Raw genomic sequence first — 72,089 nt, 5'->3', positions numbered from 1 at the left:
AAGTATCAAACTTATGAACTTAGTATATTATGAATTTCATGGCTAACTGATATTAGTCTTCTATATTTTAATCTTTTAAAGTGGCGAGGCATGAGTCAAGAATCAGGAATGTTCAGAATATATTCCTACCATTTGTTCATAAATTTCAGTGATTCAAATATAAAAATTTCAAGAATCATACATAAAATATATGATGGTTGTTTGAACGGGAAATTGGCCTTCAGTCCCCAGCCGTCGATTTTTTTTGTGTTCAGCCCCTGGATATTTTTTTAGTACCACATTTTCACATGAAGTGTACCACATTTTGTATGACATAGTACCTACAATTTTGTGGGTAGGAAGTGAACCCAAAGAAATGTTTTGATTGGGGATTTTTCACCAACTTCCCCTTGTTTTAAAAAAATAGCACGAGTTAAAACAGAAAGCCCACTTACTAAATTATACTCCAAAAACACGGAAAGAACAAACTGGAATTTATCGTCCGAAAATCAATCACCTTGAAGAAATTTTTGCTATTTATTCAACTGTCGGATCAATCTTATATTTATACATCACATTCACAAGTAAGTAAAATAAATTGTGAACGATTAATATTGGATCTGGATGTAGTTTGGACCAATGTATGGACAAAAAACAGTAGGTATTATATTCTCGCTTATAATCTGAGCAATTTGTTTGAGGAGGCTATAAATGAAAATTGAATCGTTGGAATGGACTGAATTTTGAATATGATATTTAAAACATAAGATATTATATTCTAAACACTGGAGATAGCATTTCGAACAGAACTGCTCTCAAGGCAAGACTGGTTCACAAGGCTTCAAACATGAAGATGAATTGATTTTGATGAGATCTTTGTATGAGTAGCCAGACTAGAGGCTATTCGAATTTTTTTTGTTTATGCTTCTTATAAAAACTTAATTTTTCATATGGATGTGAAGAGTGATTTTCTAAATGGGATTGTTAAAAGAGGAAGTATATGTGGAAGAGCCTCTAGGTTTTGTTAATCATATTTTACCTGATCATGTGTGTAAATTAAACAAAGCCGTGTATAGTTTCAAACAAGCGACATGTGCCTGGTATAACACTCTATCACATTTTTTACTTGATCATGACTTACAGTTGGCTCAGTAGTCTTTATTCACATTTATTAAAAATAATCATACATTGTTAGTCCAGATTTATGTTGATGATATTATCTTTGGATCCACTAACTCAAAACTTTGCGAGAAGTTTGCTAAACTGGTGCATGATAAATTCGAGATGAACATGATGGGTGAACTGACTTTATTTCTCGGATTTCAAGTGAATCACTTGGATACTGGAATCTTTGTCAGTCAAACAAAGTACACCAAAGAATTACTGGAGAAATTTGGAAAGGAATATTGTTCAGCGGCAGCAATCTCCATGAGCTCATCAGTTAAGCTTGATAAAGATAAAGGGGGATATCAGTTAAAGTAACATTGTATCATGGTTTAATCGGTTCTCTTCTATTTCTAACTTTCATTCGACCTGATATCATGTTTGGAGTTTGTATGTGTGTTCGTTTTCAGTATGATCCAAAACAATCTCATTACTCAGCTACCAAAAGAATTCTTAAATATATTAAAATGTCAGATTTTGTTATGCTAAGGAGTCATGGTTCAATCTAGTTGGATATTCTGATGCAGGCTATGAAAGTTGTAAGCTTGACAGGAAGAGTACTAGTGAATCATGTCAGTTTCTTTTAGACCGACTAATTTCTTGGTTTAGTAAGACGCAAACATCAATGGTCACTTCAACTTATAGAAGTTGGATGCCTAGCTGTTGGGAGCTGTTGTGCCCAACTGCTCCCAACAGCTGTGGATTCATCAACAACTGAAAGACTGCGGAATTGATGCTAGAGAGTCACCAATCTTCTGCTATAATACAAGTGCAATAACTATCACATACAATCAAGTTTTCCACACTCGGACTAAGAATATGATATTACTCATCATTTCATCCGAGATCATATATTAAAGAAGAATATGCGGTTGGAATACGTCTCTAATGAACAAGAAGCAGCCAATATCTTCAACAAACTACTTACATAGAATAAATTTTCTTCCTTTAAAAATATTTTAGGAATTATTGATTTATCATAAATGCGTGAATTTAGGGGAAATACCGAATCATGAAGCTCTATTGATAAAATAGTGGTCAGTTAATCTTTGAGTTTACCAACTGACAGTTAGCCTCACAACCTAACAGATTGATAGTATTCTCAGTCTAACTGTTATTATGATTTAGTATTGACTTTAATGATTTACTTAAATTCTTATTATTAACCATCAAGGGTGACTTGCTTATTTCATTTAATCTTAAAAACTTTTAAAATTCGTACAATGTACTTATCCTTTTTTTAAATCTTCAACCGACAGTGTGACAGACATGTCACGTCTATTACAAGGTCAAGAGTTTCGCATTATAAATACTTGGAAATCCCTAAAATTTTCAGTTTAACTTAGCGTTTCATTATTAGAGCATACTCTTATTTTTGTTCTCAAGCTTTCTTCTTTCTTTTCACTTAGAAAATTATCTAATCTCTTACTTCAAGATTTCATTTCATAAATGGCAGCACCAAAAAATCCTTCCTAGATCATGAATGCACTCGCAATCGATTTTGAATCGGTTTACTCCATGGAAGATGTTGAAATTACTCAAGTTTTTAAAGCTGATCAACTCATCTGGACTCACGAATTTTCTCAGTTCATCTTTAAATATCTATGTGGCTGAGCTGAAGAGTTTCTATGTCAGAGGGAGAGTTACGGAAAATTGGAAGATATTGATACCTCTGGGAGAGGACAATTTGTTGGTTGAACAAGATTTCTTCTCAACCCTGTTCCCATTGCCCTCTGAAAGACTAACTGACTTCTCTGAAGTGTCTCAGCAAGCAGTTGAGGATATGAAGTTGAAGTTGAAGTTCTTTGCTTCTATGAATCCAATAAAGCCATCGGTAAATAAGAAGGAAATGATGCTGGAGCATCAATTGATGGTTGATATGGTGTCCAAGCCTATTCTAGCCAAGGAAGGTTCCTTTGATGCCTCACCACCAAGAAGTTATTGCGATGGCAGCCATTGCCACAAGAATGAAGATCAACTGGTCGGTCCATTCTGTTTCAGATTCTGAAGGCAATTATTCAAAAGAGAAGCAATCAGCATGTTTTGCATCCCTCTGAGCTGGCTGTTTGAATATGCAGGAGCCTTGCTAAGCAATTATGTGACACTAAATAAATTCAAGGCTCTCACTACAGCTAACATACTATCTCTCAGGCATTTAGGCCTAAGGGACATGCAACGAAGATCGCTGCTGCCGGACTGCTAGAAATTAAGAAAGAAATTGGAGATGTAATGGATACAGTGCAGAAAACTATGGAGAAGAACGTCAGTAAAGACACTGTGCCTAAGCCAAAGAGGAAACATATTCTTCAATCTAGTGATTCTGAAGTGGCAACTCCCTCTCCTCCTCCAAAGAAGTCAATGATAACAAAAAACAGACTAACGCCTACACCTCTCAGGTACAAGTAGTCAAGGCTACTTGGGACAAGGCTACTGAAGAGCCAACAGAAAAACTGGAACTGATAGTTGTGACAGCTTCGCCAAGAAAGAACAGCATGCCAATAGCTCTTCCTTCTCCAATACAACAAAAAGACTGATAATTAGAGATCCAATATAATCATCCAGATCGGGATTGGATTCTACCATCTCAACATCTTTATGAAAAAGGAAAGAAAATGTTGTCGAGGTTAAGGAAACTGAATCTATATCAGAAGTTCGGATGCAGATTGACTTGTTGATTGACGAGGTAAATGAATTTACTGAAGAAAAAAAATCAAATTTTTTGATGAATGGGCAGAGCTCTGGACAGTCACCTTCGCAAAGAAATTGAAAAAGAAGGTTGTGTTGGAAAAGTACATAAGACTTTAGAAGTCAGTGTTGAATCAAGTGGAATCTGTGGTCATCTCTGAAACTCTTGAACTCCAAGCTTACCTTATTGATCTTTTGAAGATTCAGAAGTTGGCTATAGTTTGTGCTGAACAAAGATCAAACTATGATCCCACCTGTCCGGAAGCTTTTGATGAAATTCAAGTGATCAATCAACTAGATATGAATCTTGTCATACCGCAGATGAAAATATGATTTTGGGAAAATGATAATAATTTGTTCGAGCCAATGGAGTCCAAGGACAAGAAGATTTTTGGATCTTCATCTCAGTCTCAGAGAACCCAACTAAATCAGATCCCAAGGAAGTCAAACTATCTATTCAGCTAGATATTGCCATTTTTCCTTTCCTGAGGCAATCACTTTGACCGATGTATAAGAAATTTGTACAATCTATTGTACAACAAAAACAAGATGATGATATTGTTCTGAGTACACTCCTATCTACATCTGAAGGAAATTAAAAAACTGATGCAGTAATCTCTCAAGCAAAAGTCATCCTATCTCAGGATATACTCATGATAGAAATTGAAGAAGCTGAATTTTTTCAAGAAACATAGCAAGAGGTAGTTGATATTGCAATGGCTGAACGAGATCTTAGAGAATCTGATGATGAGCAAATCAGTAAGGTTGAAAAAGTTCATATTGAAGCATTAGTTAGTTAGACTAACTTACGGTTTCTGATGATTGAACAGACAGATCCTTCAAGCAGTCAGGCTCCTGATTTGACATTTTCCGTATCAAAGAAACTTCCGAGAACAGAGCCTTCTTCTCTTAACCCGAATATATCTTATGAAAACACTTTGGACCAGATTCATTCAAGCTTCACAGCTATCTCTGCTTCCATCACAATTATTAAAAGAATCCATCTGAATACTAGGAAGCTTTGGAATATTTTAAAGATTAGATGCTCAAAGAAGTGTTGGATTTATCTCGGGGAATGATTGACATATTCACTCAAATAGAGCAGATTAAAAAGTCTCAAGTGGCCACTGTTACTCAAATTAGTGGGAAAATTCAAGCCAATATGTAATGCCCCGAAAATTTGAAGGTCCACGCGAACCACATGCACGCAAGTTATTAAATTCTTTGTGTATTTCAATTCATTGTTTTAATTGCATTAATTAATTATGTTGTGCATATTGACATTTTTAAAATATATATTTTTACATGATTGCATTAAAATGTATTTTTTTAAGGATATTCGAGTTGCGTTCGAGGAACGGAGACCGAGAGCTGAAAAAAATAGAAAATGTTTTTATTAAATAATTGTTATTAATTATTTAAAATATGGGTGATGCTTTGTATTATTTTTTTGAAAATAAGGAGTTTTGAAGTGATTTTATACGCCGGGACGTAATTTTTATCAGTGTTGGATTTTCAACAAAAATACGAACAGTTTTGACAACCCGACTAATAAATTCACAAACATATTTAAGCAAAATTATTTTAAATATTTTAATTAAATACTAATGGGCTAAATGGGCCTAATTAACATGGTTAATGGGCCAAAGCTAGCAATTAGAGTTTGATTAGGATTTTAATTATTATTTAAAACTAAAACCCTTCCCCACACCCATACCGCCCACGCCCACTTTCAGAATTTCAATTCCCAAAGTTCTCTCCCTTCTAGTCACGGCACACACATCATAAACAAGCAAAGGAAAATTCGAAAACTTGCAAGGAAAATCAAGCCATCGTCTTCGTGCCGTCGTTCTTCGATTCGTCAACGAATAATCGTACGTTTAATATACAAAGGCACACATATTTCTTCCCTTCAAAACATCATCACACCATAATATGTTTTATGCATGAAAGTATGGAAAACAAGTGACACTTTTGTTTTTTTTTTGTTTTTGCCTATGACATGAAAATTCAAGCATGATTATTGATCCAAATTGTGTTGTTTATGTGCATAAAGGAGGCTGCCATGACTAGGACTTGATCAAGCACTGTTTTACATGAGTTTAGAGTCCTAGAACAAGCAACAAACGGTGCACAAAACGAAACACGTAAGCTGGAACCGAAACCTGGTGCATGTTGATCTTATGGTTTGGTTTTGGGTCATAGGGGCTCGGCTTGGGCTCGGTTTGGGACAGAGCTCGGCCAGGGTCTGGGTGAGTCAAGGATAGTGTCCTAGCCACGCTAGGACCCGAGTTAAGATGGCTAGGGAGGAGTCCTAACAAGCTAGGACTCTCACCCGAGAACCAAGGAATCGTGCGCAAGGTTCAGAGGCTTGCGTAGGGAAGAGGGCTCGGTCTGTGGACTTTGGGCTGGGCTAGGGTGACTCCTTGGGGTCCTAGATGAGTGCTTGAGAGGCTGGTTCAAGGGCTGGGCTCGCTGGTCAAGTCCTAGGGGCGAATCAAGAGTCTTATGTCTACTAAGAGTCTCGGCCGAGTGCATGTGTTGGTTGTGTGCTTTCGGTTTCGAGCTATGGGGCTGATCCGTGGGTTCCATGGGTCCAGGAGGGTGTCTTAAGGGGTTGGTCAGGGTTTAGTCCAGCATGGCTCGAGGAAATCGGGACATTGCTTGGGTGAAACTTTTATGGGTCAAGTTAGGGTTTTCTAGTTGGAAATCTATCGAAACACGGCTCACGGGGGGTCGAGTCATGGTTCACGAGGGCTAAAATAATATAAAAAGTCTAAAATTTGAATTTAGAAATTTTATATTAAAGTTTGGGATTTTTCGGAATTAAAACGCCTTAAAAACGACTAAATACCAAGTAATTAAAAAGCCTAGTATTTAAGTTAGATAAAGTCACAGGAATTTTAATTTAGACTTAAATAATTATTTGGGACATGTTAGAGTCAATAAAATTAAGAAAAAGTCAAAAACGTGAAATTTTACGTCTAGGGGTAAAACGGTAATTTTACACTCCAACATTAGTAAACTTCATGGCAGTGCTTTAATTGATATTTTATATGTAATATGATTATTTTAAATGTTTATGAATTTTTATACGTTAAATTGTGATTTTTAAATGTTCATGGATTTTTACGATTTAATCTTGACATTCAAAAGACATGTTGCATGCTTGGTTTAAAAAGAAAAACGATATTATATGCATGTTTTTATTAAGTGATGGAAATACGAAATGTTGAAGGACGTGCAAGGATTGTGACTAAATACGATGATATGTAGGAAATATCGTGAGGGTTATGGTCCCAGTGGGAGCCCGACGATCGTGTTTTCTTGAATACGGATACGAATACGTTAATATATTAATACGTTGGCCAAGGCCCAGTTGACCGGTGAGAGTGTTGTGGTGTTTCCGGCCCAGTACTGTGGTTTTCTCTAGATGGATCCATCGTCCAATACGAATACGAGTCACAATCACGATCTGAAATCAACAAACACGAATACATTAATATAAATATGGATATGTTGATATGAAAATATTTATGTTTAAATTTTATACATTATTATGAAAATGTTATTTTAATTACGAATATTTTTCACTGTTGCTTGTGGTTTTATACGTATTATTTGTTATCAAGAATATAATGTGTTGAGTCTTTAGACTCACTAGGTATGATTGATGCAGGTGATATTGATAATTATGATATTGGAGGTCTTGATGGGTGACTTTGCTGGGCTGTCGGTGCACATAACCGAGGATCAGCTCTTCTACTTTCCGCATTTAAGTTTATGATTTTCGTTAAAGATTTTACGAAAATTTATTTATGATTTTGAAAGATTTTTGAGAGGTTCAGTATGGGCTATACTTTTCATATTATTGCTTTTTAGGTTTGGTAAAACATTTGAGAATCTCATGTTCAGACTATTTCCTTTGGATTTTCAAATATTAGTTGGTTGTTTTATGTTAAAAAAATGGTGCAAAAATATTTTATGTGAATGCATTAGGATCGGCCGAAATTATGTGAGGATTTATAAAAAAAATCTAGTGTTTTTTAAGCAAAACGAATAAGCAGACGTTTCACAATAACTTTCAGATTTGTACCAAGATGGAGTAAGAACAAGCTAATCTCAATGAAAAGATTGACGACGAGAGTTCATAGTTAGCATATGTTCTTGCTACTTGAAGGCACCATTTGGTAGTTGAGGAAAAAAAGGGGAAGAAAGTCAACTAAATCTTCCTGTCAGGCTCATAAGAAAGAACAGCCAAAGACAACTGATTCGCAGAAGGAGCCAACTAACAAGCATTCCAGTCACCAAAAAAGATAATACTTAGAGAATATATCATGTATAGTCAGAAGACAAATCAGTTGTATATTCTACTGAGATTAATGAATCCGGTACTTTATCTCAAGTGGCATAATTTGGTGAAACACCAAAAAAGGAGAAATTATTATAAATTTTTATGTTTTGGTGATTTAATAAGGCTACTGATCCAATCGATAATTACATGACCTAATTTAACTGAATTCAAGAAGAAATTTGAATATTCACAAGAAAATTTTTTCTAAGAGTCCAACTGACTACTGAGCTAAATCGATAGCGTAAGAGGGATATTGATAGGCTAACAAATCTAAGGACAATCGATTGAGCTTAATTGATAGTTTATTTCAGTCAATCAATCAGCGAAAAACCAAACATTCTCTGAAGAATATCAATATACTCAGTGATTAAGAATTAGAGCACAATTGAAATATCGGATAATTTTTTCCTTGCCAACAGTCACTGATTCTCAACAGAATGTCAGAATTCACGCCCACTACCAAAATATGTCAGAAAGGACGATGGAATGACAATGACATCTGTATTTTGAAACGGGTATATGATTTAAAAACGTTGCAGATGAAGTCTATAAATAGATTAGTTTGACAAGCTTTTAAAAGCTCTTCAAATTGATTTTCCGAACTAATTGATCCATTATATCTTCTTGAAAAAGCTTTCAGCGAGTCAGACTTATGTCGATAAGTTATTATCTGATCATTTAAGGATCAATTCATGCTTAAAATTTCTCTGTGAAATATATGTAATTGGGGAATAAAACGTTTTACTACTCATTTTGATTAAGATTGAAGTTTGCTAAAAGTTTCATTTAGGCAATGTTAAGTCCTGCTGAAGTGATTGATTTCACATTACTTGTAACTACCAAAGTCTTTTAGTGCAATATATAGATGAGGAAGAATGAGTGATGTAAGAATATTGAAGTCCATGAACATTCAGAAACAAAATCATGTCATTTTACTTTTTGTTTTTTTTCTTCTTTACCTGTTTTTTGATAACTCAACTGGGATTTGATAATTCATTTTATTCAAACAATTTCAGTAAATCTATTTCCGCACATTTGTAACTCTTGACTTGCTGAGTTGAGAAAAATTTCATTCAATGATTCTAACACAACCGAAATATTTGTAACATTGTTGAGAAAAGTGGGTTGCCCCCTCTAGATTTATTTTCAACCTTAACAAATAACAATTAATGAAAATATGTCGTTATTATAGTATTAAATTGCTCGCATCTATCATAGAATATTTTTAAAAATATTGATACTTTCATGTAAAATGGAATGCTTATTATTTAAAATAATATGAATGAAGTTAAATACATACACAAAGAAAAATATTTATTAAAAAATATTTATTTTCTATCATAAATAATAATTAAATAATAACTACATTAAATTCAAGGTATTGATGTTCTCAGTCACATCTGTCATAGAATTTTTTTAAAAATATCAGTACTTTCATGTAAAACTGAGTGCTTATTATGTATAAACTTTAATGTAAAATGGAATGATTATTATTAAAAAAATTAAATGAAGTCAAGTACATAGACAAAGAAAAAATATATAAAAAAAGACAAATATTTTTATAATGAATAACAATTAAATAATTACTACAATAATTCAAGATATTAACGAGAGAAGGGCACATGAGTACATTCAAAATTAAACTAATAAATTTACTAAAAGTATTAGTACTTTCATATTAGTATATTAAATAATTAAAATGAATTTTAATATATAATGAAAGAAAAGAAAGAGATAATTAAGTTTTTTTACAAGAAATAATAATTAAATAATAACTACTTTAAATTTAAAGTATATTTATAATATGATAATAGAATAATATATGTATGTATATGAGGTGTGATATGTTTTGGTGTGAACAAATGTCAATTTCGAGAAAACGTGAAGATTTAAATATTTGACATAAATATCATACGAAATGTGGATGTTGAGAATAAACATCATCGCAGTAATTGACTGAGAATTCAAAGCTGTCATCGTTGACTTGAATGCAATTTTGTTGCGGTGCTCCTTCCTTCCCCGCGAGGACAATTCTCTACATGAATCTGAAGCTGAAGCTGAAGCATCGCGTGCAATCTACACAACGTTGACTGTTGGTTGTCTCGGTCAACCCCTCCATTTTTCACCATTATTAGTTCTTCGTTATTCTCTGTTGTCTGTCGTTCTTGGAGGAATCAAGCGAAACCCGGTGATCGATCCGGGGTTATTTCAAGATTCAGGGTTGTGAATTACTTCTAATTCCAATTTCTTTTTTATTGGATTTTTGATGATCCATTAACACGCTGTGTTTTTTTATTCAAGGTAATGTTTCTGAGTTGATATTTTGCATGTAAAATCAATCAAATGATATTGTTTGCATCCCAATCTGCACCATAGTTTAGACTCAACTTTATATGTTTGTAGTGTGGTTGTGAAATTTTAAAATATTTTTGTAACATATATTGGAAAACTAAGGTCAAGCCCAGGAGCCAAGCTAGTGATCTGGGGTCGCGAATATGTAATGAGAAAATTTTAATTATTTTAAACAAGCTAGTGATCTGAGCGCACGAGCTCGAGCTCTCGCTTTTTTTTTTATTTTATGATCAAGCCCAATCCTGAGTAAGGAAACAATTATGCTGCTTTTTTTGTGACAGCTGCTTTGATTTTTCATGGCTGGAAGCTGGGATGGAAGTTATGGCGAGAAGGATCACTCAGATGACAGCCACCATATTGAGAGACTACATGTAGAACCTATTTATGACGCATTCATATGTCCCTTAACAAAACAGATGATGAAACATCCTGTGACATTGGAAAATGGGAAAACTTTCGAGAGAGAGGCAATCGAGAAATGGTTCAGGGATTGCCGAGAGAGTGGCAGAAGACCGGTTTGCCCTCTAACATTGAGAGAATTGAGAAGCACAGAACTAAATCCAAGTATCGCTTTACAGCAAACGATTGAAGAATGGAATGCAAGAAACGAAGCTGCTAAGCTTGACATGGCTCGCAGGTCATTATCCTTGGACAGCCCAGAGAATGATATTCGACAGGCTTTGAAGTTTGTTCAGAATCTCTGCCGAAAAAGTCAAGCAAATAAGCAAGTAATTCGTGATGCAGAGCTGATACCAATGATCATAGATGTGCTGAAGAGCAGTAGTCGCCGAGTTCGCTGCATGGCTCTTGAATCTCTTCAAATTGTGGTGGAGGAAAACTTTGATAATAAGGTTGTCAAAGGTTGATGATTTATTTTGCATTTTAAGTGATTGTCTCGGTTCAAGTTGTCGTTTATGGCAAATACTTAACGCTATTGGTTTTGCAGGACATAATGGCTGAAGGGGACACTGTGCGCACCATTGTCAAATTTTTATCCCATGAGCAATCCAAAGAGAGGGAAGAAGCCGTTTCTTTACTTTATGAGCTCTCTGAATCAGAAACACTATGCGAAAAGATTGGTTCAGTGAATGGAGCTATTCTTATTTTAGTAGGAATGTCAAGCAGTGATTCTGAAAACCTTGTAACTGTTGAAAAAGCAGAAAAAACCTTAGAGAATCTGGAGAAATGTGAGAACAATGTAAGACAAATGGCTGAATGCGGAAGATTGCAGCCTCTCCTGAGAAAACTGCTTGAAGGTGCGCTCAGCAACCTTGCTACCTTTTGAATGTTATATTTATCATTCTTTTGGAATGCTATTATGAATGTCGATGAAAGAAAAAGCCTTATACTAGTGATAGAGTTGCAACAATGATGTTACTTTTGATGGGCTTACAGAAAAATTTACTAAAAAACCAACTGTAGTAAGACTTGGTATGAATCATTGCAGGCTCTCTGGAAACGAAGTTATCGATGGCTGCCTTTCTTGGAGAACTGGTACTAAACAATGATGTGAAAGTCTTTGTGGCCAGAACTGTTGGCTATTCACTTATCAATCTTATGATGAACAATAATATGCAATCCAGAGAGGCGGCTCTCAAAGCTTTAAACCAGATCTCATCAGACGAGGCTAGCGCCGAGGTGTTAATAGAAATCGGTATCCTCCCACCTCTCGTTAAGGATTTGTTCACCATTGGTGCTAACCAGCTTCCAATACGGCTGAAAGAAGTTTCGGCAACCATTCTTGCGAATGTTGTGAATTCTGGACATGCTTTTGATTCGATCCCAGTTGGACCAGACAACCAAACACTGGTTTCTGAAGGAAAAATTCATAGCCTCCTACATCTTATCAGCAACACTGGGCCAGCAATTGAGTGCAAGCTTCTCCAAGTACTTGTCGGGTTGACCAGCTCTCTGACAACTGTATCAGGTGTCGTTTCTGCTATTAAAAGTTCTGGTGCCACTATTAGTTTGGTTCAGTTTATTGAAGCACCTCAAAGGGATTTAAGGGCGGCCTCGATAAAGCTTCTTCAAAATCTTGCGCCACAAATGGGGCCTGAATTAGCTGGTTGTTTACGTGTTACATCTGGTCAGCTCGGAAGCCTGATGAAGGTGATATTTGAAAATACAGGAATAACCGAGGAGCAGGCAGCAGCTGCTAGGCTTTTAGCTGATCTCCCTGAAAGGGATACAGGCCTCACCAGACAGATGCTAGATGAAGGGGTATTCCAGCTGCTTATTTCCCGAATAAAACGGATTCGACAAGGGGAAATGAGAGGCAGCCGCTTCATGACCCCTTATTTAGAAGGACTTGTGAAGGTATTAGCGAGAATTACATTTGTTTTGTCCGAGGACTCAGGGGCTGCTCTCAAGCTTTGTCACGATGACAATCTAGCATCACTTTTCATAGACCTTCTGCAAGCCAATGGGCTGGACAATGTGCAGATGGTATCAGCCACGGCTTTAAAGAACTTATCCCAAGAGTCTAAAAACTTGATTAAACTACCCGAATTTCCTGCTTCAGGATTTTGTGCCTCAATTTTCCCTTGTTTAAGCAAACCACCAGTCATAAGTGGATTGTGTAGGGTTCATCGTGGGATATGTTCTTTGAAAGAAACATTTTGCCTCTTAGAAGGGCATGCCACAGACAAGTTGGTGGCCCTTTTGGACCACACTAATGACAAGGTGGTGGAAGCAGCATTAGATGCGCTGTCCACTTTATTAGATGATGGTGTCGATGCAGAACAAGGAGTTCAAGTGTTGCTAGATGCAGATGGAGTGAAGCCTATACTTGACATTTTACTCGGAAAACGAAATGAAAGTCTAAGGAGGAGGTCAGTATGGGCAGTCGAAAGATTATTGAGAAGTGATGAAATAACTGACGTAGTTTCTGATAATCCCAATATAAGTACCGCCCTCGTGGATGCTTTCCAACATGGAGATTATCGAACAAGACAGATAGCTGAGCATGCCTTACAGCATGTGGATAAATTCCCCAAATTCTCTAGTATATTTACAAAAAAGTGATGATATATTGCTCGATATAGTTTCTTCGTTTGTAAGGATTTTCTGTATGTACTTTCTCTCGTGTTCTTTTAAGTTTTGAGTTGTAAATTTTAGAATACTTGTGAAGAATTTAGTAGATGCTAAAGTGTGATTTGGTCGCATTTGAACTGGCAACAGCTTGTGCATGTTTCTTTTCTCACATGAATATCTGATTATATTTATCTTTCAAATCTGCTGATATTTAACCTTTTGCAAGTAACATTTTGAAACTCGCAAAATGAAAGCTAAACAGAGTTCATATAACATGTGTTTGTAAAAATAGATCAAGCTACGCCCAAAAAATCATTCTTCATACGAGAACATATAAAAATAAAAATAAATAAATGTTTGCTGCAAGTTGATCAGAAAGAATTCAAGAAAAGTTGCCACAAATAAAATCATACAGAAGCAAACCAGATCTACCGTAGTTACAAACGAAGCACTGCCATTGATTTTGTCATGCAGGAAGAAGCATCCAAATCATGCGCCACATGATTCCTTGAAATATGACTCCAGTTCGTCGTTCCAGTGTCGGAAATGTTAAACATAGTGAGGAAATCCAATACCTGTCCAAAAATCTTAAACATTTCGACCCCGAAAATAAGGTCTTCATCAGCCACAAATGCTGCGTTCCAATCCATTGGGGCATCAGGATGTACGGAAACTTCTGTCCAGGATCGATACTCAAGATCAAGTTCCCAAAGCTTCCTAATAGCTTTGTTTCTCCGGCCAATTTGACCATCTCCTTCGCACCAAGAAACCGAGAGCATGAATAGCCGATTCTTGCAGGATATAAGTTTAGGATAATATTCATGCACACGAGGTGGGAAAGGGCTAGTCTGGATTCTGGTCCAATATCCCCTTTCTATGTCATATCCAACAAGTTTGTCGCTTTCTGAGTACACGTAGAAAATCCCATCACATATGACACCAGAACAAGCAACGCCAAAATCTAGAGGTACCCTCTGAATCTCTGTCCATTTATTTGATACGGAATCATACATTTCCCCCGAATCCAATGGTTCATCCCATGATCCAAGACCTCCAACAGCAATCATTATGAATTTTCTACTATCTTTGCTGTGTGAGCTTTCGTTTTTTTGCCTAACAAATTTGTATGTCTTGTTATTGGGAATTAGTGAGTTGTCATTTTCATCAAGAGAGTGCCTCGAGCGTCTAACGGAGAGTCGGTGCGGATCCTCATAAACATCTGATACACCGCCAACTCTTGCCCTGTAGCAACGTCTGTCAGTTCGGTTTTGTAGATTTCTAATCATCACACAATCGGAACTTAACTCTGAAATTCCTAATACGGGTGAAGATCTAGCATACTTCATGGCAGCAACTTTACGCCATGATTTAGTCGAGGGGCTAAATGCCAATACACCTTTGTGAGTCTTGAATGAGCTCCTATCCACCCTCCCAAAGTTGGTCAAACTAGAACAACCCCCGACGATATAAATATCATCCTGGATGCTCGCAACTGAGAACAAAAATCTTCCTTTAAGAACATGAGAATCTAATTTGTGCCATTGGTTAAGGGAAACATCAAAAGCATGAATCTCTCCGGAACAATAACCATCTTTAACAACACCAAACACAAATAACCATGGATTTTGGAATAAGCCTTCCCTTCTCATTTGCATGAACCTAGGAGTTGTCGTCAAGTTTCTCCATTTCTTGCAGACAAAACGGGCATTCATCAGACTCGTCAATGGGAGTCGAACCAAGCACATCTCGAGAATGTCATCCGGAAGACGTGCATTCATGCTATTGTTTTGTTGCACTGTGTTAAACATTAGAAGCTTTCGATTGTTCTTCCTCCAAAATTTCTCCATCATACCATAGGCGAAGCAATCAACAGTTGTTTCCTCAGTTCCACATATCATAGTGTACCCTTTTCCCTCCTCACTTGCACTTGACCCTCTTCTACTGCCCGAATCACCATAATCTTCACCTGTGTCAGCGCCTACTTTGCAACCTCCACCACGACCATAAAGTGAAAGGCACCTCAAAGACATGCCAGTCACTTCATCTTCATCATGATCTTCGAATTTTTTGTTCGTTCTTTTAAACTTCTGGCTCATGCTCTTCACAAGACGTTTCGAAACACTCAAAGACTCGATATAACGATCAGTATGGTCTTCCCCTGTTAATCTTGGTGAGGACATATCACACCCTTATTTTAGCCAAACAGAAGCAACATAGGCAACACCAAATCCATGCTGCTTCATCCACCTACACAAATACGTCAAAGAGAGTTTAAGCATGTTTCTCGCACCAACAAAATATCAATCCAATTATGATGAGTTATGTCAAGTATTTACAGATCAGTCAAGAAAAAGATTTGGAAGTAAATTATAAAATACCGTACTCCGGATAGCAATCCTAAATAAGATATGTTCCAAAATTTCATGTGTATTCTCATAACAATTATATAAACTTTAACAAAACAAAACCCATTATTTCGCCCCATTTGCTTGCCTGATGTAGAATTATGAGTACTGCTCTCGTATTCAAGAATTACAGTTTCTGAAAACTAAACGAAAATCTGAAGAAGGGTGGGTTCCACACCCAGAAAATGATCTTCAATTCCCCCACCCCAACTTACTGTAACAACAGATGAAAGTCAACAAGCACGAGAAATCAAATCACAGATTCATAAACCAACTGAAACTCAAACCAAACAACAAAATCAAAAACAAGAACATGCTAAAAATCACAACCAAGAATGTGTAAAATCAAGATCTGGAATGTGCTAAAAACCACAAGCTACAACGCGCAAAAAATCACACATGAACGCCAATAAAGGTAAGTGCCGAATACCTTACACCTTCTACGTAAATGGAAAGGCAAGAAACTGTAAACAGCATGTGAGATTCAACAAAAATGGCAAACCATAAAAACAAAACAAACCTTCAAATCACAATCAAAGCATTTTCAGCTTTACTATCGGCCACCGAAGCTATTTCCGGGAGCCCATTTCTAGATTAACTCTGAAAAAGATCGGAAGCAAACCCATGAGATCCAATCTGCATAAAAGCTTAAATCTTTAGAGATCAAGGGCCAAATCACACACAAAAATCGAGCATTTATGGCGATAAGAGTTAAAAAGTAAACAAAGGGTATCAATCATATTGAATATTTTATATGTCCATTATAATGATCTCTCTTTTGGTTGGGAATAAATTTTTAGTAAAGTGATAGAGTAATGATACGGCCAAGTTCGACCATTCACTCTGCCTTTTGTTTTTATTTCCTTTCATTCTTTTTTGTTTATGGCATGGATTGACTGACGTCTAAATCACAAAATTTATAATTAAAATAAGAATTAATTAAAATAAAAAGTTATATAAATTATTTTTATATGATTTTGATTTTTATAATTTTTAAATGAGAGGTGATACGATTATTTGGATAAGATTTAGATAACATTATAAGTTTTGTGATGAAAATTAACGATGATAATTTTTTTAATAACGATTTTAAATCAAATTAAATTAAATTAAACTTTGTAATGAATAAAGAAGACCGACCATAACATTAAAGTTATTAGCATATGGTGAGCGTATTCACCACAGTTCTTGGACTCGATGTTCACTTCCTAACATAACATAATTCCTCCGAAGATGTTGGAGAGGTCCCCCTACACGTTATCCGGCTTCTAAACCCGTAACATAATTTGGTCATAGGACAAATTGCATAGTTCAAAAGTAATTAAAAATACGGTACGTTACAGTACACTCCCGAGGGACATTTATTTTTCACACTAGCTTGTTAGGTAAAAGATTTAAAGGATTATTGTTAATAATTTTATTAGAGATCTTTATGCTTTATTTTGTTCTTAGTTGATCTTTTTTAAATTTCGAGGTATGATTTTTGGTTAGTTAACAATTTAGGGAATATTCATGCACTTGAGATCGCAAATGTTAATTTATTATGATTTATAGATATGTTATTTTATTTTATTTAGTATTTTCGAGTTTATGATAGAGTGTCGATGATGTCTCCATCACCTGGTACCGTGGTTATATGTAGATGGATCCATCGACCTACAGATAATACGAAAGTCACAATTAAGGATTTGAATTCAATAAAAAGGAAAACGTATATGTATATGATGAAAGGAAAGAAAAGTATATGATAAAAAGGAAAAAATATATGAAGAAATGAAAAATGTTTTATGCATGTTCATGAAAATCTATTTTATTAAAAGTATTTACATTGTGCTTGTGAATGTATATGTATTACTTGTTATCACATTTAAAGTTTGCTGAGTCAATAGATTCACTAGATGTGATCGATGCAATGAGCTTGATATTGATGGAGGACTTGATGGTTGAACTAGCTGGGCTGAAGATGCACACAACCCGAGGACTATCGCTAGTTTACCACAAATAAAATTAAGTTTATGATTTAAGCTACTTTGAAGATTTTAAGATGTTTATTTTGAAAAATGTTAGTTTTAGGTTTGGTGACGTTTACGATTTTATGTTTTGTATTGCGTTCTTTTGGAATTTCAAATAACAGTTAGTTGGTTTATTTTAAATGATGCAAAAGTACTTTAAAATATATTTAGGTATATTTCGGCCGAAAGTTGAAAAAAATAAAATTGCTACTACATTTTATATAAAAACGAGTAGTGAACATTTCATTAATAATATTTTTAAACCTTTTTCTTATTTTAAAAAAAATCAAGTCTAAAACCACCCTAAAATTGGAAAATTGTGAACTGAATTTTAAAAACACAGGAATTAAAAAGACTTTTAATTTTATACAGAGAGTTAGGCTTTTCCAATATTTTTTCGGGGTTGCCCAAATGCCTCGAGGCGAAAAAACAGTTAAACTTTGAGTTAATTGGGGAAATTTATTTCTATTGGATTTCACTTCTCAAATTGATCGGTGTCATGCTTTGCTCGATGGCCCGTTCACTTCTCTCTCATTGGATCGAAAAGCAGTATCCCTCAGTATTCAGAGCAGTGGTTTCACCAAGAGAAACTTCGCAAGATAACTTCTGAGGGTTTCATTAATACAATGGCGTTTATTCTTCTTGAGAAAAAGAGTAGAGTGAATGAGAACAATATTATATGTGTGTTGGATAAACAATTAACTAGTCAGTCCCCACAAGGAATGAAACTCAATGAACAAATGGTGGAGCCGATAAGCAAAGTGGTCCAACCAACTGGTTCAGAATCAAAGGCAGTGGTTATTAATTAGTAACAAGCACAAGTCGAAGCGACTGGCACGGGTTCGCCAAATCTAATGTTGCAGCCCTTGGATGCTTCTCTTGCTGTGAGTTCACCAAAGTGTCCGATGCTATATCAGGTTAGTCTTCCTGATTGGGATAAACGAGCTAAATTTGAGGATACATCAGATGGGACAGGTAGTTCTAGTTGGACCGAGGCTGCGGCGGAGCCCCGCCAATCTCAATTAATTTCTTGGTTTGGAATGCACGGGGTCTTGAGAACCTATGCGCAACTCGTGAACTTCCCGCAACTCATCCCTATAAGTAACCCAATGTTTTTATTTATTTGTGGGACTAAGTTACTAGTATGTGGACTTCATTTTAATGGTTGTTTCTCTGTAGACTGTGATCATCGGTAGAGGGTTGTCGTTTATCTGACAAGACACTATTGATATTGCTATTCAATCTTAATTACAATGTTTTATCTTTTTTCAAAAAAAAAAAAAAAACTATTTGATCTTTTTGAGTCCTATGATCAATTTATCTATTAACGTTTTCCAAAATTAAGATTTTTAATTATTACAATCGCATCCAATATTATATGTAAACCCAAAAAAATTAATAATGTCTTGATGGTGGCGGCCAACCATACCTTTCTTTATTAATTGGTTATTATTTCACCATCATAATTTTTAAAAAAATAAGGGCATTATGGGGTTGGATTTTTCTTTATAAATTTTTTAATGGAATTTGAATGATACAAAAAATTGATAGGTGGTGTCATTTATTGATACTTTAAAAAAGAAAAAAAGGGAAAAAGCGAAAAAAAAATATTAGAGAATTTTTTTCCTTAATTTTATATGTATATATATATATATAATTGATTTAAAAAATATAATATGAATTATAGTTCTAATATTGGAATGCAGAGAAAAAAATAAAAGTTTGCCAATCAATCTTCTTAAAACAATGGATTTTATATTTGAATTTGGTTAATTAGGCTTATATATAAATGGGGTCCATCCACAAGGTTATGATTGTGGCATGCTTCTTCAACAACTATCAAATTTTTTCTGGTACATTTTCAGATGGTGACTAATTCAGTTTCCTCCCAACATTTATCCAACCAATTGAACAATATGTATTTGCTTCATCAATTGTTTCACTGTCATCTTGAATTCTAGATATGCCACTTGCAGTTTATGATAAATTTCAAAACCTAATTATGACTTACAAAATATATAATTTTAGCACACACCTGATTATGATGATTATTAAATCCAATAATATTTAATTTATATATCAAGGGTTATATCTGGTCTAATCCCTTTCAGTATCCATGTGTTTTTTCAATTTTTAATAACTGAATTATATCTAATAAATTACATCAATCATCCTCATATTTCAATAACCACAAAAGTTTCCATTATATTAAGATATAATACAAGGAAAAAATTAAATCACTTAATATCGAGTTCGAGCATAAATCCAATGTTAGACGTGGGGCGGAGTAAAGGGGGAGGGTTTCTAAAAACTAGTTACTTTTCACACGCCATGCGTGTGTGTACCGTCTTTTTTATCATTATAGATGGACAAAAGTGAAATTTGACAAATTATGGAGAGACTAAATTGATATTTGAATTGTTGAAATAAAAAAAATAAAATAAAAGTGTGTTGAACTTAAAACAAAAACAAAAAAACAAAAGTGTAATATTAGTATCATATAAGAATAAAATTGAAAGAAACAGTTGGTGTCCCCTAGGTGATTACTTTCATATCCTGATCCTTAATAAAATAGAATAGATATGGTTAGGGGTGTTCAAACTTCGGATAAAACCGAAAAACCCGAAAATCCAAACCGAAAAAACCGAACAGCGAATCGAACCGAAAATCGAATTGTGTAATTCGGATACAAATGTTAAAACCGAAATTTATTTGGTTCGGTTTTGGATTATATATGTCAAAAACCGAACAAACCGAAAAACCGAAATTTCATTAAATTAATAATATTTTTTATATTTTTATTTATATTATATATTTTGATATGATATCTAGTGAATGAAAAACAATTTTGAACAATTTTTAGTTGATTGTTGTTTGTTTAATTAATTTAGATCTTATATTTAAATATTTTATTAAGAAAACGTATAGAAAGTTAACATATTATATTTTACAATATATTTATATTATTAATTTAAATAATTATATCAAAACCGAATTAACCCGACCGAAATAACCGAACCGTTTTGGTAGAAAATCGAACCGAACCGAAGAAAAATGGTTCGGATATCGGATTATATATTTCTAAAACCGAAAACCGAAAAAACCGAAATAAAAAACCGAAAACCGAACCGAACCGATCGATGAACACCCCTAGATATGGTGAGCCAAGTACCATCAACAAGATTATTTAAATAGAATTTTAATAATAATTTTTGGATGATTAGTGACGTGACACGTACATTTGGATAAAACATAACACTTGATGAAATTGAAATAGATTTGTATATTATTTAATTTACAACTATAGATTTTTTTTTCCTTCCAAAATTTGATAGTAATAATTTTTGGATGATTAGTGATGTGACACGTACATTTGGATAAAACATAACACTTATGAAATTGAAATATATTTGTATATTATTGAATTTACAACTATAAATTTTTTTTCCTTCCAAAATTTGATATTAATATATCAGAGTATATTTGTTATTAAATAAAAGAAACAAAATGACATCAAAATTAATCAGTTAGGAAGGCTGATACAGTGATACTTGATAATATTGTAAATATTATAATCTATAATTTACACAGAGATGGCTTCGAATTTGGTAAACACACCTACCTCATTTATCCACTCACTAGTGTAAATCCCTCTTTTCATTTTCACGAATTTGAGGGTAAACATGACCAAAATTCCAATTTTCTCAATAAAAAAAATGTCAGCAAGAATATATTAAGCTTCATAAACTTTGCACTCCTCATCTCCGAGGCTAGTCTTGCAGAAGTCCTCCAATGGATCTCCACTCCCTTCCACAGTCGCCCCGGCCACTTCTTCGCCACCAAATGAGCCAAATCAACCACCCTTTGGCTGCAAAAAGTTCATGTCACATTTTAATGGTAAATGTTATAGACCTTTTGTTGCATAGGCATACATGTACCTCCATTCGTTGTCGTACCAAGACACCCCCTTGACCACATCGTCTCCCATCACCATTGTCAACGACGAATCGATGGTACTCGAATTATCAGACAAACGGAAGTCAACTGAAACTAAGGGTATACCACACGTCTAGTACGCCAGCTAATGGACCTCCTGCTGCCTTTCTGAATGCAGCATTGACATCTTCAGCCGCTAGTCCTTTTTCTCGACATTTACAACGAGATCAACGACTCATACATTAGGTGTTGAACACGAAGTGTTGGATCTCGATTTTTTCGTACCCAAAACGCACCGGAAATTTTAAAATTTTTATTTTATTTTGACAATAAAAATATTTGTTTGTGCACTCGTATAGTTTTTATAATTAAACATTCATAGGGAGTTTAAACTTTAAACCTTTCATGAGAGACTCAGACGGCTCCAACTATTCCGAGTTAGCGGAGATAGCTCTTGATGAATTCCCTACGAACGTTCTTCAGAAACTCATTTATTTATTCTTCGAATCAGGTTCACGACTAGAAGATTTGTTCCTCTTCTACTTTGCACTAGAAAAATTAGAAGAGATTTTATGTTGGAGATCAAAGTTTGAGAGACGGATCAAACTCCTTTTCAAAAAGAGAGGGCCGAAATTTTGGCGAGAAAAAAAGAGGCTCCTTGTAACGCCCCGAAAATTCTAAGGTCCACGCGAACCACATGCATTTGAGTTATTAAATTCTCTTGTATTTTAATTAAATATTTTAATTGCATGAATTAATTATGTTGTGCATTTTGACATGTTTAAAATATATTTTTCTACATGGTTGCATTAAAATGTATTTTTAAGGTTATTCGAGTTGCGATCGAGGAACGGAGACCGATGACTGAAAAATAAAAAATGCTTTTATTGGTTAATTGTTTTTAATTATTTAAAATATGGGTGATGCTTTTTCATATTTTTGAAAATAAGGGGTTTTGAGGTGATTTTATACGCCGGGATGTAAATTTTATCGGTTTTGGTTTTTCAACAAAAATGTGAACATTTTGACAACCCGACTAATAAATTCACAAAATTTATTAAACAAAATAATTTTTATGTTTTATTTAAATACTAATGGGCCTAATTAACTATACTAATGGGCCTAGTCTTGTTTAGTGGTTAATTAACTATAAAAAATTCAAAATCCCTACCCTAAACCCCATAATTCCCATGCCCCACACTCCCTATCAAATAGTAAAATCCCTCCCCAAGCAACACCACGGCACACACATCATAAACAAGCAAGGAAAGTTCGATTATTGCCAGGAAAATCAAGACAAGGTCATTCGTCGCCGTTCTTCGCAATAGTCAACTTTTATTCGTGCGTAAATTACGCAAAGGCACGCTATATTTTTTTCTTTCAAACATCTATCACACCATAATATTTATTTGATCATGATTTGAAAGAAAACATGACACACAATTTTATTTTTGTAAATATGTGCATATAGGTTTTAAACTTGTGTTATTTGATTCCAAAATCATGTTTTTATGTTATAAAAGGGGCTGCCATGAATTAGGATGATATAGGGCATGTTTTACACGAATTTAAGGGCCTAGAATCATGCACAATATGCTGCACACACACAAGAACAGAAGCTAAAACCGTAGGAAACTTTCAGAACAAGAACGGTAAGTTGTGTGAATGGTTGTGGTTCATGTGGCTCGATCACTAAGCATGGGGCTTAGGGGTTCGACCAGGTCTCGAGGAGGGCTCGTGCTGGACGTGGGTCAGGGTCAAGAAGGTGCTAGGACCCTGGGCGCGCAGCTTTGGAGGAGTCCCATGCAGCAGGGACTCCTCGCGCGAGCAGGTTCTGGAGTTGCTGATAAAAAAAGGGCTCGTGGCTGGCCTGGGGGCAAGCCAGGTGGGTCCTATAGGGTCTAAGGGAGTTGGGTAAGGTTTGGGCTAGGGGCTGGTGCAGCTGGGTTGCTGCTGGCTCGAGGAGAAAGAGAGAACCGTGAGGGAAAGCCATCAAGCGCGCAGGTTGCTGTCATCTGGTTCAGAGCTTCGTGCTTGGGGTTCTAGGGGTTGGGCCGGTATGGGCTCGGGCTGGGCGTGGTCCAAAAAGGTTAGGGTCAGGTGGGCTCGGTGGTGGCTCGGCTGGAAGGGTCCTAGTTGGGTTAGGAGTCCTAGAAGTGCAAGAAGTCTCACCCACACACACGCACAGATTTGGGTCGAGTTCCAGGAGTTTTTTTGAGCGGGCCAGGGCTGGGCTTTTGGTCAGTAGGGTCTCTAGGGTCGGGTTGGTTTGGGTTTGGCTCGAGGTGGCTCGAGCGTGGCTCGAGTAAATTGAGAGATGGCTCGGGTGGTTAATGGAGGGGTCAATTTCGAGATTTTAAGAACAAAAATTGAATCCATGGGTCCACGGGGATGGCTCATGACTTGGAAAGGTAGAATAAATAATAAAAATACTATGTTTAAAATTTGGGATCAAAATAATGAGTTTTGGATTTATTCGGGATTTAATCGCTTCACGAAACGTTAATTAAAGAATTAATTGAAACGCCTAGATTTAAACTTTATAAAACTATGAAAACTTTTGTAGCCAATAATCTATTAATAAAAATATTAGGTTTAAGCTTAAATAATTATTAAAAGTCTAAGTTTTAATTTGGGAATTTTATATGAAGGTTTGGTTTAATTCGGGATTAAAACGCAGTAATACATCTTATTTAAAGATTAATTTAAAAGTCATCGATTTAAGTCAAATAAAAATATGAGAAAATTCATGTAAGATTAAGTAATTATTTGGGACATGTTAGAGTCAATGAAATTAAGAAAATGTCAAAAACGTGAAATTTTACGTCTAGAGGTAAAACGATCATTTTACACCTAGAAATTAGTAAACATCATGGCAGTGTCCTGAATGCTGTTTTATATGCTAATATGATTATTCCAAATATTCATGAATTTTTATGACATTGATTTTAAATGTTTATGATTTATTATGTCAAATGGACATTTTAAATGTTTACGATTTATTATGTCAAAAATGTTATTTTAAAAGGTTATGATTTAATATGTTAAAAAGTTTATTTTAAATGTTTATGATTTAAATGCATATTTTAAATGTTTATAATGTTGAAATGTTTATTTAAAAGATTTACGGATTTTATATGTTAAAAGGTTTCTTTTAAATTGTTTACGGATTTTTATGAGGAAACGGTAACGTTAAAAAATTTGTTGCATGCTTGTTTTTAAAGGAAAAGGATATTGAATGATTGATTTTTATAAAGTGATGAAAATGTAAAACGTTGAAGGAAGTGAAGTAATTGTGACTACTGAGGATATGAGGATTTGATGTAAGAATGAGAATGTCGTGAGGGAAAATGCCTTAGGGGGAGTCAATTTATGGGAGAAGGTCCCAGAGGGAGCCCGACGATCGTATTTCCATTCGATGAGGATAGGCCAGGGCCCAGTTGACCGGTGAGAGTGTTGCTGGTGTCCCCCGTCGCCAAGTACTGCGGTTTCATGTAGATGGATCCACAACTTTTTGAGATTTGAGAAAAGTCACAATTAACGATCTGAATTCAATAAAAAGGAAAAATGTTTATGATCATGATGAAAGGATATATGTTAAGAAATGAGGAAAAGGAAAAATGTTGAGGTTTATGTTATGCATGTTCATATGAATATGTTGAGGATGATATGAAAAAGTTTACGAAAATGTTTATGAAAAGTTTATGAAAATGTTTATGTTTCAAGTATATGCATCATTATGAAAATAGTTTATTTAAAGTTTATGCATCATGAAAATGGTTATTGTTTAAAGTTTAAGCATATTCATGAAAACGATATTTTAAGTACAAGTATTTTTCACTATTGTATGTGATCTGTATATGTATTACTTGCTATCAAGAATATGATGTGTTGAGTCTTTAGACTCACTAGGTGTGATTGATGGAGGTTATTATGATAATAATGTTAAAAGAGGTCTTGATGGTTGACTTTGCTGGACTGAAGATGCACTTAACCCGAGGACCGACGCTAGTTTTTCGCACTAGTTATGATTTATGATTTTAAGTTATGTTAAAGATATTTTTACGGCCTTTTATTTATGATATGAGAGGTTTTTGAGAGGTTATAGTATGTGCTATACTTTTCAAATAATGTTTTTTGGTTTGGTAAAACCAATGATGATTTTATGCTTTAAACTATTTCCTTTGGGATTTTTAAATGGTAGTTGGTTGATTTATTTTAAAATGATGTCAAAAATATTTTATGGTTCGGCCGAATGGTATGTGAGATTTGAAAAAAAAATAATTTCTAGCACATTTTAAGAAAACGAATAGCAGATATTTCACTCATTTTCGAAAATTAGTGTGTTGTGGTGGCTAGGGTTATGGCCTCTCAACTCTCTTTTATAATCAAGCCATGACCTAGTTATCATAATTAACATTAATGGACTTGATTAATTAATTGGGCTAGTCCAACTAGTTTAATTAATTAATCAAAGTCCATTAAGAAATTTAATTATTTAGTATGTTGGACTTGTACTCCTATAAGCCCATTAAACATACTTCCCACTATATTTAATTTAATATTTAATAAACTTAACTTTTAAGTTTAATAAATTAAATCCATTATAAATTCAACATTTGAATTTAACATTTAAATTATAAATTCAACTCCTTAAATTTATCACCTCCAAATTTTAATATTTAATAAACTCAACTTTTGAGTTTAATAAATTAAATTATCAAATTTTGTAAATTCAACTCCTGGAATTTATTTTCTCAAAATTTAATTATCATAAATTCAACTGCTTGAATTTACTATATCATAATATAAATTCAACTCATTGAATTTATTCTCTCAATGGGAACAAATGATCCAGTGCTTGTGTTAACCTCAATGGTTCAGGGATACAGCTAGCCGTGCGTTCACAATTCTTTGTGATTCAGGACATAATCCTTTATTCGGGCTTACTCTAATTTGCCCCATTCTATGTATCAACAATTGATAATGAGAATGTCAGAAATCATATTTCTGATTAAACACATCGAATCATGGGACAATCATGGAAAGAGCGTCTAGTAGCATCGTCCCATGATTCCCTAGGTAACACTGATAGTGCATGCAAGAACCACTCGGTTATGATTAACGTACAGTACGGTCCTTCATCTCATATATCTCGATCGAATCTGCAACTATTGGTTCATCGAGGGTTGCATAATAATTCGGTAACTATGTGACAAATATAATAGTGGCATCGCATGTACCATTGGAGTACTTCTTCTCCAATGGTCATCTCATACTCTGGCCAGAGATTCCACGCACTATTATTTCATAAGATCACATAGGATATCCACACCCATAGGTGAGCGTTGAATCCCCGACTACAATTCACTGGCTCCTATATGTGTCGCAACTGTACCCAACCTCGCCACCTGATGACTCTCCTGGATCCGGTAAACGAGTCAAAGCACAACCCTAGCATATAGAGTTTCAGTGTTTTCCCGGGTCATAAGGACTAATGGTATACAATCATAACTACATACTTATCCTCTCGATGAATGATAACCACTTGGAAAGTCCGAGGGAGGGTTGTTCAGTATAATCATCATATGACTACCCATATGCATGTTTGGACCTCTCTATGCCCTTACCAAGAAACGTGATACACAACATCACAGATGCCAGTCTCGAGCTCAAGCGACCTTTATCAATGTTTTAGGCGGCTGAATCGACTAGGAACGAATTTAGATCATATAGTGTTTACAAATGAGTTTCAACATCGAATTACGATTTATTTGTATTAAAGTATAATAAGTCTTTATCTATGTTGTTAACATGAGTATACAGATAAAGAAATAACAAACTATGAAATAATGAATTATATTAAAATAAATATTGTTTATTACAACTGAGTCAATAATATCCTTAGCCAACAGTTGGCTTACAGGACATCTACTCTAACAATCTCTCACTTTCCCTAGAGCCAACTACCCATAAACTTTAATCCCATTGTTTCGCGATGCTTCTCAAACAATGGTCCTGGCAAGGACTTTGTAAGTGGATCAACAACATTATCTGCAGAAGGGACTCTTTCGACTGATATATCTCCTCTTCCCACAATCTCCCGGATGATGTGGAATTTCCTCAATACATGTTTGGATCGCTGATGAGACCTTGGTTCCTTTGCTTGCGCAACGGCACCAGTGTTGTCGCAGTACACCAGGACTGGATCAACTCCATTAGGAATAACGCCCAACTCTTGGACAAAATTCCTCATCCAAACTGCCTCTTTGGCTACAGCAGATACATCAATGTATTCAGCTTCAGTGGTAGAATCCGCAACGATGTCTTGTTTGGAACTTTTCCAAGAGACAGCCGCACCATTAAGCATGAATACAAAACCAAAGGTCGATTTCGAATCATCTACATCATATTGGAAGCTAGAATCAGTGTAGCCTTCCAATTTCAATTCTCCACACCCATAGACCATGAACAAGTTCTTAGTCCTTCTCAAGTACTTAAGAATATCTTTCACGGCCTTCCAATGCATTGGACCAGGGTTCGCCTGATATCTTCTTGTAACACTCAGAGCGTAAGCAACATCGGGACGTGTCAATATCATACCATACATGATACTACCAATGGCTGACGCATATGTTAGAGTAGATGCCCTGTAAGCCAACTGTTGGCTGGGGAATTTCTTGACTCAAGTGTAATAAACAATCTTTATTTTAATATAATTTACTTTTTATTGGTTTCGTTTTACTTTATCTGTATACCCATTGCAATCAGCATAGATAAAGTCATTGATTATGCTTTAATACAAATGAATCGTAATTCGATGTTGAAACTCATTTGTAAACACTGCATATTCTAAATTCGTTCCTAGTCGATTCAGCAGCCTAAAATAAGGACAGAGGCTGCTTGAGCTCGAGACTAGCATCTGTGATGTTGTGTACTGCATTTTTTGGTAAGGGCATAGATATGTCCAAACATGCAGATGGGTAGTCATATGATGATTATACCGAACAACCCTCCCTCGGACTTTCCAAGTGGTTATCATTCATCGAGAGGATAAGTCCGTGGTTATGATTGTACACCATTAGTCCTTATGACCCGGGAAAACACTGAAACTCTATATGCTAGGGTTGTGCTTTGACTCGTTTACCGGATCCAGGAGAGTCATCAGGTGGCGAGGTTGGGTACAGTTGCGACACATATAGGAGCCAGTGAATTGTAGTCGGGGATTCAACGCTCACCTATGGGTGTGGATATCCTATGTGATATGATGAAATAATAGTGCGTGGAATCTCTGGCCAGAGTATGAGATGACCATTGGAGAAGAAGTTCTCCAATGGTACATGCGATGCCACTATTTATTCTCAAAGATGTGTCACATAGTTATCGAATTATTATGCAACCCTCGATGAACCAATGGTTGCAGATTCGTTCAGGATATATGAGATGAAGGGACCGTACTGTACGTTAATCATAATCGACTGGTTATTGCAGGCACTATCAGTGATACCTAGGGAATCATGGGGCGATGCTACTAGAAGCTCTTACCTTGATTCGATGGGTTTAATCAGAAAATGGTTTCTGACATTTTCATGATCAAATGTTGGTGCATGGAATGTGGGCAAATTAGGGTAAGGCCGAATAAAGGATTATGTCCTGAATCACAAAGAGTTGTGAACCCACGGCTAGCTGTATCCCTGAACTATTGAGGGTCACACAAGCACTGGTTTACTTGTTCTCGTTGAGATAATAAATTCAATGAGTTGAATTTATAATAAATAAGTTTGATATTATCAATCGATAAGCTTATAAATGTAGAGGCCCGTATTTCATATTTGTAAATTTGCGGAATTATTTAAAATTTTTCTCTTTAAATAAATAACATGCCTCATTCATAAAATGAACTGATAAAAATATTTAACGTTAAAGTAACAGCGGAAGAAATTATCGTTTTCAAAACAACTTAAAATAATTCAACATGATGAAAATGAGTTTTGAGCATAAAAAGATAAATAAACTGAAGCATGAGTTCCTCGGGTTCCTACTACTGCTGACCCAAGCTAGCTCACTGGTCCCCGCCCTCGGTCCCCGCCCTCATCAGTACCTAAAATAATCAAGTCTAGTGAGTCTAAAGACTCAGCATGCATATATCGTGAATAACAAGTAAATATATCATAAAATTTCGCGTAACATAAAAATATCGTATCGTAAAGCGTAAGGTGAAAATCGTGTCATGGATAATTGTAAATACATGCATATCTGAAAATCATACGTAAAAGCTTTGCTCGATAGAGCTCTGTCATAACATATCATATCGTAATTTTTCTGTAGAGATAATGTTTCTACGCAAGTGGCCCATAACATAACATAACATGCACGTCTGATCAGACTAAACCACAATATACTGGGCGGTAGAGATCATCTCAGCCCTTGGACTGGATATCCGTACCCATACATAATCGTAAACCGGTTGTAAGTCACCGGGTGAAGCAATCCCATAAGCATAAGGTGGACACAAGACATATCACATATATCTCAAAAATAAACATTTTATATTCTATGCACATAATATAATTATAACCCTGTTTTACCGAATGAGTTGGATCGTTCTCAGGCTCGCTGCGACCTAATTCTAACATGAGAACACGCAAAAAACTTAACTTGACCAACACTTCATAATCGAACTAGAAACGAAACAATTACGCCCAACAAACTTAGCATTCAACCATGGCTTCGTACCAACCCAAACCAACACTGAACCATCGCTTAGCCATGATTAAAATACTGGAAAACATATCCCTAGGGCTGTAATACACGAAAATAGTGAATGGAGGCCAAAATTGTAAAACGCTCTTTCGAGAGTCACTTTGGCACATTGCACCGTAAATTCTCGTACGATCTCTAAACATAACCAAATCACAAACGACCAAAAACATGGCCTTCCTAACTCATTGAGGTACTGTACAGTCCAAGGCCATAGGCTAAAATCCAACCAAGAACTCAAACACCACCTCTGAACCGAAGCCATACTGCTGTCAAATGCGCGATGGCAGCAGCTGCGCTTGCTGTGTTTGTTTAAGAGACTAATGATCATTGGGGCTTGAAACACCAACTAGAGCCTCTTCTCAACATCCTAAGGTGTGGCTTGAACCATGGCTAAGGGCCCTAGGCCAACCACAATCCAAGCAAACACCTAAGACAACCCAAAGCTTCACCCGAGAACCGTACTGCACGCGTGGGGGTGTTGCTTCTATTTTGCTGTCATTTTCATTCCAGTGGCCATATGATCGACCGTGGCATGATCTAGACATCACGAGGTATTGTGTGAACCATGGCTAAGGGCTAAAAGCCAACCAAGATCCACCCAAACCTCAAAGGGCCGAAACCAACTCACACGAAAGAAAACAGAAAAATGAAACCGAGGGACACTTGCATGTTTTGTTTAAAAATCGATGGGACCGTGAACCAAGCCTTGAAAGGCCATCTTGGTCATGTCTTAGACATTTCAATCAAGAGTTCTAACCATGGTTACAGGGCCTGGGCCAACCAAGATTCGAACCCTCACCTTAGACAACCAAGAATCCGAAAATCAAGACTCAACTCGCAACGATTGAAGAAGTTGCTTGTCAAGTCTTTATCCAGTGTGCATGGGGCTTGAACTAATGGACCAACATGATCCTAACACACCTTAGTACGTGCCTAGATGCAGCCTTAAGTGCCTGGAACCGAGCCAATCCCTGAAATCACAAAAACAAGACAACCCGTGAAGCACAAGAGAAAGCCGAAAAATCTGCGCAGAATTTTTTTGTGTAGTTGCTGTCATACTTCGGTTTTGCCATTAAAATCATGATCATGTAATGTTTTAAAATATTTATATGACCTGATTGAAGAGCAAAGAACAATATAAACATGCCTGGAATTCGTTTAAGAAGAAAACAAATGCTACGACGAACACGGCGCGGCGGAGACGGAGTTTCTTTCTTACTTTCTCTCTTATCCTTCTTGTTGCTTCTCACGTTTTTTTTGTTGTAAATCTCAGAATTTTCGAAGGAATGGGGGAAGAGAATGGCTAGGAAATTAATGGGGAAGTTTGCAAAATAAATGGAGATTTGAATGGCAAAACAAATCTTGCTATCCTTGAGCTTGAGAGATAAGGAAATGATTTGATATATAGATGGATAGAGGGGAATTTGATGGGATGAAATGACCGATTTTTGCTAACCAAAGTATGGTAGAAATATTGCTTAATTATTAATTATTGGTGATTAAAAGTGAGGGAATTATCTACCAAGAAAGGCTAAGAAAAGATATCAAAACGGAGAGTTGCCAAACTTGATTAAATCTTTTATGGAGTGGCCGAAATTTTGCTTAATAAATGGAGGTAAAATATTGCTTAATTATGAATTTTAACTCTTTAAAGTTTTAAACACTTATTATGTATTTTAGTGAATTAAAAATTTAATTTAGGATAATAATTTTTCTTGCATGTATGACTAATTCCTAAAATAAATTACTAACATGTTAAGTTGAAATTTCTTAATTAAATAGGCCTAGATTAATTTATCCCAATTGGTTACACAATTTAATTTAGGCTTTTAATTAATAATTGGATATAAAAAAACTTATTTACTACTTAACTCCAATTACTTAAATAAGTCCTTAAACATTCTTTACATTAAAATAAATTATTCTTTATCTTAAATAAATTTTAGGAATATTTTCTTATTATTAAATTTTATCTCAATACTCCAACTCTAGTTCGGCCTTGCGTATTTAACCGAAAAGATAAAACTAAACTTCTGCGATTTAAAATAAATGATCATGACTTAACAAATTTTAAAATGAATTAAACGCTCATGCATGTATGAAAATAATTTTAATTTAAATAATAGTAATTATGTATGGCTTATACGTAGTCTGATTTATCGGGTTCTACAAACAAAAGCTTATAGAAATTTTGAGAGCATGACTGTTAAGACAGTCAAAGGAGTACACCTGCCTTATTTAGATATTGGTGATCTCGAAATTAAAGTGTGCATCATAATAACAAACAAGTTGAAATTGTCACATCGATGATATTTGATCACCGATCGAGATTATGATGAGATTAATGTAATGGGAGCATGGATCATAGGCTTGTAAGAGTATAAGCCCATCATGCTAATTTATTAAAATTCAAATGAACTTTAATAATTAAATTATATTTTAATTGAGTTAAAATATAGCCCATTAACTTTTTATAAAATATGATATTGATTTATGTGATATGAAAATGTTCATGATACCATTAAAAAGGATATGCATTAAAAATCGAGATCTACCATGATATGGGATGGAAATATTTAGAATCTTTAATTAACTTAATTAATGAGATTAATTAAGTAAATTAAAGATTAGAAATATTATAATAATTATTTTGATTCCTTAATTGGAATAAGGCATCCGAGAATTTCTTTTCTTAACAAGAAACTTTCGGCTATGCCCATTATTGAAATGCTGCTCTCGATTTTAGTTCTTGTTCCAAGAAGTTTTCGGCAATACATTGAGTCAATTTCTTCGCGTTCTATCTCTACGCAAAACATCTTCTAAATTTCTAATGCAATTTAGAAGATGAACAAATATTCCAGTCATGGACCGGATTAGGAGATCGAAGAATGTTCGTAGGGATTTTCAACAAGAACTATATCCGCTAACACCGGAATAGTTGGAGCAGAGTGAATTAATTCACTAAAGGTATAATCTTTTGACACCCTATAAATGTTTATGTTTAACTAAAATCATATGAGTGCTCAAACAAAAATATCTTGAATGTCAAGATCCAAAAATTTTAAAACTTCCTGCTGCATTTGGGCACGAGAGAAAACGAGATCCAACATTGGTATCAGATCCAAGTTTTTTCTAGATCGTATGGTTTTGAATATTGAATAATTTATTTCTAACCACACAAGAAAATTTTTCAGAAAATTATAGCACCACAAAAATTATTTTTCGGAAAATAAAAAAAAAATTTTGGGTCTGCCTGGAACAGACAGCGCGCTGGCCCTGCGCGCGGCTGCATGCACAGTGTGCGCGCGCAGCGCGGCGTGCGGAGCGTCCGCACTCCGTGCGCCGCCTTGCGCGGCGCGCTGCGCAGCGCAACATGCGGAACGTTCGCACGCTGCGCGCGGCGCTTCGCACAGCAGACTCGCCACTGCTCGAAACGTTCAGGCAGCGGGCGGGCAGCGCGGACGGCTGTCCGGGAGCGTCTCAAAAACCGTGCTGGATGATAGGCTTGAATTGTTTGGGCTTAAGGTGCAATTTTTCTAATTTTTCAAATTTTTGGGCAAAATTATATCTTTGAAAATTAGTTCAATTTTTCTTTTGGAAAATTAATAATTTTCTTGTAAAATAAATAATTAAAATATGATTTTAATTATTTATGATAAAAATGAGTTTTACAAGAAATCAATTATTATTGATTTAATTGAAAATTAAATAAAAGTGTTTATTTAATTTATTAAATTCTTAATAATTGTAGTGGTTAGTGATAAAATTATTAGATATATGATTTATCAATTCATTAAATTTGTTTAATTAAATTGATGTTAATATTTGATATTAAATGCATGAAGGATGATCGAGAGCCTTTATCAATGTGTTAGGTGTATGTTAGGATATTTTACTATTTTATTCATTTTGTTAATATTTGATATTATTAAAGTGGCCCTGGTTTATGGCCCGTTCCCACCCTCCATGAGATTTATCTCTTATGTATCATGGACTATTTAAATGTAATTATTAGAAATTGTGGGAGATCAAGACTGGAATATGGTGGGCCCGATGGACAAGATGAAAACATGTAAACTATTGAAAGCTCTTGTAATAGTTGTATTTGCATCCCTGCATTCACCTAGATTTTGGACCTGGATCCATGTATGGCTCACATGGATCTAATAGTGTTGGCGATCGATCATCCTTATTTATTGTTGAATGTGATATTATGATATATATGTGATATATAGTAGTATGCATGTATGTATATTATTAGATAATATAGTTGCATGAATCCGACAAACATACAAACATGGCACGCGATTTTAAATTAAAGTGACGAGACAATTTAAAAATGAAAATCCCTCATTTTGAATAAGATTCAAAATTTATATCAAACCACAAAAGTAAAAATTAAAGGAGTTTAATTTATTCTTGTCTTCCATCAACCGTGGTTGCATGTTGATCGCTACCCGCGAACAGTGTCTGGCTCATATTATTGGAGAGGCCTGGACGTCGGAAAGCTGTGACTTCCACCGGACATATGATGTGAATTGAGTGGAACTCCCGTGACTTCGGCTCATATTATTGTTAGAACTCATGGCGACCATCCATTACAATTCAATATTGATGGGTCGGTTTGACACGTGAAAATAAAAGACGTCATATTATTGGCTCCTTATTAAACGTGAGGCGAAACACGCGGAGATTACATAGGGATGCAATTGAATTCTATATTTTAGAAATTATAATTGGCTGATATTATTCGGGATTATAATTGTCTAATTGGACTCTATGTGCCCATTAAAGAAATACGATTTTCTTTTTACATCAGAGGGTGGTAGAAATGTCAAAATAGTGGGAGGGAAATTTATAAAATAAAATCCATATTTTATATCTTAAAATTATTTTAAAATAATCAACAACTATTGTTATGTTTCCATATCAGTATATTTTCGATTTCGTCACATAATCTAATTTTATTATTAACAAGCTAGTCGAATCTAATTTTCAAGACTGGTTGGGAAAATTGTTCTGAATTCGGAGAAAATAGCATACACATTAATCTCAGTCTTGCTGAACTGACGAAGCATGCAAGATGGTAGGACCATAGTATGCAAGCTAAAGTGTAACATGCTCGCTTCTATGTCAAATGAACTGTAGGGACAGTTTGAGAAAATGTTGAATGCTGCTGACATTCGAATACAATGCAAGAGTTGCATGGTACATGAAACTCGTACAGTGATGCACACCATTTTTAAAAGCTCACGACTACATGCATGCAAGATGGGGCTCTGGCCCATTAGCGTGGTGTACATATGATTGGGCTTATTGAGAATGTGATGGGCCTTGAATATGTGATTTTTAACGAGTTAATTGATGACATCAATTTGTTGTCTTTCTCTTCCTCATTTGACGGGGTTATGGTGAATTGAATAAGATAGTTGATAGCCTTGGAAGAGCTAGTCAATACGCTTATGACTTATGAGATCACCATAAAAGAGGAAAATGTTGTTTTTCTAATAGGCCTCTCGTCAAACGAAAATGACCCACAAAGTAAGGGAAAGAAATGTTCTGACCCTCACAAGAAAAACAAACTCAATAAGAGGCAAACTTCGAAAAACACTTAAAGGGCCTACAAAGCCCGATAAGTCAGAACATATTTATTTCACTGCAAGAAGTCCGGACATGAGAAATTATATTTGCCAGAAATGTTCTGGAAATGATGAGTGAATGTCCAAGTAAACAGGATTTCAACAAAAAACAAAAGAAAGTTAGATGATCCAAATCCCGCTAAGTGTTAGCACAAAATATGGGCAATCCTACTTCATTACCTTTATTGATGACCATTCGAGGTATTGGTATGTTTATTTGATGAAACACAAATCTGAAGCATTTGAAATGTTCAAAGAATTCAGATCTGAGATAGAAAAACAGCTAGAAAGGAGTATTAAGACACTTCGATCTGATCGAGGTGAAGAATACTTGAGAGCTGAATTTTTGGATTATTTAAAAGAGAATGAGATTCTCTCACAGTGGACTCTACCAGCAACACCACAATTGAATGGTGTTTCTGAACGTCGTAATCGAACATTGATGGACATGGTTTGATCCATGATGAGATTCACTGAATTGCCTACAACGTTTTGGGGATTTGCGCTTGAAACTGCGGCAATGTTGTTGAATAATGTCTATACTAAAGCAGTGGATAAAACACCATATGAGATATAGATGAGAAAAACTCTCAAATATTCTTACTTGAGAATATGGGATGTCCTGTTTACGTGAAGCAGACAGTGGGAGACAAATTGGATAGTAGATCTACTTTGTGCTACTTTGTAGGATATCCAAATAATTTTGTTGGATATTATTTCTATCATCCAAATGAAGCAAATGTGTTTGTTTCAAGAAATGCTGCCTTTCTGGAAAGAAAATTTCTATTAGATAGAAAAGGCAAAATGATAGAACTTGAAGTAATTCAAGATACTCCCTCAACTGTAGAAATTGAACCTAATCCCCAACAACCAGTAGTTGAAGTACACGCTCCTAGAAGGTCTGATAGGGTTGTAAGACTACCTGCAAGATATACGCTTCTTCATGAACAAGGCCATGATGAGCCTTGTGTTGGATGTGATCCAATGAACTTCAAAGAAGCAATATCTGATACTGATTCATCCAAATGGCTTGAAGCCATGTAGTCTGAAATGGACTCTATGTATTCAAACTAAGTTTGGACATTAGTGGATCCACCTGAGGGAATCGTTCCTATATGATGCAAATGGATCTATAAAAGAAAGCTTGGGGCGGATGGGAAGGTAGTGATCTTCAAAGCAAGACTGGTTGCAAAAGGTTATACTCAAAGGCAAGTAATTGACTATGAGGAAAACTTTTCACCAGTTGCTATGTTTAAGTCCATTAGAACACTACTAGCCATAGTAGCATGGTAAGACTATGAGATATGGCAAATGGATGTAAAGACTGCATTCCTCAATGGAGACATCAAAGAAGAAATTTATATGTCTCAACCTGAGGGATACACGTCAGTAGGAAGTGAGAATAAGGTATGCAAACTTCAGAGATCAATATATGGTCTCAAGAAGGCGTCAAGGAGTTGGAACCTCAGATTTGATAACACTATCAAAGAGTTTGGTTTTGCTAAGAATTCTGATGAACCATATATGCATAAGAAAGTTAGTGGGAGTGCAGTGACATTTCTATTACTTTATGTTGATGACATCCTACTCATTGGGAATGATGTAGGATTACTGCAATCAACTAAAGTATGGTTAGCAAGTACATTCTCCATGAAAGACATGGGTGAAGCATCCTATGTATTGAGAATACAAATCTATAGAGATAGATAAAAGGATGCTAGGACTCACCCAAGGCACTTATATCGATACCATTTTGAAACGATTTTATATGGAAGAGTCCAAGAGAGGATACTTACCAATGGGTCATGGTATTACTCTATCTAAAGTTATGTGTCCCAAAACTGATGAAGAGATAGAGATGATGACACGTATTCCATATGCGTCAGCTATTTGTAGTAACATGTATGGTATGATATCGACACGTCCTGATGTTGCTTATGCTCTGAGAGTTACAAGCAGATATCAGGCGAACCCTGGTCCAATGCATTAGAAGGCTGTGAAAGATATTATTAAGTACTTGAGAAGGACTAAGAACTTGTTAATGGTCTACGGGAGTGGAGAATTGAAATTGGAAGGCTACACTGATTCTAGCTTTCCAATGTGACGTAGATGATTCAAAATCGACCTCTGGCTTTGTATTCATGCTTAATGGTGCGGTTGTCTCTTTGAAAAGTTTCAAGCAAGACACCGTTGCGGATTCCACCACTGAAGCTGAATACATTGCTGCATCTCCTGCAGCCAAAGAGGCAGTTTGGATGAGGAATTTTATCCAAGAGTTGGGCGTTATTCCTAATGGAGTTGATCCAGTCCCGGTGTACTACGACAACACTGGTGCCGTTGCGCAAGCAAAGGAACCAAGGTCTCATCAAAGATCCAAACATATACTGAGGAAGTTCCACATCATCCGGAAGATTGTGGGAAGAGGAGATATATCAGTCGAAAGAGTCCCCTTTGCAGATAATGTTGCTGATCCACTTACAAAGCCCTTGCCAGGACCATTGTTTGAAAATCATCGCGAAGCAATGTGATTAAAGTTTATGGGTAGTTGGCTCTAGGGCAAGTGGGAGATTGTTAGGGTAGATGCCCTGTAAGCCAACTGTTGGCTGGGAAATTTCTTGACTCAAGTGTAATAAACAATCTTTATTTTAATATAATTTATTTTTTATTGGTTTCGTTTTACTTTATCTGTATACTCATGCAATCAGCATAGATAAAGTCATTGATTATGCATTAATACAAATGAATCATAATTTGATGTTGAAACTCATTTGTAAACACTGCATATTCTAAATTCGTTCCTAGTCGATTGAGCCGCCTAAAATAAGGATAAAGGCCGCTTGAGCTCGAGGCTAGCATCTGTGATGTTGTGTACTGCGTTTCTTGGTAAGGGCATAGAGATGTCCCAACATGCAGATGGATAGTCATATGATGATTATACCGAACAACCCTCCCTCGGACTTTCCAAGTGGTTATCATTCATAGAGAGGATAAGTCCATGGTTATGATTGTACACCATTAGTCCTTATGATCCGGGACAACATTGAGGCTCTATATGCTAGGGCTGTGCTTTGAATCGTTTACCGGATCCAGGAAGGGTCATCAAGTGGCGAGGTTGGGTACAGTTACGACACATATAGGAGCCAGTGAATTTTAGTCGGGGATTCACTGCTCACCTACGGGTGTGGATATCCTATGTGATCTGATGAAATAATAGTGCGTGGAAACTCTGGCCAGAGTATGAAATGATCATTGGAGAAGAAGTTCTCCAATGGTACATGCGATGCCACTATTTATTCTCAAAGATATGTCACATAGTTATCAAATTATTATGCAACCCTCGATGAACCAATGGTTGCAGATTCGATCGGGATATATGAGATGAAGGGACCGTACTGTACGTTAATTGTAATGTACCATACTTTTAAACTATTTGAAATTTGCGGAAAATAAAAATATTTCTTAAATATGAAATAAACTTTCAAATTGCGATCATCCATAATCTGTTCTAAAAAAATAACTGCAACCAAACGTTCAAAATTAAAAATATTGCTAAAGCATTTGACTAGGAATCATGACAGTAACATAAAATCATAGTATTTTAAACTTTCATAAATTCTTAAAAATATGGCGGTCCTCGGGTTTAGCCTCCCGCTCATTCCAAGCCAGCTCACTGGTCCTCACCCCTCGTCTCCTCAAATGCATCCTCACCTGCATCGATCAAGTCTAGTGAGCCTAAAGACTCAACATGTATAAATTGGGAGTAACGAGTAATACATAATAAAATCACATGAAACCTTAAAATAGAGCATACGTACTTGAACTTGCATACTTAAAAGCCTGAACGTAACATACTTGAAACTTGTGCATACATACATAAACATAGACGTTCCATCATCATAAGACTTTTCTTAAACATGCTTGCATACTTGTACATACTTGAACATTCATAAACTTCATCATTTTGCGTAGAAGCATGTTTCAAAGCAAGTGACCCATACATAAATTCTCCTGATCAGACTAAACAAAAGTACTGAGCTGACAGAGAAGATGCGCTGTCACATACATGAGATCCTCGTTCATGCTTTAACGGGTGGATTGGTCCCCGTTCATGCTTTAACGCTTCCCAATCCTGATCTAAACCCGTTCATGCTTTAACGGGATGGAGAGGTCCTCGGCCACGTTCACCGACTTCCAAACTCATTCATAATTTGGTCACGAGACATTTAGCATACCTCAAAAACTTAAAATATTTTCTTTTGCACGTCGAATCATACTTACTTGGCGTTGAGCGATTCGTTGGATCTCGCTTGAGCCCGCTAGCTGCAACATACTAACATGAGTTCAAACACTTATCTTTCATAGCTTAGACGTAGGTACTCGTGCTCACCACCGAAGTAAATAAATAGCTTATGACATTCTAAATCTCTTGAGACTTGACCTCGTGTAGTAATAATATTACTAAGCCATGATATAGAACCCAAAACAAAATCCTATATTTTTACATAAATAAATTTTAACCATCGTACTAAACCATGATATAGAACCCCGAAGTAAATCTAAAAAAAAAATTTTAATTTTTTTTAGAGGGGGGATACACAAACCCCGTGTAGGGGTCCGGGTAGGCGCGAAAATTTCGTATTTTTGAAGGAAAAAGGACACGGACTCCGCGTCGAGGTCCGGGAAGGGGTCCGTGTAGCCTCTGGACATGGAAATTCACTAACTTAATGATTCATTCTTCCAACCCAAGCCTAAGGACCATGAACCAACACCTCAAGACTAATCCTAGGATGCTATTACATTGATTCGAACCCGTAAAAATACCCCAAACATCCCCAAGCATCGTCAAACAACTTCAATACACAATAACCCGTAATTCGACATCGTTTCGCTTCCAACGACTTCTATTACATCCCAAGCCAATCCCGACCCAAACGAACCACCAAATAACACCTAAACACATCTCACAACATATCTAAATGTAGTAGCATAAGCCCGGCGGTGCCCAACAAAGCCTGCAACAAATAACTTCAAAACATGATAACATCATTTTCATAAGATCGCAGGTTTGAGCAGTCACCCAAAAACAACCATAACTCACACTGTTTTTTATCCAAATATTTCGAATTTACTGTCAAATCGAAGGTATCAAAAAGTTCTACGTTTTATTTGTTGAAAGTTTTTCCAGAATATCGAACAAAAAGTCGCAATTTTTAAAAATGATAGAAAACTTGTGTTTTGAGATCCAAAATGTTTCAGAAATCGATTCAATGCATAATCACTAAAACTTTTCTCATAACAATCAAACTTTTACGCATAACATACTTCAAAATATCTACTATGACGAGATCAATGCATAAAATGAAAGAATATACATGCCTTTGATCTTTAAAACTCACGATACGGTGAATTTCGAAGCGACACGGTGCGGAAAATGATCCGGGCGACTTGAGGCACGATTTTTTTCTGCTAAATCAACGAAGGATTGTTGAAGGGAATTGGGAGAGGAGATGGTGATATGGAGGTTGCTGAAAGAGAGTTTCAATAAAACTTCTCTTCTCCTCTTCCATAATAAAATAAAGGTATGTGTGTGGTGTGTGTAGTGTACGTATGTTAGTATAAAGAAAAGTGTGTGTGTGTTAGGGGGTTAGTGGGAATGACATTAAAGAGTTTTAATTAATATATTAAAAATATTAATAATGAATTAGTATACCAACTAAAATAATAATTCTCCACTAAAAATAATATCCCTAAATTTGAATAAAAAATACACATGTTTTAAACCTCAAAAGTTTAAAATCTTAAAACCACTTAATAAATTAAATTAGGCTTCTAAAAATGTTAAAACTTCATAAAGCATTTAAAAGTGTCATTTTCTTGACTTGAAATAAACTACCACATTTTAAAATTGCCAAAATTCGTCTCGGATCTCTTTCCCTCGATCTCACATCGAATATTCGCCTGAAATATAAACTCGAGAAAACATTTTAACGTGTATCAAATAAACATAAATAATTAAAATAATGAAATTTCATAAATCATGCATCTCTAAAATCATTTTAAACTTAAATAATTAATTTAACAAATTAAATAAATGCACGAGTTTCACGTATACTGAGTTTGGGCTCTACATTAATCATAATCGACTGGTTCTTGCAGACACTATCAGTGATATCTAGGGAATCATGGGGCGATGCTACTAGACGCTCTTATCATGATTCGATGGGTTTAATCAGAAAATGGTTTCTGACATTCTCATGATCAAATGTTGGTGCATGGAATGTGGGCAAATTAAGGTAAGCCCGAATAAAGGATTATGTACTGAATCACAAAGAGTTGTGAACCCACGGCTAGATGTATCTCTGAACCATTGAGGGTCACACAAGCACTGGTTTACTTGTTCACGTTGAGATAATAAATTCAATGAGTTGAATTTTTAAGAAATAAGTTTGATATGATCAATCGATAAGCTTATAAATAAAGTTTATAAAAGCTTATAGAAATTTTGAGAGCATGACTGTTAAGACAGTCAAAGGAGTACACCTGCCTTATTTAGACATTGGTGATCTCGAAATTAAAGTGTGCATCATAATAACAAACAAGTTAAAATTGTCACATCGATGATATTTGATCAACTATCGGGATTATGATGAGATTAATGTAATGGGAGCATGGATCATAGGCTTGTAAGAGTATAAGCCCATCATGCTAATTTATTAAAGTTAAAATGGGCTTTAATAATTAAATTATATTTTAATTGAGTTAAAATATAGCCCATTAAGTTTTTATAAAATATGATATTGATTTATGTGATATGGAAATGTTCATGATACCATAATTTTAGTAACTTGCACACAGAGGAAAATAAATTAATGCATGAAATTATTTAAAAAAGATATGCATTAAAAATCGAGATCTACCATGATATGGGATGGAAATATTTAGAATCTTTAATTAACTTAATTAATGAGATTAATTAAGTAAATTAAAGATTAGAAATATTATAATAATTATTTTGATTCCTTAATTGGAATAAGGCATCCGAGAATTTCTTTTCTTAACAAGAAACTTTCGGCTATGCCCATTATTGAAATGTTGCTCTCGATTTTAGTTCTTGTTCCAAGAAATTTTCGGCAATATATTGAGTCGATTTCTTCGCGTTCTATCTCTACGCAAAACATCTTCTAAATTTATAGTGCAATTTAGAAGAGGAACAAATATTCCAGTCATGGACCAGATTAGGAGATCGAAGAATGTTCGTAGAGATTTTCAACAAGAACTATATCCGCTAACACCGGAATAGTTGAAGCAGAGTGAATTAATTCACTAAAGGTATAATCTTTTGACACCCTATGAATGTTTATGTTTAATTAAAACCATATGAGTGCTCAAACAAAAATATCTTGAATGTCAAGATCCAAAAATTTTAAAACTTCCGCTGCGTTTGGGCACGAGAGAAACCGAGATCCAACAGCATATGGAATACATGTCATTATCTCTATCTCTTCATCAGTTTTGGGACACAGAGCTTTAGATAGAGTAGCACCATGACACATTGGTAAGTATCCTCTCTTGGACTCTTCTATAGAGAATCACTTCAGAATGATATCGATATAAGTGGCTTGGGTGAGCCCCAACATCCTCTTTGATCTATATCTATAGATTTGTATTCCCAATACATATGATGCTTCACCAATGTCTTTCATGGAGAATTTTCTTGCTAACCATATCTTAGCTAATTGCAGTAATCCTACATCATTCTCAATGAGTAGGATATCATCAACATAAAGTATTAGGAATGTCACTGCACTCCCACTGACTTTCTTATATACGCATGGTTCATCGGGATTTTTAGCAAAACCAAATTCCTTGATAGTTCTATCAAATCTGATGTTCCAACTCCTTGACGCCTGCTTGAGATCATATATTGATCTTTGAAGTTTGCATACATTATGCTCACTTCCTACTGATGTGTATTTCTCAGTTTGAGACATACAAATTTCTTCTTTGATGTCTCCATTGAGGAATGAAGTCTTTACATCCATTTGTCATATCTCATAGTCATATCATTTAGCTATGGCTAGTAGTATTCTGATGGACTTAAACATAGCAACTGTGAAAAAGCAACTGTGAAAAAGCTTCCTCATAGTCAATTCCTTGCCTTTGAGTATAACTTTTTGCAACCAATCTTGCTTTGAAGGTCACTACCTTCCCATCCGCCCTAAGCTTTCTCTTGTAGATCCATTTACACCCTATGGGAACGATTCTCTCAGGTGGATCCACCAATGTCCAGACTTGGTTTCAATACATAGAGTCCATTTCAGACTGCATAACTTCAAGCCATTTGGTTGAATCAGTATCAGATATTGCTTCTTTGAAATTCATTGTATCACATCCAACACAAGCCTCATCATGGCTTTGTTCATGAAGAAGCGTATATCTTGCAGATGGTCTAATAACCTTATCAGACCTTGTAGGAGCTTGTACTTCAAATACTGGTTGTTGGGGATTTGGTTCAACTTCTATAGTTGATGGAGTATCTTGAATTTCTTCAAATTCTATCATCTTGCCTTTTCTATCTAATAGAAATTCAATTTCCAAAGAAGTGGCATTTCTTGAAAGATCTAGTATCCAATTTATCTCTCACTGTCTGCTTCACGTAAGCAGAACATCCCCATATTCTCATGTAAGAATATTTGAGAGTTTTCCCATCCATATCTCATATGGTGTTTTATTCAGTACTTTAATATGAACATTATTCGACAACATTGCAGCAGTTTCAAGTGCAAAGCCACAAAACGATGTAGGTAATTTAGTGAATCCCATCATGGATCGAACCATGTCCATCAAGGTTCGATTTCGACGTTCAGAAACACCATTCAATTGTGGTGTTGCTGGTGGAGTCCACTGTGAGAGAATCACGTTCTCTTTTAGATAACCCAAAAATTCAGCACTCAAGTATTATCCACCTCGATCAGATCGAATTGTCTTAATACTCCTTTCAAGCTGTTTTTCTACCTCAGATTTGAATTCTTTGAACTTTTCAAATGGTTCAGATTTGTGTTTCATCAAATAAACGTACTCATACCTCGAATGGTCATCAGTAAAGGTAATGAAGTGGGAATGCCCAAATTTTGTGCTAACATTTAGCGGGCCACAAACATCGGTGTGGATCAAATCCAGTAGACCATGCGCACGTTCCACGTTTCCATTAAATGGAGTCTTAGTCATTTTTTCTTTTAGACAGGACTCACAAGTAGGTAGAGAATTTATTTCTGACAAGTTAAACATGTCTTCTCCTACTAGCTTGTGCATCCTTCTTTAGAAAATAAGACATAGTCTAGCGTGTCATATTTGTGCGGGATTTGGATCTTCTATTTTTCTTTTGTTTGTTGTTGTTTTCATATGCGCTTGGATATTGTTTAACGGAATATCATTTAATTTTAAGTTATATAGATCGTTTGTTAATTTGCCGGTTCCAATCAAACATTAATTATTATATAAATTGCAAACACCTTTAGCAAAAACACAAGAATAACCATCCCTATCAAGCATAGAAATAAAAATAATATTTTTAACCAATTCAGGAACATATAAAATGTCTCTCAAAAATAATTTTAAATCATTGTCCAAAATTAAAGTAACGTCTCCAATGGTAGTGGGAGCAACCCTTGCTCCATTTCCTAGTCTTAGAAATATCTCACCATCTCTAAGCCTCTTGCTTCTTCACATCATCTGCAAATTATTGCGAAGATGAGAACCACATCCGATATCCAATACCCAAGAAGAGGAATTAATAGAAATATTAACTTTAATATAAAACATACCATGGCCAGCGCGCTTCTGGGCAAGATATTCCGTGCAATTACACCTCCAATGTTCAGGCTTGTTGCAGTGGAAACAAACTTCTTCTGACTTGTCAGGCTTTGTGAGCCCCGGAGTTGGTTTCTTGTATGGCTTCTTGTTGGGCTTGTTCTTCTTCAGAGGGGCAGAACGCTTCTTGCCTTTATTTGGGGCTCTTTTTTTCGTATCGGACGAAGAACCCACTAGAAGAACATGCTTTTCCTTTTTAATTGTGGCCTCATAATTAGTAAGCATATTGACCAACTCCTCAAGGATCGCCTCAAGCTTGTTCATATTAAAATTAACCACAAATCCATCGAACGAGTCAGGCAAAGACAGCAAGAGAATATCAGTCGAGAGCTCACTAGGAATAACCACGTCGAGTCCCACCAACTTCTCGATGAGCCCAATCATCCTAACACCATGCTCATGGACCGAAGCCCCATGTCGCAAGCGTGTAGTCACGAGTTTTTTTACAGTAGCATGTCTCTCTGAACGAGTTTGTACGACATACAATTCTTTCAGATGAAGGTGAATGTCAATAGCATTCACCCCTCCTCGAACCTCCTCGGAAGTTGATTTGACATAGAAGCCAACATGTAGCTCTTAGCTTGAATATCATGGTCCTACCATTTCACAAGCTTGGATAACTCAGTCTGACTGACATTAGCAGCTGCTTCCTTCGGTGGCTTCTTATTAAGCACGTACACAATCTTTTCCGAGTTCGGAACAATCTTTAAATTTCTAAACCAGTCATGATAGTTAGGGCCAGTCAATTTGTTTTGATCGAGAATGACTGAAAGAGGGTTATGAGCAGTCATCGTAAATATACTGAAAATGAAAACAGATAATGGTTACTGATAATTTTAAAATAATTCTAAGATATAAAATATGGATTTTATTTTATAAATTTCCCTCCCAATATTTTGACATTTCCACCACCCTCTGATAAAAAGGGAAATCGTATTTCCTTAGTGGGAATGTAGAGTCCAATTAGTCAATTATAATTCCGAATAATATCAGCCAATTATAATTTATAAAAAGTAGAATCCAATTGCATCCCTATGCAACCCCGCATGTTTCGCATCACGTTTAATAAGGACCCAATAATATGACGCCGTTTATTTTCACGTGTCAAACCGACCCATCAATATTGAATTGTAGTGGACGGTCGCCATGAGTTCCCCCAATAATATGAGCCGAAGTCATGAGAGTTCTACTCAATTCACATCATATGTTCGGTGGAAGTCGCAGCTTTCCGGCGTCGAGGCCTCTCCAATAATATGAGTCAGACACTGTCCGCTGGTAACGATCAACATGCAACCACGGTTGATGGAAGACAAGAAAAAAATTAAACTCTTTTAATTTTTATTTTTTCGGTTGGATATAAATTTTGAATCTTATTCAAAATGAGGGATTTTAATTTTAAAATTGTCTCATCATTTTAATTTAAAATCGTGTGCCACGAGTTTGTATGTTTGCCGGATTCATGCAACTATATTATTTAATAATATACATATTTGAATACTACTATATATCGCATATGTATCATAATATAACATTCAACAATAAATAAGAATGATCGATCGCCAACACTATTAGATCCATGTGAGCCAGACATGGATCCAGGCCCAAAAACCTAGGTGAATGCAGGGATGAAAATGCAACTTATTACAAAAGCTTCCAATATTTTACATGTCTTCATCTTGTGCATCGGGCCCACCATCTTCTAGTCTTGATCACCCACTATTTCTAATAATTATATTTAAATAGCCATGGCACACAAGGGATACATCTCATGGGGTGGGAACGGACAATAAACTAAGCCCACTTTAATAATATCAAATATTAACAAAATGAATAAAATATTAAAATATCTTAACATACATCTAACACATTGGTCAAGTCTCTCGATCATCCTTCATACATTTAATATAAAAAATTAACATAAATTAATTAAAAAAATTAAATTAACTGATAAATCATATATCTAATAATTTTATTACTAACCACCACAATTATTAAAGAATTTAATAACAATTAATTCAATAATAATTGATTTCTTTGTAAAACTCATTTTTACCATAAATAATTAAAATCATATTCTAATTATTTATTTTACAAGAAAATTATTAATTTTACAAAAATTAATTTTTCAAAAATAAATTGAAATAATTTTTATAAAATATAAATTTAACCCAAAGTTTTGAAAAACAAAAAATCGCACCTTAGGTAAAAACAATTTAAGCCCATTATCCATTACGGTTCCCGAGACACTCTCGGGCAGCCGCCCGCCCTGCCCGCCCGCTGCCCGAACTTCTCCGCATGCTGCGCGTCTCTGCGCAGGGCGCTGCGCACAGCAGCCCTGCGCGCACGGTCTGCCTCCGAATTTTTTTTGATTTCTGGAAAAATAAAATCTTTATGGTGTATCAATTTTCAAAAAATTTCCTGTGTGATTAGAAACAAATTATTCAATATAATTTAAAACCATACGATATAGAAAAAAACTTGGCTATGATATCACTGTTGGATCTCGGTTTTCTCGTGCCCAAAATGCAGCGGAAGTTTTAAAATTTTTATTTTATTTTGACAATCAAAATATTTGTTTGAACACTCGTATGATTTTTATAATTAAACATTCATAGGGAGTTTATAGTTTATACCTTTGGTGAGAGATTCACACGGCTCCAACTATTCAGGGGTTAGCGGAGATAGCTCTTGACGAATTCCCTACGAACGTTCTTCAGAAACTCCTTTCTTTATTTTTCGAATCAGGTCCACGACTAGAAGATTTTTTCATCTTCTAATTTGCACTAAAAAAATTAAAAGAGGTTTTATGTTGGAGATCAAAGTTTGAGAGACGGCTCAAACTCCTTTTCAAAAAGAGAGGGCCGAAATTTTTGAGAGAAAAGGGAGGTCTTTTTCGAAAATTAGTGTGTTGTGGTGGCTAGGGTTATGGCCTCTCAACTCTCTTTTATAATCAAGCCATGACCTAGTTATGATAATTAACATTAATGAGCTTGATTAATTAATTGGGCTAGTCACTAATTTAATTAATTAATCAAAGTCCATTTAGAATTTTAATTATTTAGTATGTTGAACTTGTACTCCTACAAGCTCATTAAACATACTTCCCATTATATTTAATTTAAAAGAATACGCAATCCTTTCGAAAGACACTTCACAAATGATAGAGGAGCAACTTACCATCCACGAACATCTATGTGAACAGATTAGGGGCAGATGGAATATGTAATTTTTATTTATTGTAATTTTCGATTATTGTACTTTTCAATTATTCAATTAATTTTAAATAAATGACGTTCGTAATATAAGATAAAATTATTTTACTCAATAAATATATTTAAAATTAATAATATTATTTATTTTAAATAATAATCATTTAAATTGTGTAAACAAATTGAAATTTGAAAGTAACTGAACTAAAACAAATCGTAAACTGACAGTTCCCCGAACTGAAGATTAGTGTGTATTTAAGGCAACTGAATCAAGCTAACTGAACTTTGTAGTCAACTGGATGATCAGCTGGAACTGATCAGTTAAACTACAATCAGTTGAGAGCAGTCAGTTAATCTTATCAGCTTTGTCAACTGATAAATCATTTTTATACTTCATCAGTTAAGGAACGTAGCTATCAACCGACAATTGTACAAGAGCAAACTGGAATACATAGTGGGAACTCCGCATTTCAGAAAAGCTATAGTGTACGATTGTTAAAAGAATGTTGATGTGGATATACAACGTATATAAAGATTCAAATGGATTTATTGTTACGTTGAAAGCAAAGCCTATAAATAGACGAAAAGATCAGCCGAACGAAAGAAATCTTGAAATCGAGCAATCAAGTTATCAAGAAAAACTCTGTGTGTATTCTTTAAGTTCTAAATCTCGCAAAATCTCACGCTTAATATACATATTCATAGCATTCAAGGTTATACTTCGAGCTTAAAAACACAAACATTCACTAGTGTATTATTCGATCTTGTAGAGATCAGTTGTGCTAAGTAGTTACGTATTAGTTGAGTACTGATAAACTGTATTGGAACTAAGAGTTTCAGTTTTGACATTGTTAAGTCCAAAACTGAAGTGGGTTTGTACAAATCGTTGTATAGATCAAAGTCTTTTAGTAAATATCATATCTTCGAGATAGAAGGGGTGACGTAGGAGTTTTTGAAATCTCCGAACATCCACAAATCTTGTGTTACCTAATTTCAGTTTTTATTCTATCTATCATTCAGTTTATTTCCGCACTTTCATTAGTTAACTGATTGATATTGACAAACAAGATTCCTGAATTCAGTTTATCACTAAACTGATTCATTATTCGAAGAAGTTGTGAAAAATGTTAAATGTTTATTTAACCCCCCTTCTAAACACTTATTCACTCTCAATCGATCCTAACACAATTTTTTAACTAAATCTGAAACAAACAAAATGTCTCTCAAAAATAACTTAAAATTATTGTTTAATATAAATAAATGTCCTCTATGGCCATCGCAACAACTCTTTCTCCATTGCTCATCCTCATGAATGTCTCACCCTTCCGTAGTCTTCTACTTCTTATCATCACCTACAAATTATTGCAAAGATGAGATTCACATCTGGAATCCAATACCCAAGAAGTTGAATTAATTGATACATTTATTTCAATATAGAACACACCATTGTTAGAAGTCTTCTAGGCAAGATACTCCTTGCAATTTCGCTTCCAATGTACAGGCTTCTTGCAGTGGAAGCAAACGGCTTCTCCTTTGTGAGGATTTTCAGGCCCTTTAGAAATTTTTTCTCTTTGCTTCTTGTTGGGTTTGTTTGTCTTGGAAGGACGAGAACACTTCTTGTCATTCCCTTTTGGCTTCTTCTTCGTGCCAGATGAAGGCCAACGAGGAAAACATGTTTTTCCTTTTTCATGGTGGCTTCATAACTAGTCAGCATGTTGACCAACTCTTTAAGAGTGGCCTCCAACTTGTTCATGTTGAAGTTCACCACAAACCCATCAAACGAGGATGGCAGTGATAGTAGCAAAATGTCCGTGGACAGTTCGTTGGGGATAACAAGGTCCAGGACCACTAACTTTTCAATGAGCCCAATCATCCTCACGCCATGTTTATGGACAGATGCCCCTTCTTGCAGACGTGATGTATGAGTTTTTTGACAGTAGCGTGCCTCAGTTGACGCGTTTGTTCACCATACAACTCTTATAGGTGACCATAAATCTCAGCAGCATTCACAGCTTCCTCAAACCGCCTCTGCAGGTCGTTTGACATAGAAGCTAGCGTATAGCTCTTAGAATACAAGTCATGGTCCCACCATTTGTCAAACTTAGCTAGCACCTTTGTAGTGGCATTTGGCTTAGCCGCCTTAGGAGGAGCCTTAGTGAGCACATATGCTATCTTTTCGGAATTTAAAACAATTTTCAAATTCCTCAGCCAATCATGATAATTTGGTCATGTCAGCTTGTTTTGATCGAGAATAACAGATAGTGAGTTTCGAGACGACATTGAAAATATACTGAAAAAGAAATAGAATAAACGTTACTGATTATTTAAAAATATTTTTTAAGACGTAAAATATGGACTTTTGCTTTTACGAATTGTCTCCCACTATTTTGATATTTTTACCACCCTCTGATGAAAATGGGATATCCAATTTCTTTAGTGAGTACGCAAAGTCCAATTGCGAAATTATGATCACGAATAATATCAGCCAATCATGATTTCCAAAATGTAGAGTTCAATTGCAACTCCTTGCAACCCTTACGTAGTTTTTCCTCATGTTTGAGGATGGTCCAATAATATGTTTCCCTCTCTCTTCACGTGTTGAGTCCAACCCATAAATGTTGAACCTTAGTGGATGGTCGCCATGAGATCCCTCAATAATATGAGCAGAATTCATGGGAGTTCTACGTAGTTCACATCAAATATGTCAGTGAAAGTCACAGCTTTCCGGCGTTCAGGCCTCCCCAATAATATGAGCCAGCTATTGACCGCAGGTAGCATTCATCATGCAACCACCGTTGATGGAAGGCAAGGACTTATTAAACTTTCTTTTCATTATCTTTTTAAAAAGGGCATGATTTAAATTTTGGATCTCATCCAAAATGAGGTATTTTAATTTTAAAAATTCGTCACATTATTAATTTTAAAATCTCGTGCCATGATTGTTTATATGATTGTCGGATTCGTGCAACTCTTGTTATTATATTAATAATAACACACATACTGTTTATTTATAATATATCACATACATCATAAATAATAAATTAAGATCGATAACCGAGAGCTAATTGATCCATACGACCCATGGATCCATGTCCATAACCTAGGTAAATGTAGGGACGCAAATGCAATATTACATAAACTTCCAATATTTTACATGTATTCGATCTCCAAAACTCCTTTCGAGGATCGGGTCCACCGCCTTCAAATTTTGATCTCCCACTAATTATAATATTTACATTAAATATGCATGGCACATTGGGATACAAATTTAGGGGGTGGGAACAAACTATAAATCAAGTCTATTTTAATCAAATAATCAAAATTACAACATGTAAAATATCCTAACATACACATATCACATTGATCATGACTTTCGATCATCCTTTTACCAAATAATAACATATATTATATAAATTCGATAATATCATATTATCAACAAATCTTGTATCTCGTAAATTATCACTAACAGTCATAATTATCAAATTAAATAAACACTTTTATTTAATTTTAAATAATTAAATTTCTTGTAAAACATATTTTACCATAAATAATTAAAATCTTATTTCAATTATTTATTTTGTAAGAAATGAATTTTATCAAAAATTATTGTAGGAGTAAAATCGTCTGTATTTTCATAAATATCAATTTAGCCCCAAATTTATGAAAATTTGGAAAATCGCCCCGAGGAAGAGTCCTAGTTTGATTAGGCTCGGGCAGCTCCTTTTGCCGCTGCCTGCCCGCTGCCCGAATTGTTCAGTCAGCGGCCGCGGGCAGGCTGCCCTGCACCCAATTTTTTTTAATACTGTTTTTTTCAAAAAAAAATTCTGGGCTAGGGCGCTGCCCGGTCTTGCGGCGGCTGCCCAGAACTATTCCAGGCAACGCGCGTTGTCTTCCCTTTTTTGTTTTGAAAAATATTTTCATGGGTTGCGATTTTCTGAAAAATTCTTACGCGGTTAGAAATAATAAACTCAACACGATTTAAAACACACGATTGAGAATATCCTGGCTCTGATACCACTGTTGAGACATCGATTTCTCGCATCCAAGACGCAGCGGAAGTTTAAAATAAAGATTGTTTTACATTAAAGTCAATAAAAGTTCAAGCCACAAGTTGGCTTGCCGAGCACCTACCTTAACAACTTTGAATAACAAAACACTTGTGGCATTACATATTATAACTCAAGGAACGATCATGCATGCAGAGAAGTGGAAGCTCAAAGAGAGTGAGGGCAGAGGCTCATTTTGTATTCTTTCGATTCTTGTATTTGCGTTGTAATGCAAACTTGAGGAGTAATCAAAACTTGAGTAATCAATAAAGTGGTTGTTCTCCCTTGGATGTAAGCAAATTCATTGTCGAACCACGTAAAATTCTCGTGTGATCTTCATGTTCACATTTCGTGTTTCTGCTTATTCGTTTGATTTTTCATAAATTGTCAAGAGTTATTAATTCTGTAATAGCAGAGGTTTGATCTTGATACAAGTCTGGTGTCAATTGAATCTGCAAGTCTCATAAATTTCCTAACACAAATAAACAAAGTCTCGTGACATGAAAATAAGGTATAAAACTTCAGATGCCCTCTCAATATTTGTTACTTGTTTCCGGACACTAGGTAACCGGCACGGACAACAAAATTAGTCAGCACATCAACCAGCGAAGTCATATTTGGATTTCATTGAAATTCTTGAATCAATAAATCATTGAGTCGTTTCAGTGAAATGATTTTCGCAAATAATGGAATATCACCATAGACTTTTACATTAAAGCAAAGCTTAGAAATTGGTTTCAACGCATATATAAAAGACAAAAACTTGTGTGAGACGATCTCACGGGTCGTATTTTGTGAAACAAATATCTTATTTGGGTCATCCATGAAAAGTAATATTTTTTATGCTAAGAGTATTACTTTTTATTGTGAATATCGATAGGATTGACTTATCTCACAGATAAAGATTCGTGAGACCATCTTACAAAAGACATACTCTATATAAAAAACAAGTTGCTATAAAGTAGGAACAATGGTCAAGCGTCCGGATAAATAAATACAAGTTCAAACATATTAATGGTTAAGTTGCATTGATTTAACTTGGAAAAGAGATTTGAAATTCGTTCACTTCGATTTTTTTCATTCAAACAAATCAAATCTATAATCTCAAATTCTTTTACGATTTCCAATCCACATGCGATATGTGAACAATGAAAGTTGTGTACCATAATCACTAGCTAGATATGGATAAAGGGGCATGGAATACAAAGTAAAATAAAAATGTTTAAAATTTTTAATATAATTTTAATTTTAATTATCCCCAGCAAATAATAGAGAAAATAATGTATAAATATAATCAATTTAAGGTCACATACATAAAATTACAACTTATCAAAAATACAAAAATATCATATTCACAATCATTTATTTGCTGATCAATGGCGACATCTTACAAATAATTTAGACAAAGAATTTAATATTTTATTCTGCCAAATAATATACGAACATATATTAATATTAGTTAATATATAATCGTGATAGTTATAGTAACTAAAAAGTGTAAAGTGTACGTTTTATAGGCATTCTTAAACAGAAGACTCATCCACTACAATGTTTTACAAGGGTGAGAACCAGCCCAAGGGTGACACCAGTGGGCTTGAAGCCCGGTCTTACTCAAACTTAATACTTGATCCTGCTTACACATGGCCTAAACTTATTTTTTTTGAACATTGGTTTAGAGATCATTGTGCTCAATGTCATGTGATTAGCAATGCTCTCATACATATATATATACACGCACATACACACACACACACACACATTTGTGCGCGGGCAGGGCCAGGAAACCAGAACATGAAGGGAAAGTACATACAAGTGTAATGTAACACTATACGGCCAACACAACGTATTATTTCTGTAAATTGTAGCATCTACTTTGACACGAAGAGCAGAAAACATGGGAAAAAGAAATCCAAGTATCACAAAGCATCAGCATTTATCAATGGATAGCAAGTAGAAAGTTGCAAAACGCGGTATCCCCAGGTAGAACAGTAGTCACCTAACTACAGGATGTGATTATAGAAGAGGGTAACCGACATAGCCTTAGATAATAGCTTCAATGTCGTCTGAGCTCACTACGGATCCATTTGGCGGTGGTTCTTCTGATCGTAACTGATTGGACACATTATCTATAGCAGAGTTGAGCTGATCGATCTTCTCAGCCAGTTTCTTGCGTTGTTTCTGTTGATAGGAATAGTGCATGAGTCCGTTATAAAGGTGGAGCAATACAAGTAAGCATCTTCACACAATCAATTACCATGCGATCCATGGTAATTGATTCAGCCGGTTTTCCCATAATATCAGTGTCACGGCTAATATATAGCTCAGAATAGTTAGTTTAATGACAAGACATCGAGCTCCAGAAAGAAAACAAAAATGAAATTATCATTTCCGTCGAACAGTTTTTAACTATATCCCTTTCAGGCCTCAGAAATATAGGCAGGTAACTCGGGTAAATGATACAGATAACGCATAAAATTACAAAATGTTCTATTCAGATGATGTAAGACATATTCACCACTCGACTCTCTCTTGTTCTGGGGTTTGAAGAGCAATCACTTTTGAATGATACAACTATGGGATTACTAAAAGACTTGAACGATACATCACACCTCCAAATGTAATGGCCCCGGACTTATTGAGCCCAGTTACTCCAAAATTATCACGCCCAATAGATGAAGAGATAGACAGGCCCCAGCCCAAGATTGTAAACGTGTATGTTTGGAGAGGGAGGGGGAAAACACGTGAGAGAGAAGTATAAAATGAGAGGGAGGTTGGGTAGAGAGAGGTATTCAGTTATTCCTTCTGTTGAGTGAGTCACCAGCAATTTATTAATGTGAGAGGCCGATTGTAACAGAGTGAAAACTCTGGGTTGTTATCTCGGTGGAATAAAATAGTATATTTTCTTTTATTTGTGGGAATCCAAATATCATAATCCAAGTTCCATTAGGGAGGATCAGAACATTGGTCCGACCTGCCGGATTCGAAAGAGCGGCGGAATGAAGGTGGAGGATCAGAACATTGGTCCGACCTGCCGGATCAGAACTATTATTAGCAATGAAGGTGGAGGGCAGCAGGGAGTAGGAAGCGAGATGCACGGGAGAGATGAGAGCGTGGCGCGCCAGGTAGGGGGCGAGAAGAAGTTGCTGAGGAAGTGAGAATAACATAAAAAAAAATTTGAATTACCTGGGTTTGAAGGTGAGGATCCGTTGGGATGGCTGGGGAGGATGGAGCAGTACTTTGATTATGCCTCTGGAACGTAGGCTAAAATTGGCTTACATTTGTATGCATGGTACCACGGTGCATTGGTTCCCTTGGATGAAGGTAAGGATCCCAAACATGAATTGGGACAGGTTTGCGAAAGAAATGATCAAACGATACCGTGGATATGATGCAAATCCTTTCGAGCTAATGGCATCGCTAAACCAAGGCCAGCAATTGTTAGACGCTTACATCGACCGTTTTGAGATGTTGATTGCCGATATTGGAGATGTCCATGAGGATCAATGTTTGGGCTACTTCATGAGTGGGTTTAGGGAGGAGATACGGTGGAGGATCATTGTGCACGCGCCCCGACAGTGGATCGGCAATGTTAACAAGGGGGCTGGAGAAGGAATTGTATGGAACCGCAGTGGATCGGGGAAGAAATAAATTGGGATAGGGCCTGGGTTATGCACAAAAATCGGTAACTGTGAATTTGGCTGAATGAATATTTTATTCCTTCAAACATGGTATTTATACAAGAATAATCGGTAATTAGAAAGATGGTAGAGATCACTACCAAATCTCTCATTAAAATAAAAGATTCTGCTAATCCTATTTCTATTAGGCTTAGAATCCAGATTCCGGATTTAGCACCTTTTCCTATTATAGAATACATAAAATCCTTAATATAGAATGAATACATAAAATCCTAATATAGAATGAATAAAATAAAATCCTAAATACAAATCTGACTAGGAAAAAATAATAGTAATTCTAACACTCCCCCTCAAGTTGATGCATAGATGTCGATCATGCGCAACTTGGATTTAAATGAGTCAAACTGAGGTCGATGAAGATTCTTCGTAAGAATGTCAGCAAGTTGACCATCGGACGGGACGTACAGAATACAAATTTCCCCGGTGTCAATCTTTTCTTTGATAAAATGACGATCAATCTCGATATGTTTAGTCCGGTCATGTTGGACTGGATTATGAGCAATGCTGATAGCAGCCTTATTATCACAGAATAACCGGAGAGGAGTAGTGAAGGACAGATGCAGCTCCCGAAGTAGAATCTGTAGCCACAATAGCTCACACACACCGTTAGCCATAGCTCGATATTCTGCCTCCGCGCTACTGCGGGCAACAACAGATTGTTTCTTGCTCTTACAGGTGACCAAATTTCCCCAAACAAAAGTGCAGTAACCCGACGTGGAGCGGCGATCATGAACCGAACCTGCCCAGTCCGCATCAGTATAGGCCGACAAATTCCGAGAGGAATTCTTGCGAAAATGAAGGCCCGAACCCGGAGTACCCTTAAGGTAATGGAGAATGCGAAAAACAGCCTGAAGATGGTGTTCATAAGGGTCATGCATGAATTGACTGACTACATTCACGGCGTGAGCAATATCGGGGCGAGTATGTGCAAGGTAAATGAGGCGGCCTACCAAATGTTGGTACCGAGACTTGTCCACGGGATCAGCGTTAGGAACGTCGCACAATTTCTCATTAGGATCCATTGGAACAGTAACAGGTTTGCAATATAGGAGACCTGTGTCGCGAAGTAAGTCGAGAACATACTTGGCTTGGGACAGAGCAATCCCTTCAGATGAGCGTGCGACCTCCATTCCCAAAAAATAACGTAGCGGTCCCAAGTCCTTCATAACAAAGGTAGAACTGAGAATTCCTTTAAGCCTTGCTAACTCCGGAAGATCACTGCCGGTAAGAACAATATCATCGACATACACAATCAAAATCGAAACCAGACCCTGAGAAGAGTGCTTAAAAAACATGGTGTGGTCCGATTGAGCCTGAGGATAACCATGGGTAGTGATGACTGATGTAAACTTCCCAAACCAAGCCCGAGGAGACTGTTTATGGCCATAAATAGCCTTACGAAGGCGACAAACATGACCCGGAGGAGAGTCTGCAAGGAAGCCCGGAGGGAGCTTCATATAAACTTCTTCTTCAAGCTCAGCGTTTAGGAAAGCATTCTTGACATCAAGCTGATAAAGAGGCCAATCAAGATTAAAGGCAAGTGAGAGTAGAACACGGACAGTGTTAAGCTTAGCCACCGGGGGCAAAGGTCTCCTCGTAATCCACCCCATAAGTTTGGGTATAACCTTTGGCAACTAACCGAGCCTTGAAGCGCTCTATTGAACCGTCGGAATGATACTTGATTGTAAAAATCCAGCGGCAGCCAACCGCACGCTTCCCCGCGGGTAACACACCCACTTCCCACGTATGATTAGTAGTCGAGGCATCCATCTCCGACATAACAGCCTCCTTCCATTTCGGATCCTCCATGGCCTCATCGATAGAGGTAGGGACACGGGTAGTCTGTATAGCAGAGGCAAAGGCTCGATAGGAAGTGGAAAGGTGAGCAAAAGAAATAAAATTATTCATGGGGTATAAAGGTGTCCTGGTACAAGCCCGCGTCGGTTTTCGCAAAGCAATCGAAACATCCAAATCAGTAAAGACCGGGGTAGGTAAGGGAGAAGATGTATTACCTGGATCAGTCGATCGAAGTGGAATCAGGCAGTGGTAGAGGAGTGGCATGACCTGAAGGATCGGCAGGAGGACGGCGCGGGGAATAGACCTGAAGAACCGGGGCCTGGTCAGAGGGCAGGGGCGACACCGAAGAAGGTGGAGTTACGAGGGGAATGGGTAATGGTAGGTAATAGGGTCGGGAAGGTCACACTCCCCCTGAGATGTAACCGAGTCGTAGTAAGGAATGTTTTCAAAGAACGAAACATCCATGCTAACAAAAGATTTGTTAGTGATGGGATTATAACATCGATAACCCTTTTGCGTAGGAGCATAACCTAAAAAATGCATTTTATTGCTCTTGGATCGAACTTGGAGCGAGTGGGGGATGTATTAAGGACAAAGGCAGTACAACCGAAAACTTTAGGGTCGACGGAGGTAAAAGAGCGGTTCTGCGGGAAGTAGGAGTGAAATAATGTAAAAGAAGTTTTAAAGCGAAGGCCTTTGGATGGTAGCCGATTAATCAAATAGGCAGCGGTTAACACGGCATCGTTCCAAAAACGAGTAGGAACTTTAGATTGGAACATGAGGGAGCAGGCAACCTCAAGTAAATGGCGATTTTTCCTCTCTGCGACACCATTTTGTTGGGGGGTATCGGGACAAGAGCTGTGGTGAAGAATTCCGTGAGAGATAAGGTATTCCCCCAGGATGGAATTAAAGTATTCACGACCGTTATCAGTCCGTAGGACTTGAATATCGGTATGAAATTGAGTTTTGACAAAGGAGTGGAAATTTTTAAATGTGAGGGCTGCCTCTGATTTATCTTTAAGAATAAATACCCAGCAAAATCGAGTATGATCATCAATTAATGTTAAAAACCATCTTTTATTGGTATAACTCGGGACCCGAGATGGACCCCATAAATCACTGTGTATAAGGGAAAATGGAGCAGAAGGTGTATATGGATGTGGGGGATAGTGAACACGATGGTGCTTTGCCAATTGACATATATCACATTGAAAAGAAGACGGATTTTTATTTGTAAACAAAGAAGGGTACAAATGTTTTAAATAATGAAAGCTCGGATGACCTAATCGAAAATGTAAAAGTTTAATTGGACAAATATTAGAAAAAGAAAAAAAGCCTAAGTGTAAAGGCCGATTTTTAAATGGGACCAGCGCTGTCTTCTTGGTGAAAGATGTAGTGGTCATCCACTCGTCTAGCATTGCCAATCATCTTCCTCGAACGACGGTCCTGAAAAACACAAACATCAGGGGAAAAGTGTAAGGAGCAATCTAGATCAGCGGTTAATTTACTGACGGATAGTAAATTGCAATGTAAATTAGGGACATGTAAAACAGAGGTAAGGGTTAAGATGGGTGAGATAGTAATGGAGCCTTTGCCAGCAATTGAAGAAAAAGAGCCATCCGCAACCTTGACTTTATCCCGACCCGAACAGGGAGTATAAGAAGAAAACAACTCGGAACATCCCGTCATGTGATCGGTGGCACCGGAGTCTATAAACCATGGCCGATGGTGTAAGAGCGAAGCTAAAGCTCGAGGGATGTTACCTTGACGAACATGGGAAGTCGATGAGGAAGTAGGAGTAGGCTTGAGGAGACTCAGCAATTAATGAATTTGATCAGCGGAAAAAATCGTAGGAGCAGTGGCAGAAGACCTTGGAGAGGTTGTAGTAGCCACAGCGACACCTTTTCCGGTAGTCTTCGAGCTCGATGGTAACTTTGGGGGCTTGCCATGTAGGGCCCAACACTTCTCCCGAGTGTGCCACGGTTTATGACAGTAATCACACTCAAAATAGTCAGATTTGCCCGATTTCTGGGAGTCATTGGTTCGAACTTTGGCTGGGGCAGGGGCCTGGGTGGCCATGGCAGAAGGCTCGAAAGAGGCGACTTCGGAGCCGAGCATGACCGTACGGCGGCTTTCTTCACGACGAACCTCGGAGAAGACCTCCCGCGGAGTCGGGATAGGATCCCGGCCAAGTATCCTACCACGAACCTCATCGGGATCCTTATTAAGGCCAGCAAGGAATTGGAAGACACGGTCTTTCTCGATCAATTTGAGGAACCGAGCATGATCCGCAGAGCACTTCCATTCAAAGTCATAGTACAGATCGCATTCCATCCACAAGGCCATGAGATCGTTGAAATATTGAGTGACAGATTTGGATCCTTGCTTAGCATCCCGCATCTTAGCAGTCACCTCATACAGTTGAGCCGAGTTCCCAACATCTGAATATGTATCCTTGACAGCGTCCCACAAAGCTGAAGGTAGAAACAAATAGGAGCGACCAATAGAGGGCTCCATGGAATTGATCAACCACGACATAACCATGGAATTCTCAATCTCCCAAGCATTGTAGGACGGGTCGGTTTTGGCAGGTTCAGTCGTGGTACCATTGAGGTGGCCAATTTTTCCTCGTCCTTTGATGAACAAGGTGACCGATTGGGACCACTGGAGAAAGTTGGTACCATTAAGCTTATGGGTAGTGATCAAAAAATTGGTGGAAATTTCATTCTGGTTAAGATTGGTGGAAGAGTGGCCTCCACCAGTAGGATTTGTGGTAGATTCACCATCAATTGTAGTGTTCGGGGAAGATGTCTCAGCCATAAAGCTTCCAAAGAAAAATTCCGGGTAGCTCATAATAGAAGAGCAATCGGAAAAGAAGAAAGGTTTAAAGTATCGGATCGATTATAGCTCTGATACCATGTGAATTTTGTGAATTTGGCTGAATGAATATTTTATTCCTCAAACTTGGTATTTATACAAGAATAATCGGTAATTAGAAAGATGGTAGAGATCACTATCAAATCTCTCATTAAAATAAAAGATTCTACTAATCCTATTTCTATTAGGCTTAGAATCCGGATTCCGGATTTAGCACCTTTTCCTATTACAGAATACATAAAATCCTAATATAGAATGAATAAATAAAACCCTTATATAGAATGAATAAAATAAAATCCTAAATACAAATATGACTAGGAAAAAATAATAGTAATTCTAACAGTAACTAATGTGGGCTGGGCCAATCATGACAAAGTGCATGATAGGGACCGTAACAAAAATTACTCACAACCCAATATCAGTGCAGGGACAGTGAGTCCAGGAGAGCAAAGGATACAAAATCAACTTACACCACGATCTTACGGGGGTGGATCTTGGGGTCACTCAGGAGGAAGTGGTGAGGAGATCGAGATGGAGGGACGACGAGGATGCCATATCAAAAAACTCGAGATGGCAGGATTGTGTCATCAGGTGTTCTTGCACAGGCGAGAGAAGGGTTTGTGTTTTAAATGTGGGGAACCCTAGCACCCGTTGCACCGATGTGCCAACAAATTTCTAAAAGTGACGATTTTAGCGGAAGAGGAAGAGAAGACGGTGAGTGGGAGCAAGTTGAGACAGAGGAAAAAATGGGAGAGAGGGTGCGGGAAGCAGAGGAGGCAGTGGAACCCAAAGCTGAATACAACACTCTAGAGCTGACGTTGTATTCTGTTTATGGCATAAATCATCCACAAACCTTGAAGATGAGGGTGGAGGTGGCTGGTCGAGAGGTAGTAGCAATGGTGGACAGTGACGCAAGCCACAACTTCATTACAAAAAAATTAATAGCAGAGTTGGGGCTCGTAATTGACAAGAGCGTGTCTTTTGGGGTGTCTCTTGGGGATGGGTGTCGCGTATTGCGTCGAGGGGTGAGCAGAGAGTTGGAGGTGAATATGGGGCAATGCCAAATTCAAATTGAAGGACACTTGTTTGAGTTGGGAGGAATTGATATCATTTTGGGAGTTGACTGGCTCCGTACATAGGGAGATGTGTTGCTGAATTGGACTAAAATGGAGATGAGATTTAGCTGGCGTGATCAAACGGTGATCTTAAAAGAGGATCCATCGCTTAGTAGTTCCATGGTATCCTTCAAGGGAATTGCCAAGGTTAGTGAGGTCGAATTCTGTGGAACAGTGTTAATCAAGTGGAATGAAAGTGGAGAGAAGACCGGGTGGTGCAGACAGGAGGGAAGGTGAGGAAGCAATTTACAACATTCTTGTTAAATACGAGGGGATATTCCAGGAACCTCGTGAATTACCCCCTATAGGGGGCAAGATCAAGCAATAAGTATAAAAGAGGGTTGTGGGCCCGTGTCGGCAAGACCATATCGATACGCTCATCATCAGAAGTATGAAATTGAACATATGGTGGGAGAAATGCTCAAATCGGGAGTGATACAGGTCAACAATAGTCCATACTCGAGTCCGGTTATACTAGTCAAAAAAATGGGAGTTGGCGTTTTTGCATCGACTACCGAGCATTGAACGACATTACCATTGTTGATAAGTATCCAATTCCAGTGGAGGAGTTATTTGATGAGCTACATGGAGTGACGAATTTTACCAAGCTGGACCTCAAATCTGGATAGCACCAGATTCAAGTTCAAGCTACCAATGTGCATAAAACAGCGTTCAGGACACATGAAGGCCACTACGAATTTTTGGCCATGCTTTTTCAGCTTAAAAACGCTCAGACCACTTTCCAAGCGACCATGAATGAGGTATTTCGCCCTTATTTGCGAAAATTTGTATTGGTTTCTTTGATGATGTTTTGATTTACAGTAAGGGTTGGGAGGAACATGTGCAACATGTGGAAGTAGTGTTGGAGTTAATGCAGCGACACAAGCTAGTTTTGAACAAAAAAAATGCCAGTTCGGGTTGAGGCAAGTTGAGTATCTGGGACATATAATCACGGCCCAGGGGGTAGAAGTTGATACATTGGCCGCAGCCACAGAACACAAAAGGGCTGAGGGGGTTTCTGGGGTTGACAGGATATTACCGGAAATTCATCAAGGACTACGGTAAGATTGCTAAACCACTCACTGAGCAATTGAAAAGGAATGATTATGGGTGGAATGAAAAAGCCCAAGGAGCTTTCCAGGTGCTTAAACAAGCTCTTATTACTGTTCCAGTGCTGAGGATGCCCGATTTTTCTAAAGAATTTGTGGTAGAATGCGATGCTTCAGGGGTAGGAGTAGGGGCACTGCTGGCTCAGGAGGGCAAGCCTATTGCTTCATTATCCAAGCCCTACATATGAGAGGGAATTGATGGCATTAGTATTGGCAGTCCAACAATGGCATCACTATGTGCTAGGACGTAAGTTTCTAGTGGTAACTGATCACAAGCCCTTAAGGAACTTATTACAACAACGTATAACCATGCCGGACAAGCAATACTTGCGGCCCAAACTGTTGGGCTATGAGTTTGAAATAAAGCATAGAGCTGGGGCAGATAATGGGGCAGCGAATGCGTTATCTCGAAGAGAGGAAATGGGAGGATTGAATGCTTTAACAAAAGTGGAATGGATGGGAGTAGAAGAGATTCGAGAGGCTGTGAACAATGACCCAAGACTTAAACAGATCATCGAGAAAGTGGGAATGGCTTAAGACAGTAGCAAACACTACTCTTTGGTTAATGGGTGCTTGCTATTTAAGGAAGATTAGTAGTCCCTCGGAAATCACCGTGGGTTTCAAAGTTGTTAATTGAATTCTACGCTACTCCTATTGGGGGACACTCGGGAGCCCTTCGGATGTATAAAAAGATCGCAAATAATTTATTTTGGCCATGGATGAAGATTGAAGAAAGAAGTCTGTAAGTTTGTGTTCGAGTGTGGAGTGTGTCAAAAACAAAAATATGAAGCTGCTACACCCTGCAACGTTGCTGCAACCCTTGGCCATTGCAGAAGCAATCTGGGAAGATTTGGCTATGGATTTTATTACTCGTCTGCAGAAATCGAAAGGTTTGGAAGTGATCTTAGTAGTGATTTGACAAGCTATCCAAGTATGGACACTTTCTACTACGTAAACACCCGTACACTGCTAGCTGTGTGGCTGAAATTTTCACACGCAATGTGATCAAATTACATTGGTCCCGAAGACGATTGTCAGTGACAGAGTTGCAGTGTTCATGAGTTTATTTTGGTCTGAATTGTTTACGCTACAAGGGACTCATCTTAAAATGAGCACGGCCTACCATCCTGAGACAGATGGACAAAGTGAAGCCTTGAACAAATGTGTGGAGACGTATTTGCGTTGTTTCTGCTCCGAACAACCCAAGAGTTGGTTACTGTGGTTGAACTGGGCCGAGTATTGGTACAACGCTTCCTATGAAACTGCTGTTGGAATGACCCCATTTGAAGTCTTGTATGGATGGAGACCTCCTACTCTAATTAAGTTTCTACCTGGGGAAACTAAGGTATCCGTAGTCTCACAAGCATTGAAGGATAGGGATGAGCTTCTGAGGCAGCTCAAGTATAAACTTGAGCGGGCTCAATAGTGGATGGCCAAGTACACTAACAAAAACTGTAGGGAGGTTCACTTTCAAGAAGGTGATGTGGTGTATCTGAAGCTACGACCACACCGCCAAAATTCAGTTTGTACAAGGGTGTTCCAGAAGCTCGCAGCTAGGTACTATGGACCTTATCACGTTTTGAAGAAAGTGGGGACGGTGGCGTATCGTCTGAGAGGGAGGGGGGAAACACGTGAGAGAGAAGTATGAAATGAGAGGGAGGTCGGGTAGAGAGAGGTATTCAGTTGTTCCTTCTATTGAGTGAGTCACTAGCATTTTGTTAAGTGTGAGAGGCTGATTGTAACAGAGTGAAAACTCTGGGTTGTTATATCAGTGGAATAAAATAGTATATTTTCTTTTATTTGTGGGAATCCAAATATCATAATCCTAGTTCCATTCGGGAGGATCATAACACCAAACAACACATTTTTGGGTCAAAATGTCCAAAGAAAGTATATAGTCGTATTGGTTACAAACATCATACAATTGATGTAGAAGCTATTAAATTCATTTGTAAACATAATGAAAAATTTGAAGAAACTTTCTCTTCAGCAAACCAAGTCAAATCAAGCTATGACGAAGTAAACAGAAAATAAATTGTTTATAGAGCTTTTTTAACCAAAAAAACTTCTACGCAAACAGGAGATAAGAAAGTGGCTCACCTCCAAAGCTTTTTCTTCGTCATATAAAAATTTGGGTAATTTTTTCATGAGATCCTTCTTATCAGTACCAGTTAAAGCCTTGCTGATCTGTGAAAGGGAAAAAAAGCCAGTTGCATCAAAATGTAGTCATCTTCCACCTTCAAGTTGGAACAATCATGCAATGACAACACAAAACAAAATCTATATGAAACAAAAAAGAACATAGTTTCTAAGGTAAGGATCTTTATGAATAATAAAATGAACATGAACGGCTCATAGAGAAAGCAACTTGATGCAAAGACAATAGTTATCACTGTTTGAGAATTATCACCTGAGGGGCATAGACGCAACCAAGAGTGCCTACAATTAATCCCCCTAAAACAAATCCACCAACAAAGGCACTTGCACCACTTTGCTTTCCACTATCACTGAATAAAAAAAATCAAGCCCCGACAAACTGTTAGAAACTTCTCTTAAAAGATATTAAAAACATTCAGTAGTACTCTTGCTACTCATTACTACTTAGACCCCTGAGCCAGTTTGAGATTCATCTCATTAGAAAATCAGAAATGTCCTCATCATTCATTATAAGAACCTCATAAAGAAATAGTTTGTAAATTTAGATTATCAACCCTCTTAGCTCCCCTGGAATCCTCCAGGGTCCAAAAATTATGTCAAAGAAGAAAGCATGTCCACATAAGATTCAAACAAATAGAAAGGTGAATTATTTATCCATCTAATAACTGTTTAAGGTTAGTTTGTAGGGGAGGGGAGGTTACAACTAACAACCACAATTAGAAAGTTAAATCAACTTTAATTCAGTCAGACTAACAGAAATGGTAATCGAATCTGAAGATGATACCAATAACTTGCTTGAACAACGAGCCTCCTTTTCTGGGATAAAGATTTGCTGGTGTCCTTTGAACTGAAACCCAAGTAGTTGTGATCTGCACATTGGTCTCCTGACTTCAAAAAGGAACCTGACAAGACGAACTATGTTACACTCACTTGATAATTATGATTATCATGCCTGACAGCATTCGGGCAGAGGCTTTGAAAGTAAATAATCAGCAAAGTGACATAATTCGATGGAATTATATTTTTCTGTATTTTAAAGGTCATCAATTCTTTTGTTCTCAAGCATCTCCACATGAAAAGTTGAAAGGGCAAGGCAGACAAGATAATTCAGGCGAATTAGAACATTCTTGGGTCAAGATCAAGGGAGATCCTTGGAATTTGCATTTTCCAAATTCAAGCTTTTCGCACCAAAGGAGCGATGGAACCTTCATTTTACCTAACTCAATCCATGTCCTCATACTTTGCTTTCAGCGACATTATTACCCAAGATACAGTGTAGTACTTCTTAAGCGAACAGAAAGATAATGATAATGTGCTGAGGTTTCCAATCGAGCATATATAATGGTTTACTGATCACAGTGTCCAACCATTAAGTATGTTAATGAAGTAATATTTCAGTTCTAGACAAGCCAATAAGGTATGTCCAGGGAGAGAAAAGACAATACATCGCCAAAAGCATTTTCGAGCAGTTACCAAGAGGATGTACAAACAAGATAATTTACGATTTTCACAATCTTTATTTAAAATATTCTTGAGTCATGCTAATTTAGCACATGACAAAGTGAGGTGCAAGCGTGTAGTTTTTTGTCAATTGGAAAATCAATCTGCAACAAGGGGAAAGGAACATTTGTAAACCATCAGAACTTGAAGAAATTTATGTGGTGTTATCTTATGAAATTAGATTTCTCGTAAGCCATTCCCAGAAGATTCATCTTGCTCTTCGAGGGATTCGAAATTCCAGTAATCACAGTATCATCCAATATTATTGACAACATCTGGAGCAACAAAACAAAGGAACAAGCTCAACCAAACAAGACACAACAATGAGCTGAAAAAGGTCAACATTTTTTTAAAATCAACAGAACTCTGATTGCGCCTATCTTGCTAGCACTCTTAACAATCAGAAGATAATACTAAATCACCAACTGTACTGTTCGAATTCTGCTCTCACGCCATTCTAAGAATTTTATTGATGCAGAAAGATTGTGAAAACGGTACCATATTGCCCTTTATCAGCTGAAATTCTGAACCAAGTCGATCAACTTTGGCCCACACTATTAAACACTTTACGTTTAATCAATTCAACAAACAATAAACTCTTTTTCTAATATATATCGTTGAAGAACGTAAAAAACAATACAAAAAAGTACACTTAGACGACAGCAAACCAGGGGAAAGAGGCACAAGCCAAACAAATTGAAGTTCATCCACATCCAAACACAAATAATCAAACTTCACCAATTAAAAACATCGAAGAACACCACCAAGCCAAAAAACGAAAGGAATCAGTAGATTTACCGGACGACAAACGCAGAGCATGAGTCTTAGAAATCACGAACGAATTGGACAGAGCAGCCATTGTTGCAACTAAAAATTCAGAGAGGAAATCCTGAATGGGAGCGACCAAATCGAAGTATTGAAGGAAAAACAGGGGGCGGAGCTAGTGAAATGGCATAATCCTCTTGTTCTTTTATCCTTCGGTGAAATCGAAGCTGCATCATAAATGCAACGTGGCACGAGACTGAGTCTGTACCGGACCCGGATAAAGGGATTTGGATCGGACCATATGCCTAATTATGAAAATGTAAATGAATCAAGTTCATCATGAGTTGTTTCAATCTATATTCGATAAAAGTTTTTTTATCTCGTTCAAAGAAACTTGTTAAAATAAACAAATCAAGCTCAAATTTTATAATAGTCGACTTGTTAGCTCATGAATATGTTCGTTAGTTTACTCATGAATCGTTCTTAGATAAAATAATAATAATAGTTTTGGTATCTAATTTATAGATTTTATACTTTATTCATAAAAAATGTTGAAAAATCTATTAAATTTATTTTTTAAATAAAATTACAGATTTTATTTAGAATATATTTAAATATATAATTTAGTTTTTAATTAATTTAATAAATATTTAAATTTATATTTATTAAACTCATTTAAGTTTGAATAAACTCGTTAGTCATAAATATATTCGTTAAATAAATATGGAGTTCGACTCGATTATAAACGAGTTACTCAAACATTCAAGAGTTTTGATCGGTTCAACTCATTATATCTCTGTTAATTATATCATCTAATATATATTAGAGTAAAAAAAGACAGTTTTGCATTTGATATATATAAGACTTAAAAAAGCCATTTTTGCATATTCTTCATATATATATATATATAAAAAAAAAGCCATTTTTGCATATTCTTTTTATATATATATATATATGGAAGAGAATATGATCATATACATGCTTATTGTTGAGTAATTAAGTTTTGGTTATTTAACAAAATAGAATCAAGGGAACATAACTGATAAAATTACGATTAAAACCAAGTAATGTTAAAGAATATGGAAGAGTATAAAATTTAACAGGATAATGATATAAGAAGTTTGCTAAATTAATTTAAAAGGGCCGCTTAATTGATCCAGGTGGACATTGTTAGGTGAGATGAGCTACTTGGTGATTGGTAGATGTGGACAACTTCTTTTGACAGAAGAATGTTAAAGCTAAATTTATTAGTCAAATTTGGTTGGTCAATGAAAATTGATTCATTTGTTCACACAGAGGATTGCATCTATAAACTGAGTTCAATTGTCATTCATCCCATCAGAAGTTTTTTTAAGCATCTCAAGCTCAAGAGAGCAACTCAAGTGCAAAAAAAAATTAAGTGTTATTTTTTAGTGAGTTTGAGAAATTATTTTTTCGGTTATAGTCATATTAAGATTGTGAGGGATCGAATCTTTTGTATACACTTGCAATTTTCTCCATGTAATAAAGATTTGCAGTAGCTCTGTTGACGTAGCCTATATTGGGTGAACCACATGAATCTTTGTGTTCTTGTTGATTATTTTATTCCATATTTTTTGTACTATATTATCGTCATGATCGCCATCGATGGGCGTAATTAACCAAAGACTGGTATCACTTAGAATTCTGAGTATGCTCTTTGGTTGCAGCATTGTCTGATCTTCCACATTATAAAAGATTTTTTGTTAAAGCTAGAGATGATAGATTGAGACCGGAAATCAACAAGTTCGACATAACATATTTTTCGTTCTGGAGGTTATAGATTAGATATTATCTGTATAGCAAGAAGTTGCATCAACCTCTATCAAGAAATAAGCTGGAAAAGATGGAAGATGATGACTGGGAGATCCTAGACCGACAGGTGTTAGGTGTAATACGATTGACTCTAACGAAAAATGTGGTACATAACATGGCAGAGGCACAAACCACAGAAGATATTATGTCCATTTTATCGTATATGTAAGACAAGCCATCAGCAAACAACAAAGTAAATCTCATGAAAAATTTATTCAACTTGAAAATGGGAGAAGAAGCTTTGGTGGCTAAACATATCAATGATTTCAACACGATGTTTCTCAGTTAACATAAATTGAAAATAATTTTGATGATAAGATTTGTGCACTTATTTTTTGGTATCTTTACCGAATGTTTAGGAATCAATGCAGACAGCGGTTAGCAATTCTGTTAGAAAAAGAAATCTACAATTCAATTATGTTAGAGATCAAATTTTTGCTGAAAAAATTCGCAGGATGGATTCGGGTGAAGGAACATCATCGAGATCCGCTCTAAATCTCGAGAACAAAAGAAGGGACAAGAGTGAAGAAAAGAGTTCTAATCGAGGATGCGGTAGGTCCAAGTCAAGAAATGGAAAAGACAAAAGCAACTTTTCAAAAAAAATTGAAGTTCAAGAGATGTGGTGAAACTTGTCACTTGAAAAAACAACAAATCAACAAAGAAAAATGCAACTCATGTTACTGAGGAGGTACATGATGCTCTATTACTGTCCATGGAAAGCCCTGATGATTCTTGGGTTATGGATTCAGGAATTTTGTTTCATACCACTGGTAATCGTGATGTATTTGATAATTACATCATTGGAAATTATGGAAAAGTTTTCTTGGCCGATGGAAAATCTTTGGAAATAATTGGTATGGGTGATGTCCAGATGAAGATGTCAATTGATCTGTGTAGAAATTAACAAAGTTAGGCATGTAACGAATTTGACACGTAATCTGATCTCATTGGGACAGCTCGATGACGATGGCACTACAAGAAAAATGATTTTCCGCAGCACGTCATCAATAGCATGCATTAAAAGCACGCTGCGAATATTACTTTTAACGGCGTGCACCCATATGTGCACTGTTAATATTGTTGCACTTGACAGAAATAACGACGTGTATTAAAAGCACACTGCGGATAGTAATATCCCTAGCATACATTTATATGTGATGTTAATAAATTATATGAACGTCAACGTTCAGTTATATGTGAGCTGTTAATAACCTATGAAATTTTCGCAGCGCATTATTAACTGTGCACAATAAAAGCACGCCGTTAATAGTATTATTAACAGCATGCATGTTTATGTGCGTTGTTAATAGTAAATAATTTTAAAAAAAATCGTGTCTAGACATTAACGGCGTACATTAATCGCACGCCGTCAATATTATTATTCACGGCATGCATATTAGCACGCTGCGAAAAATAGGCGCCCAATTATTTAGCGACGATTTCAATAAAACTGTCGTAATTTTTAAATTAGTGATTGTTTTATTTAAACCGTCGCTAATATTTAGCGACGGTTTAGGTTCAATCGTCGCAACTTTTAATTTAGCGACGGTTTTTTTATTAAACCGTCGCTATATTTAACGACAGTTTGAAAAACACCGTCGTTAAGTTTAAATTAGCAACGGTTAATTAAAAATAGTCACTATGAGTGACGGTTTTAAAGCAAACGTCGTTAATAATAGCGACGGTTAGAAAAACAATCGTCGCAAAAAGCAACGGACTAATAAAAAGTTGTCGCTAATAGTGACGGTTATACCAAAAACTGTCGTAAATTTTCTATAAATATCCGCATTT

At 36.4% G+C, this 72,089-nt stretch overlaps 3 protein-coding genes across 5 annotated transcripts; 1 reads left to right on the top strand and 2 right to left on the bottom strand.

Annotated features, from left to right (window-relative positions):
* The first annotated feature begins 10,079 nt into the window (after positions 1-10,079).
* LOC142547364 (U-box domain-containing protein 44-like) lies at positions 10,080-13,767 on the top strand. Of its 2 annotated transcripts, none has more exons than XM_075655623.1 (4): positions 10,080-10,402; positions 10,816-11,385; positions 11,481-11,790; positions 11,982-13,767. In XM_075655623.1, exons 2-4 carry the CDS (start codon positions 10,831-10,833, stop codon positions 13,556-13,558), a joined length of 2,442 nt encoding a protein of 813 aa, XP_075511738.1. In that variant the 5' UTR covers positions 10,080-10,402; positions 10,816-10,830; the 3' UTR covers positions 13,559-13,767. The 2 variants fall into 2 exon arrangements, with proteins under 2 accessions (XP_075511738.1, XP_075511737.1); XM_075655622.1 differs by having other exon boundaries at positions 10,080-10,483.
* Positions 13,768-13,863: 96 nt separating this feature from the next.
* Positions 13,864-16,809, bottom strand: LOC142547365 (F-box/kelch-repeat protein At5g42350-like). Its single transcript, XM_075655624.1, has 2 exons — positions 16,493-16,809; positions 13,864-15,814 (listed from the first exon to the last, which is right to left on the bottom strand). Exon 2 carries the CDS (start codon positions 15,745-15,747, stop codon positions 14,005-14,007), a length of 1,743 nt encoding a protein of 580 aa, XP_075511739.1. The 5' UTR covers positions 15,748-15,814; positions 16,493-16,809; the 3' UTR covers positions 13,864-14,004.
* Positions 16,810-55,234: 38,425 nt separating this feature from the next.
* Positions 55,235-68,723, bottom strand: LOC142547363 (uncharacterized). Of its 2 annotated transcripts, none has more exons than XM_075655620.1 (5): positions 68,499-68,715; positions 66,985-67,102; positions 66,454-66,550; positions 66,144-66,230; positions 55,235-55,625 (listed from the first exon to the last, which is right to left on the bottom strand). In XM_075655620.1, exons 1-5 carry the CDS (start codon positions 68,557-68,559, stop codon positions 55,488-55,490), a joined length of 501 nt encoding a protein of 166 aa, XP_075511735.1. In that variant the 5' UTR covers positions 68,560-68,715; the 3' UTR covers positions 55,235-55,487. The 2 variants fall into 2 exon arrangements, with proteins under 2 accessions (XP_075511735.1, XP_075511736.1); XM_075655621.1 differs by lacking the exon at positions 55,235-55,625 and adding an exon at positions 65,148-65,231 and having other exon boundaries at positions 68,499-68,723.
* Positions 68,724-72,089: the final 3,366 nt, after the last annotated feature.

The sequence above is a fragment of the Primulina tabacum genome, chromosome 5 (assembly GCF_025594145.1).
Source record: "Primulina tabacum isolate GXHZ01 chromosome 5, ASM2559414v2, whole genome shotgun sequence".
Classification (NCBI taxonomy): Eukaryota; Viridiplantae; Streptophyta; class Magnoliopsida; order Lamiales; family Gesneriaceae; genus Primulina; species Primulina tabacum.
This window is presented reverse-complemented; position numbering and strand designations above follow the sequence as displayed.

Excerpts from the sequence above, each read along its gene's own strand:
- LOC142547364 (XM_075655623.1), top strand. The coding sequence starts at position 10,831 with ATGGCTGGAAGCTGGGATGGAAGTTATGGCGAGAAGGATCACTCAGAT. Across the intron at positions 11,386-11,480 it reads AGGAAAACTTTGATAATAAG|GACATAATGGCTGAAGGGGA; the intron begins GTTGTCAAAGGT and ends TTGGTTTTGCAG. Across the intron at positions 11,791-11,981 it reads CCTGAGAAAACTGCTTGAAG|GCTCTCTGGAAACGAAGTTA; the intron begins GTGCGCTCAGCA and ends GAATCATTGCAG.
- LOC142547365 (XM_075655624.1), bottom strand. The coding sequence starts at position 15,747 with ATGTCCTCACCAAGATTAACAGGGGAAGACCATACTGATCGTTATATC.
- LOC142547363 (XM_075655620.1), bottom strand. The coding sequence starts at position 68,559 with ATGGCTGCTCTGTCCAATTCGTTCGTGATTTCTAAGACTCATGCTCTG. Across the intron at positions 66,551-66,984 it reads GTTGTTCAAGCAAGTTATTG|TGATAGTGGAAAGCAAAGTG; the intron begins GTATCATCTTCA and ends TTTTTTATTCAG. Across the intron at positions 66,231-66,453 it reads GTTGCGTCTATGCCCCTCAG|ATCAGCAAGGCTTTAACTGG; the intron begins GTGATAATTCTC and ends TCCCTTTCACAG.